Source organism: Leucoraja erinacea, chromosome 2 (assembly GCF_028641065.1).
Source record: "Leucoraja erinacea ecotype New England chromosome 2, Leri_hhj_1, whole genome shotgun sequence".
NCBI classification, from domain to species: domain Eukaryota; kingdom Metazoa; phylum Chordata; class Chondrichthyes; order Rajiformes; family Rajidae; genus Leucoraja; species Leucoraja erinaceus.
In genome coordinates this window covers 29,649,240-29,721,328 of record NC_073378.1, presented here as the reverse complement: position 1 = coordinate 29,721,328, position 72,089 = coordinate 29,649,240, and the positions used below count along the sequence as shown (strand labels likewise).

The 72,089-nt window shown below is 47.1% G+C and overlaps 2 protein-coding genes across 4 annotated transcripts; both read left to right on the top strand.

The window, feature by feature from the left end:
* Positions 1 to 22,994: 22,994 nt before the first annotated feature.
* Positions 22,995 to 24,134, top strand: LOC129708377 (regulator of G-protein signaling 9-binding protein B-like). Its single transcript, XM_055654078.1, has one exon. It carries the CDS (start codon positions 23,066 to 23,068, stop codon positions 23,819 to 23,821), a length of 756 nt encoding a protein of 251 aa, XP_055510053.1. The 5' UTR covers positions 22,995 to 23,065; the 3' UTR covers positions 23,822 to 24,134.
* A 16,617-nt stretch (positions 24,135 to 40,751) lies between these two features.
* On the top strand, positions 40,752 to 71,251 carry mcur1 (mitochondrial calcium uniporter regulator 1). 3 transcript variants are annotated; one of them, XM_055654054.1, is made up of 9 exons: positions 40,755 to 41,023; positions 43,614 to 43,730; positions 52,687 to 52,790; positions 56,122 to 56,223; positions 59,312 to 59,353; positions 64,567 to 64,638; positions 67,302 to 67,355; positions 68,983 to 69,097; positions 70,834 to 71,251. In XM_055654054.1, exons 1-9 carry the CDS (start codon positions 40,795 to 40,797, stop codon positions 70,887 to 70,889), a joined length of 891 nt encoding a protein of 296 aa, XP_055510029.1. In that variant the 5' UTR covers positions 40,755 to 40,794; the 3' UTR covers positions 70,890 to 71,251. The 3 variants fall into 3 exon arrangements, with proteins under 3 accessions (XP_055510034.1, XP_055510029.1, XP_055510043.1); XM_055654068.1 differs by lacking the exon at positions 40,755 to 41,023 and adding an exon at positions 42,231 to 42,261; XM_055654059.1 differs by lacking the exon at positions 64,567 to 64,638 and having other exon boundaries at positions 40,752 to 41,023.
* The last annotated feature ends 838 nt before the right edge of the window (positions 71,252 to 72,089 follow it).

Here is a 72,089-nt window from a genome sequence, read left to right as displayed (position 1 = left end):
CTAAAAGAGCGCCCTTTAATTCTGAGGCTGTGACCTCTGGTCCTGGACTCTCCCACCAGTGGAAACATCCTCTCCACATCCACTCTATCCAGGCCTTTCATTATTCTGTAAGTTTCAATGAAGTTCCAGCGAGTACAGGCCCAGTGCTGCATACACTCATCATATGTTAACCCACTTATTTCTGGAATCATTCTTGTAAACCTCCTCTGGACCCTCTCCAGAGCCAGCACACCCTTCCTCAGATATGGGGCCCAAAACTGCTCGCAGTACTCCAGATACGGCCTGACCAGCGTTTTATAGAGCCTCAACAGCGCTATATAGAGCCTCACCCCTGGCAATGTTTTCCACGCCCCCCCACCACTCTCCGTGTTAAAACTAAACTTATGAATTGTGAGTTATGGGCGGCACGTTGGTGCAGCGGTAGAGTTGCTACCTTACAGCGAATGCAGCGCCAGAGACCCGGGTTCGATCCTGACTACGGGTGCTTGTCTGTACCTTCTCCCCGTGGCCTGCGTGGGTTGTTCTCCGAGATCTTTGGTTTCCTCCCACACTCCAAAGAGGTATAGCTTTGTAGGTTGATTGGCTTGGTGTAAATGTTAAATTGTCCCACGTGTGTGTCAATAGATAACAGGTGCAGGAGTAGGCCATTCGACCCTTCAAGCCAGCACCGCCATTCAATGTGAACATGGCTGATCATCCCCAATCAGTACCCCCCGTTCCTGCCTTCTCCCCATATCCCCTGACTCCACTATCTTTAAGAGTCCTATCTAGCTCTCTCTTGAAAGTATCTAGAGAACCTGCCTCCTCGGAGGCAGAGAATTCCACAGGCTCACTGTTGGGTGGTGTTGGTGAGCGGGGATCGCTGGTCGGCGCGGACCCGGTGGGTCGAAGGGCCAGTTTCCGCTCTGTATCTCTAATCAAAATAAGACCAGTAACACAGAACCTAAAAACCTATATTCTGCGCAATGCACACGATTTTTGATGTAACTTCAATGAGTTCAGGTACTTATCAATATGAAGTGTCACAATGTGACCTTTCCATGACAGTCACCTTAAAAATGCTGAAGTGTAAATGCACTGTTTGATATGATCACTGTGGGATACTCCAGTAACGATGGCAGTAAAACTGTCTTCATTTACCTTGATCTCTGCATGCTTCAAAGTAAAAAGTATAAAAAATAGGTGCAGGAGTAGGTCATTCGGCCCTTCGAGCCAGCACCGCTATTCAATGTGATCATGGCTGATCATCCAGAATCAGTACCCCGTTCCTGCTTTCTCCCCATATCCCTTGATTCCGTTAGACCGAAGACCGTTAGTCCAAAGTAGGGCAGCTCGATTTGTTACTAACACCTATGAGAGAGAAGCGAGTGTCACCAAACTTCTGAATTCTCTGGGGTGGAACCCTCTCCAAGACAGACGTGAAGCTCACCGTTTGACCTGTTTTTACAAAATGTTAAATGGTCAGCTCGACATAGACTACAAGACCTACACCAAACCCAAACCAATTAGGATCAGATGAGGGCGTTCGATCCAATTTGTGATCCCAGCTACAAAGACGGATGTGTACAGCAATTTGTTCTTCCCCCGCACAATTAAAGCATGGAATAATCTCCACCCAACTATAGTTACCCAACCAGGTGCAACTAAATTCAAAGTAGCTCTTTCTTCCCAATAACCCTTTCTGGCTTAAGCCCTCCCTTCACCACCTCCAGTTTAAATTCCATTTGGAATATTTTGGAGGACCAAGAAACAAAGAACCAAGAACAAGCTAAATCTAACTCTCTCTTGAAAACGTCCAGTGAATTGGCCTCCACTGCCTTCTGTGGCAGCAAATTCCACAGATTCACAACTCTCTGGCTGAAAACGTTTTTCCTCATCTCAGTCCTAAATGGCCTACCCCTTATTCTTAAACTGTGACCCCTGATTCTGGACTCCCCCAACATCGAATATTTTTCCTGCATCTAGCCTGTCCAATCCCTTAAGAATTTTATACGTTTCTATAAGATCCTCTCTCATCCTAAATTCCAGTGAATACAAGCCTAGTGAGGTTTATTATTGAAAAACTTTTTCACACAGAGAGTGGTGAGCCTGTGGAATTTTCTGCCTCAGAAGGTGGTGGAGGCAGGCTCTCTGGATGCTTTCAAGAGAGAGCTAGATAGGGCTCTTAAAGATAGTGGAGTCAGGGGATATGGGGAGAAGGCAGGAACGGGGGTACTGATAGGGGATGATCAGCCATAATCACATTGAATGGTGGTGCTGTCTCGAAGGGCCAAATGGCCTACTCCTGCACCTATTGTCTATTATCTATTGTCTATTATTTTCACCTGCACCTAGATACAGTGAAAAGACCTCATTGAAACTTACTGAATAGTGAAAGGCTTGGATGGTGTGGATGTGGAGAGGACAAGAGGTCATAGCCTCAGAATTAAAGGATGTTCCTTTAGGAAGGAGATGAGGAGGAAATTCTGGAATGTGGAGGCCAAGTCAATGGATATTTTTAAGGCAGAGATAGATAGATTCTTGATTAGTACAGGTCAAGTCACGTCAAGTCAAGTTTATTTGTTACATACACATGCGAGATGTGCAGTGAAATGAAAGTGGCAATGCTCGCGGACTTTTGTGCAAAAGACAAACAACAAAACAACCAAACAAATTATAAACGCAATCATAACACACATATTCTTTTACATAATAAATAATAGAAGGAAAAACGTTCTGGAGAGTTAGTCCCTGGTGAGAAAGGCGTTTACAGTCCAAATTGCCTCTGGGAAGAAACTCCTTCTCAACCTCTCCGTTCTCACTGCATGGCAACGGAGGCGTTTGCCTGACCGTAGCGGCTGGAACAGTCCGTTGCAGGGGTGGAAGGGGTCTCTCATGATTTTGTTTGCTCTGGAGTTGCACGTCCTGTTGTATAGTTCCTGCAGGGGGGTGAGTGAAGTTCCCATAGTGCGTTCGGCCGAACGCACTACTCTCTGCAGAGCCTTCTTGTCCTTGGCAGAGCAATTCCCAAACCAGATGGTAATGTTCCCGGACAAGATGCTTTCCACCGCCGCTGCGTAGAAGCACTGGAGGATCCTCGGAGACACTCTGAATTTCCTCAATTGCCTGAGGTGGTAAAGGCGCTGCCTTGCCTTACTCACCAGTACTGAGGCGTGTGATGACCATGTCATATCCTCAGAGATGTGGACTCCCATATATTTAAAACAGTTCACCCTATCCACAGGATCCCCATTTATACTCAATGGAGTGTACGTCCTCGGATGATGTGCCCTCCTAAAGTCCATGATCAGCTCCTTCGTTTTTTTGATGTTCAAGAGGAGGCTGTTCTCCTGGCACCAGAGTGCTAGATCAGCCACCTCCTCCCGGTAGGCCTTCTCATCGTTGTCTGAGATCAGGCCCACCACCACAGTGTCAGGAGAATAGTGTTAGGAGGGAGAGATACGTCAGTCATGTTTGAATGGCGGAGTAGACTTGATGGGCCGAACGGCTTAGTTCTGCTCCTATCACTTATGACCTTAGATAAGCATCTCAGATAGGGTAGAAGTGTATAGAAGCAGTACACACTTCTGACCTTCTGACCTCATCCTTGTAAACTCCAGTGAGTACAGGCCCAGTGCCGTCAAATGTACATCATATGGTGCTTGGACTGGTGCTTTATCTTGTAAGTTTTCATTCCAAAGTTAATCTTTATCTTTCCGACCAGTAATTCAAATGGAATTCAATGAAACAGATAATTTTAAAAATGGATGATCGCATGAATCTAATGGTTGCCTGGTAACTGGGCCTCGACACGATTCCTTGTTCGAAGAAGCAAAGTACATTGTCTATTTGGCTGCAAAGAAACAAAAGAAACGCTGGAGGAAGACAAGAGTTCAGGCGGCAGCTGTAGAGGCCAACATTTCAGGTCAAGACGCTGCCTCAGGGCCCAATAATCAGTGTTTTAGTTTAGTGCACAGAGCGGAAACAGGCCCTTTAACCAACCTAGTCCGCGCCGACCAGCAATCCCCGTACACTAGCACTATCATACACACTAGGGATAATTTATCATTTTAATTAACCTACAAACCTGTATGTCTTTGTAGTGTGGGAGGAAACCAGAGCACCTGGTGAAAACCCACTCGGGTCACGGGGAGAACGTACAAACTCTGTACAGACAGCACCCGGGTCTCCGGCGCTGTGAGGTGGCGACTCTACCGCTACGCCACCGCGTGGGTTTTCTCCGGGTGCTTCGGTTTCCTCCCACACTCCAAAGACGTACAAATTTGTAGGTTAATTGGCTTTGGTAAAATTGTAAATTGTCCCTAGTGTGTGTGTGGGACAGTGTTACTGCGCGGGGATCGCTGGTCGGCACGGACACGCTGGGCCGAAGGGCCTGTTTCCATGCTGTATCGCTAAACTAAAGCCGAGGGATCTTGGAGTGCAGGTGCATGGTTCCTTGCAAGTGGCATCAACAAGTAGATAGGGCGGACAAAAAGGCTTGTGGCACATTGGCCTTCATCAGTCAGAGCACTGAGTATACAAGTTGGGAGGTCGTTACAATTGTACAAGACATTGGTGAAGCCACATTTAGAGTATCGTGTTCAGCTTAGGTCACCCAGTTATAGAAAATATGTTGTGGGTTCGGAGAAGATTTACAAGGATGTTGCCAGGACTAGAGAGTGTGAACTATAGGGAGAGGTTGAACAGGCTGGGATTCTATTCCTTGGAGCACAGGAGGAAGAGGGGTGATCGTATAGAGGTGTACAAAATCATGAGAGGAATAGGTCGGATAAATGCAGAGGCTCTTACCCAGAGTCGGGGAATCGAGGACCAGAGGACATAGGTTTAAGGTGAGCAGGGAAAGATTTAATGGGAACTCCAGCTTTTTGTGTCCATCTCTGGTGTAAACCAGCATCTGCAGTTCCTTCCTACACAGTCCTGAACTACTATCTCCCTCATTGGAGATCCTCAGACTATCTTTCATCGGACTTTACTGGCTTTATCTTGCACTAAATGTTATTCCTTCATCATGTGTCGAAACACTGTAAATGTCTCGATTGTAATCATGTATTGTCTTTCCGCTTACTGGATAGCACGCAACAAAAGCTTTCCACTGTACCTCGGTACACGTAACAATAAATGAATGAATAATTGTATTGGCCAAGTATTCACATACAAGGAATTTGCCTTGGTGCTCCGCCCGCAAGTGACAACATGACATACAGTGACAGTTAGGAATGACACATAAAACATTAAACATTAGTAATAATGTTTATTATAATAATAATAATAATAATAATAATAATAATAATAATGAACTAAACTAAACCTAAAACTAAAAGTAAATTGAACGATTAGACATCTTCAGATTTAATCCGAAGATAGACACAAAATGCTGGAGTAAGTCAGCAGGACAGGCAGCATCTCTGGAGAGAAGGAACGGGTGACGTTTCAGGTCGAGGCCCTTCTTCAGCCTAGTTAGGGATAAGGGAAACGAGACATATAGACGATCATGTAGAGAGATAAAGAACAATGAATGAAAGATATGCAAAAAAGTGACGTTGATAAAGGAAACTGGCCATTGGTAGCTGTTTGTTGGGTGATGTCAAGAGCAAAGACTGGTGTGATTTGGGTGGAGGAGGGATGTAGAGAGAGGGAATGCCGGGGTTACTTGAAGTTAGAGAAATCAATATTTATATCACTGTGCTGTAAGCTGCCCAAGGATCAGCATTCAGGTTTAATCCGGCTCACTTATGGAAGCAACTACCACATCCCAGTGCGATGCAGATTGAAATGATCGGCCTGAGTGTGTGTCAGTTGTCACTTTGGCATCTACATGTGATAGGGATATACATGATTTAGGTCAGCGAGTTATTATGAAAATCTTTGTTAGGCATCTTAAGCCATTGGTAATGTGGAGGACATTAGCTGAAGCCCATGCCCAATGCAGATCAGCTGTGATTATTCTTAATGGTATCTGACATATTTAGGTGATAGGTGCGTAGAAAGCTTCATGGCGAGCTGTGGCTTTTAAGCACTCATACACTTACATAACATTAAAGACTGCACACGTGTTATTAGTTTAGATTTGAGATACAGCACGGGAGCTGGACCATCGCCCCACCGAGTCCGCGCCGACCAGCGATCCCCGCACACTAACGCTATCCCGCACACACACTAGGGACAATTTACATTGACACCAAGCCAAAAAACCTACAAACCTGTACGTCTTTGGAGGAAACCAGGGCTTCTGGGGAAAGCCCACGCAGGTCACGGAGAGAACGTTTGCGGGGAGAACTCCGTACAGACAGCACCCGTGACTGCAGTTGATCCAAAGTTGCGCGTGAAACATTCATTTAAGTAGGTTACATAAATTTACTGTCACAACGTTTAAGAAACATTTGGACAGGTGCGTGGATGGGGCAGGTTTAGAGGGAAACGGGCTAAACACAGGCAGGTGGGCCTAGTGTAGATGGGACATGTTGGCCGGTGTGGGCAAGTTGGGCCGAAGGGCCTGTTTCCACGCTGTATGACTCTATGACGTTAGTTTGATGAAGTTGCAATCTGTCTTTAGAGATACAGCGCCAACATAGGCCCGTCGGCTCACTGAGTCTGCGTCGACCAGCGATCACCCTGTACACTAAAGGGCCAGTCCCACCAGCATGCGCCTGCATGAGATGAGCGCGGCCAAACCAGAAGCGGGGGCCGCGTGGAGGTCGAGTGAGTGAGGTGAAGTTCCAGCGAAGTCCGCAGAAAGTTTGCGCGTGATGTACGGCGTCAAGACGCTGCGTACGCCGTCAAGACGCTGTGTACGCCCGTCGAGGTGGTGCGTACGGCCTCAATGTGGCTGCGGGCCGGCAGGCCGTTGCCGCGCGGAATTTTTGAACCCTGTCAGTTTTCCGGAGCCCTGCGCGATGTCGGGACCAGCTCCGCACAACTCCATACGGCTCCGTCGATCGAAGTGGGACCGGCCCCGCGAGGCCGTACGGCTCAAGCGACCACGTTAGGTCTCGCTTGCCGCATGCAGTCGCATGCTCGTGGGACAGGCCCTTAAGACTATCCTATACACTAGGGACAATTTACTAAGGGAATTGAGAACCAGAGGACATGGGTTTAAGGTGAAGGGGGAGAGATTTAATAGGAATCTGTGGGGTGACTTTTCCACACAAAGGGCGGTGGGTGTATGGAACAAGCTGCCGGAGGAGGTAGTTGAGGCATGGACTATCCCAACGTACAAGAAACATTTGGACAGGTACATGGATAGAACGGGTTGAGACGGATATGGGCCAAACGCAGGCATGTGGGACTAGTACAGATGGTCGGTGTGGGCAAGTTGGGCCGAAGGGCCTGTTTTCACGCTGTATGACTCTATGACTCTTTATGTTATACCACATTCAGCTTCCCAGCTTTCATTTCAGGACCGCATGGAGCACTTTAGGGTGGCACGGTCGAGTTGCTGCCTTACAGCGCTTGCAGCACCAGAGGCCCGGGGTTCGATCCTGACGGAGTCTGTACGTTCTCCCCGTGACTGCGTGGGCTTTCTCCCAGATCTTCGGTTTCCTCCCACACTCCGAAGACGTACAGATTTGTAGATTAATTGGCTTGGTGTAAGCGTAGATTGTCCCTAGTGTGTGCAGGATAGTGTTAATGTGCGGGGATCGCTGGTCAGCATGTGCTCGGTGGGCCGAAGGGCCTATTTCCACGCTGTATCTCTAAACTAAACTAAGTTAAGACACAGATAGGAAGGCATTGACATTGAATTGTTAAGTGATTCATGTCTAGATCAAAGGGAATTCTCTGTAAATAGACACAAAATGCTGGAGTAACTCAGCGGGACAGACAGCATCTCTGGAGAGAAGGAATGGGTGACATTTCTGATCTCGACCCGACTTCAGTCTGAAGAAGGGTCCCGACCCGAAACGTCACCCATTCATTTTCTCCAGAGATGCCGCCTGTCCCGCTGAGTTACTACAGCATTTTGTGTCTATCTTCGGTGTAAACCAGCATCTGCAGTTCCTTCCTACAGAATTCTCTGTGAGTTCTGCATTGAATGAATGAATAAATGATATTTTATTATCATATGTAACATGTCACAATGAAATTTTTGGTTTTGGATAGATAGATTCTTGATTAGTTCGGGTGTCAGAGGTTATGGGGAGAAGGCAGGAGAATGGGGTTGGGGGGGAGAGATAGGTCAGCCATGATTGAATGGTGGAGTAGACTTGATGGGCCGAATAGTCTGATTCTACTCCTATTCATTATGACCTTATGATACCATACACAAAGTGCGCAAAGAATCGGCAGGTGTTTGTGCGGCACGGTGGCGCAGCGGTAGAGTTGCTGCCTCACGGCGCCAGAGACCGGGGTTCGATCCTGACTGCGGGTGCTGTCTGTATGGAGTTTGTACGTTCTCCCCGCGACCGTGTGGGTTTTCTCCGGGTGCTCAGGTTACCTCCCGCACTCCAAAGGCGTACAGGTAGGTAGGTTAATTGGCTTTGGTAAAATTGTAAAGTGTTTCTAGTTTGTGTAGGATAGTGTTAGTGTACGGGGATCGCTGGTTGGTGCAGACTCGGTGGGCCGAAGGGCCTGTTTCCGCTGTGTAATTGGTTTCGTTTTTTTAGTTTAACCATATAACCATATAACAATTACAGCACGGAAACAGGCCATCTCGACCCTTCTAGTCCGTGCCGAACACATAATCTCCCCTAGTCCCATATACCTGCGCTCAGACCATAACCCTCCATTCCCTTCCCATCCATATAACTATCCAATTTATTTTTAAATGATAAAAACGAACCTGCCTCCACCACCTTCACTGGAAGCTCATTCCACACAGCTACCACTCTCTGAGTAAAGAAGTTCCCCCTCATGTTACCCCTAAACTTCAGTCCCTTAATTCTCATGTCATGTCCCCTTGTGTGAATCTTCCCTACTCTCAGTGGGAAAAGCTTTAGTTTAGTTTAGTTTAGAGATACCGCGCGGAAACAGGCCCTTCGGCCCACCAGGTCCAGGCCAACCAGCGATCCCCGCACATTAACTCCATCCTACACCCACTAGGGATGATTTACATTTACCAAGCCGATTAGCCTGCAAACCTGTACGTCTTTGGAGTGTGGGAGGAAACCGAAGATCTCGTAGAAAGCCCACGCAGGTCACGGGGGGAAGGTACACACTCCGTACGGACAGTACCCGTAGTCGGGATCGAACCCGGGTCTCCGGTGCTGCATTCGCTTCTACAGCAGCAACTCTACCGCTGCGCCACCGTGCTCTACGTAAACTAAACTCTAAAGTACAGGGTGCCGATTCTTTTCCTTTCCACGTACACTGTCTATTGCATCTAGAGAAAGGAATTGGGTTTGGATGACTGTCTACACTGACATTCACAGTAAATAACCTCATCGTTTACTCCTGACTCGGTCATGAGATGAATTGGTTCATGGACGATATAATTGCCTCAGGTTGCCATGGCGATTACCATGATCACGCTGCCTGCAGCCTCTAGTAAACTTATGAGGGATGTTTAAAAATACCACAATACAAGCAGATTGTAGAAGACCCACTGACAGGATTTTCGAACCAAAACATTTAAATGACATGCTCTCCGTCTGAAGTGGTCCCTGACGTGTGGGACAGTGCTGGCGTGCGGGGTGGTCGCTGGTCGGCGCAGACTGGGTGGGCCGAAGGGCCTGTTTGCACGCTGTATCTCCAAACTAAACTAAAGCGTACTAAACACTGACAGACACAAAAAGCTGAAGTAACTCAGCCGGTCAAAGCGACAACTTCGAGATTCAAGAGAGTTTAGTGTCATGTGTCCCAGATAGGACAATGAAATTCTTGCTTTGATTCAGCACAACAGAATATTGTAGGCATGAATAAATACAGAACAGGTCAGTGTGTCCATATATCAATGAATATATATATACACACACAAAATAAACAGATAAAGTGCAATGGGCTATTAATGATCAGAGTTTTGTTTGAGTTGAGTATCATAGCCTGATGGCTGTGGAGAAGTGGCTATTCCTGAACCTGGATGTTGCAGATTTCAGGCTCCTGTACCTTCTACCTGAAGGCAGCGGGGAGATGAGTGAGTGGCCAGGATGGTGTGGGTCTTTGATGATACTGCCAGCCTTTTTGAGGCAGCGACTGCAATAGATCCCCTCGATGGTAGGGAGGTCAGAGCCGATGATGGACTGGGCAGTGACACACATTCAGGCACATCATTTCAACCTGCTTTGCTCAGGAATGTGCTGGGTGCTTCAGTGAGATGCCTGGTAGGATTCAATCTGAAGATAGACACAAAATGCTGGAGTAACTCAGCGGGTCAGGCAGCATCTCTGGAGAGAAGGAATAGGTGCCGTTTCGCGTCATCGAGACAGCGTGGAAACAGGCCCTTCAGCCCATCTTGCCCACACACCGGCCAACATGGCCCAATTACACTAGTCTCACCTGCCTAAGCTTGGTCTATATCCCTCTAAACCTGTCCTATCCATGTACCCGTCAAACTGTTTCTTAAACTTTGCGATAGTCCCAGCCTCATCCAGCAGCTCGTTCCATACACCCACCACGGTGGTGGCACGGTAGAGTTGCTGCCTTACAGCGCCAGAGACCCAGGTTCAATCCTGACCATGGGTGCTTTAGACTTCAGACTTTAGAGATACAGTGCAGAAAGATTTTGTGTCTAGCTTTACCTAAATGTTGCCTGGATAAGAAAGTATTTTACAGAGTACTACATTATATATCTGTTGTTAAGAGTCAAGAGATTTTATTGTTATGTGTCTCGGAGCGGGGATGGCGTTCCGGCTATCGGCAGCGGCGACATCACCACGGAGGTCCACTGGACTGGAGAGCGGCATCTCCGGCCTGGATCGACCGCCTCAGCGCAGAGGGAGAACAAGGAGGGAAGAGATGGAAACTAAGACTTTGCCTCCATCACAGTGAGGATGTGCTTGGTGAACTCACTGTGGTGGATGTTTAATTGGTGTTTATTGTATGTTTTGTTATTATTGATTCTGTGTATGACTGCAGGCAACATAGTTTCGTTCAGACCGTAAGGTCTGAATGACAATAAAGGATCTATCTATAGAACAATAAAATTTTTACTTGCAGCAGCACAACAGAATATGGTGGTGAGGGGAGCCCTCTCAGTTAGATCCTTCCTGCACCGTCAGAACCTCACCACCAGCTCACGCTGCCCCCGGGACGGTTGCGGTGGAGAGGAGACGGTTGCCCACCTCTTTGGAGAGTGTGGGTTTGCAAAAAGAGTCTGGAGAGGTATGCAAGGGTCCCTGGAACGATTTATCCCGAACAGCTCCGTCACAGAGGACTCTGTGATTTACGGACTGTTCCCAGGGACACATTCAGAGACTGACATCGAGTGCTGCTGGAGGGTCATCAACTCGGTCAAAGACGCTCTTTGGTCTGCCCGAGCGTTGCTCACCACCCAGCAGAGCGAGATGTCCGTCGGGGAATGTTGCCGACTGGCCCACTGCAGACTGCAGGAGTACGTGCTAAGGGACTCGCTGAAGCTTGGTGCAGCCAACGCCAAGGCGCGGTGGGGGAGGGCCACAGTCTAGGGTCCTTCCGCTGCTGGACATAGGGGGCACGGTGTGGTGGAGACGCCCCTCAAATTAAATTAAGGGAAGGTATCCCACGCCAGGGGGCCACATGAGTGGCACGGGTGGGGGACATTATTTGTGGAAGAGAAAATGTCAAATGGAATTTTCGCACTGTAAACACTGTATATATTTATTACTTGGACAGGGGCCACAGAGTGGCACGGGTGGGGGACTGTTTGGGGAAATTTGAAAAATGTAAAAAATTGTACTGAAAAAACTTGTATAGTCTCCGAAAATGTCGGATGAATTTGTTTGTTTGAATGGTTCAGGAATTGTATATATTTATCAATGAATAAAGTCTATTTTGAAATAAAAAAATAAAAAAAAGAATGAGGCCATTTGGCCCATTAAGTCTACTCCGCCATTCAATCATGGCTGATCCATCTCTAGCTCCTCATCCTATTCTCCTGTCTTCTCCCCAAAAGATCGCATTGATGAATTGGAACAATTGTTCATCCCCGTCTGGCGTAAAAAGTAAAACAGGGAAGGCAGCTCAACCGTGGCTGACCAGGGAAGTCAAGATTAGTGTTAAACCCAAGGAAGAGGCATATAAATTGGCCAGAGGAAGCAGCAAACCGGAGGAAGCAGCAAACCGGAGGACTGGGAGAAATTTAGAACTCAACAGAGGAGGACAAAGGTGTTAATTAAGAGGGGGAAAATGGAGCATGAAAGAAAGCTTGCGGGGAATATAAAAACTGACTGTAAAAGTTTCTATAGGTATGTAAAAAGGAAAAGATTAGTGAAGACAAATGTAGGTCCCTTACAGTCAGAGACGGGTGAATTTATAATGGGAAACAAGGAAATGGCAGAACAGTTAAACGAGTACTTTGGTTCTGTCTTCACTTAGGAAGACACAAACAATCCCCCAGAAATACTAAAAGGAACGGGGATCTACTGGGAAGGAGGAACTGAAGGGAATCCACATTAGTCAGTCAGGAAATGGTGTTAGGTAAACTGTTGGGACTGAAGGCAGATAAATCCCCAGGGCCTGATGGTCTGCATCCCAAAGTACTCAAGGAGGTGGCTCTAGAAATCGTGGATGCATTGGTGATAATTTTCCAATGTTCTCTCGACTCTGGAACAGTTCCCGTGGACAGGAGAGTAGCCAATGTAATCCCACTTTTTAAGAAAGAAGGGAGAAAAAAAACGGGGAATTATAGACCAGTTAGCCTTACATCGGTAGTGGGAAAGATGCTGGAGTCGATTATTAAAGATGTTATAGCAGCGCATTTGGAAAGCAGTGACAGGATCGGTCAAAGTCAGCATGGATTTATGAAGGGGAAATCATGCTGGACTAATCTTCAGAATTTTTTTAAGGATGTAGCAAGTAGAATGGATAAGGGAGAGCCAGTGGATGTGGTGTATCTGGACTTTCAAAAAGCCTTTGACAAGGTCCCACACAAGAGATTAGTGGGTAAAATTAGAGCACATGGTATTAGGGGTAGGGTATTGACATGGATAAAGAACTGGTTGGCAGACAGGAAGCAAAGAGTAGGAATTAACAGGTTCTCTTCAGAATGGCAGGAAGTGACTAGTGGTGTGCTGCAAGGCCCGGTGCTGGGATCCCAGTTGCTTAGACAAGGGAATTAAATGTAACATCTCTAAGTTTGCGGATGACACAAAGCTGGGTGGCAGTGTGAGCTGCGATGAGGATGCTATGAGGCTGCAGGATGACTTGGATAGGTTGGGTGAGGGGGCAGGGGCATGGCAGATGCAGTATAATGTGGATAAATGTGAGGTTATCCACTTTGGTGGCAAGAACAAGAAGGCAAATTATTATCTGAATAGTGTCAGATTAGGAAAAGGGGAGATGCAATGAGACCTGGGTGTCCTTCAGTCATTGAAAGTAAGCATGCAGGTACAACAGGCAGTGAAGAAAGTAAATGACATGTAGGCCTTCATTGCGAGAGGATTTGAGAAAAGGAGCAAGGAAGTCCTTCTGCAGTTGTACAGGACCCTGGTGTGGCCACACCTGGAGTATTGTGTGCAGTTTTGGTCTCCTAATTTGAGGAAGAACATTCTTGCTGTTGAGGGAGTGCAGCGTAGGTTCACCAGGTAAATTCCCGGGATGGCGGGACTGACAAATGATGAATGAATGGATCGACTGGGCTTATATTCACTGGAATTTAGAAGGATGAGAGGGGATCTTATAGAAACATATAATATTATTAAAGCCCCTGTCCCACGATGCGAATTTACCTAAGAGCTCTCCCGAGTTAAAAAAAAAATCAAACTCGTGGTACTTCATCACGAGTATTATTTTACTCTTGGAAATTTTTCACACTGTTGAAAAAACTTCATGAGTTTCCGCGTTTCCCGAGTACCTGCCGTTAGCGTTACGAGCCGCTACGAGACATCCACAAGCTCCGACGTACACGCTACGTACTTACCACGAGTTTGATTTTTTTTAAACTCGGGAGAGCTCTTGGGTAAACTCGTATAGTGGGACAGGGGCTTAAGGGATTGGACAGGCTAGATGCCGGAAAAATGTTCCCGACGTTGGGGGAGTCCAGAACCATGGGCCACACTTTAAGAAGAAGGATTTAGGCCATTTATGAAGGAGATGAGGAAAAACGTTTTCACCCAGAGAGTTGTGAATCTATGGAATTCTCTGCCACAGAATGCAGTGGAGGCCAATTCACTGGATGTATTCAAGAGAGAGTTAGATATAGCTCTTATGGCTAATGGAATCAAGGGATATGGGGAGAAAGTAGGAACGGGGTACTGATTCTGGATGATCAACCATGATCATATTGAATGGCGGTGCTGGTTCGTAGAGGCGAATGGCCGACTCCTGCACCTACTTTCTATGTTTCGATAATCTTTTGCATGGAAACCAATTAACCTACAAACCTGCACGTCTTTGGGATGTGGGAGGAAACCGGAGCGCCCGGAGAAAACCCACGCGGTCACAGGGAGAACGTGCAAACTCGGCACAGACAGCACCCGTAGTCGGAATCGAACCTGGGTCTCTGGCGCCGTGAGGCTGCGACTCTATCCGCTGTGCCACCTGTTATTCAGCTCCGGCTGGAAACATTATTTTGCTGTAAAGAATTCCCGACCCAAATCTACACCGATGAAAGCACATCAAAACAGATTATTGAAGGGGGGAATGATGGAATGCGTGCCACTCAGAGCAACATTATTATGTTCTACAAAATATCTTTCACCGTAAAAAGATCTGCCTTGTCAAGCCAGCCGAAGATAATTTCAATGTCAGATCCGGAGATAAAAAGCTAAAAAGCGAAAGTGCTAAAAACCATATGGCTTTTGGCATGATTTAAATTATAGAAATAAAAATAAGGTTACTGCACTACCCACTAAAGAAATGATAGCCTGAAGTATTTACTGGGTGGCACTCCAATCTTTCATGAATACTGTACGATCTTATAGATGTATGTTTCACGGATTTTCTTAAAAGCTTTTTCTCAGCTGTAAGATATTGAATCAGTCCGAAATCGACTGTAAGCTGTTTTGTGTCAATGCTCTTTAAAATGACCTCTCAAGCCCATGCAAGCATCTTGATAAATGCAAAGCAAATTAATCTGAAAACCTTAAGTGCCCTTCTGAGTGTTTCCAGCTAAATGAATCGAAGCAACTCATGTGAAGCAGTGTTTAAGAAGGAACTGCAGATGCTGGAATAATCGAAGGTAGATAAAAATGCTGGAGAAACTCAGTGGGCCAGGCAGCCTCTCCGGAGAGAAGGAATGTGTGACGTTTCGGGTCGAGACTGGTTAGGGTGACCGGCAACCGGGAGATAATAGACAATAGACAATAGGTGCAGGAGTAGGCCATTCGGCCCTTCAAGCCAGCACCGCCATTCACTGTGATCATGGCTGATCATCCCCAATCAGTACCCCCGTTCCTGCCTTCACCCCATATCCCATGACTCCGCTATATTTAAGAGCCCTATCTAGCTCTCCCTTGAAAGCAATCCAGAGAACCTGCCTCCACTGCCCTCTGAGGCAGAGAATTCCACAGACTCACCACTCTCCATGAGAAAAAGTGTTTCCTCGTCTCCGTTCTAAATGGCTTACTCCTTATTCTTAAACTGTGGGCCCCTGGTTCTGGACTCCCCCAACATCGGGAACATGTTTCCTGCCTCCTGCCTGCCCAAACCCTTAACAATCTTGTCTGTTTCAATGAGAAACCCTCTCATCCTTCTAAACTCCAGAGTGTACACGCCCAGCTGCTCCATTCTCTCAGCATATGACAGTCCCGCCATCCCGGGAATTAATCTTGTAAACCTACGCTGCACTCCCTCAATAGCAAGAATGTCCTTCCTCAAATTAGGGGACCAAAACTGCACACAATACTTCAGGTGTGGTCTCACTAGGGCTCTGAATAACTGCAGAAGGACCTGCAGAAGAGATCAGGTTAGTTCATAGAAACATAAACATAGAAATTAGGTGCAGGAGTAGGCCATTCGGCCCTTCGAGCCTGCACCGCCATTTAATATGATCATGGCTGATCATCCAACTCAGTATCCTGTACCTGCCTTCTCTCCATCCCTCTGATCCCCTTGGCCACAAGGGGGCCACATCTAACTCCCTCTTAAATATAGGAACTGGGGTGGGGAGTTCCAGAGATTCACCACTCTCTGGGACGGGTTCAGTCGGGCTGAGCTGAGATGTCTGCAGGACTGGGGGGGGGGGGGGGGACGGAAATCCCGGAGGGGGGACAGGGGGGCATGTCCCCTCCGTGTTTTTGAGAGATGGGGGGACAATCTCCACCATGTTTTGTGAAACATGTATTTTGCAACCAGTTCCCATCCGACCACGCACTGCGGAGTCGCGGCCACATGCACGATCAGCTGCCTCGGACTCTGAAAATAATTAAATGTCATCCTTTGGTAATGATAAACGTTCATCCATTCCTCATACAATACACAAAATAAATTGCAGCCGAAGCAAAACCGCCTTGGAATGTGACATTTAAAGAGCTCTCGGGTTTAATGAGTACTACAGAACGATTGGAGTCGTTTATCACTTCATTCCTCTGAGACAAAAAACGATGTGTTAACTGTCACAGTTATGGCTTGTTAACTGCTGCTATTAACATCGTGTTAACACTGTTATTTCGACCAACCAATACATCGATATGCATTCCTCAGTAAATATAATTGTGTTTTGACCTTCAAGTATTACTGACGAGTTCCTTTGAATAAAATTCAGGGGAGAATTTCTAAAAACTGTCTGACGAGGGCATAATTACCATTTGAACTTTGGAGGCAGACAAAAAATGCTGGAGGAACACAGCGGGTGAGGCAGCATCGATGTTGAGAAGGAATGAATGGGCGACGTTTTGGGTCTCGACCCTTCTTCAGACATTTTGTGAACTTTGGATGTATTGGTGGACGGGAAAGATTTAAACGGGTATCGGAAGGGTCATTCAGGGATCCGGTGGTCCAGCTGGTTACAGGTATAGCCCCTCATTCAATCAATAGTCAAAAGTCTTGAACAGTCGGATACATTAGATGGGCACAATAGGGGATGCAATGAAACTCATCCACCTGAAAGGACTGTCGGGGTCCCTGGACAGAGTCGAGGGGGGAGACATAGCGACAGGGGTTGCATCTTCTGCGGTTACAGGGGAAGGTACCTGGGAAGGGGGTGGTTTGGGTGGGAAGGGACGAGTTAACCAGGGAGTTGTTGAGGGAACCGTCTCTGCAGAAGGCGGAAAGGGTGGAGATGGGAAAATGTGGCTCGTGTTGCCCGTTGGAGGTGGCGGTTTTCGGAGGATAGTGTTATTGTATGCGACGGCTGAAAGATTTAAACGAGGATCGGGGGGACGTCTCTGTTGTGACTAGGGGGCTCCAGAGCAAGGGCATTGCCATCTGCGGGCATGCAGGTAAATGATGGGTTAAAATGACTAAATAACGTGGGTGAATGAGGGATTATACCTGCACGCCAGGAAGCCCATGCTCACAGTCTGGACCCTTAACGATCGTCCGATACCCGCTTAAATCTTTCAAAAACTACAACGTGATAAATAACACTGAACCGCTTTTCTCTAAAGAATGAGGACATATCGGATGTTCTAGTATGGAACACCTCATCTTGGGCGCAGATGTGGCGTAGACAGAAGAATTGGGAGTAGGGGATAGAATCTTTGCGGGAAGCAGGTTGGAAAGAAGTGTAGTCCAGATAATTGTGGGAGTCAGTGGGTTTGTAATAGACGTCAGTCAATAGTCTATTTCCTGTGATGGAGACTGTGAGATCAAGAAAGGGGAGGGAGGTCGGAGATGGTCCAAGTAAATTAGAATGCAGGATGAAAATTGGTGATGACATTGATGAAGTCCATGAGTTCTGCATGGGTGCAGGAGGTAGCACCGATGCAGTCATAGTTGTAGTGCAGGTAGAATTCAGGGATAGGGCCAGTGCTGAGAACTACTGTATATTGTACACCCCATATCTTCCCCTTTGTTCTACCGATTATTACCACTATTATCTACCTTGATATAACACTGTTAATATTGATTTATTTGTCTGTTTGTTTTATTTTAAATACAGAAAACTTAAAAAATATATTTATTATGCGTTTGACAGAGAACTATGTCCTTTTGCACAAAAGTCCGCGAGCATTCCCACTTTTATTTCACTGCACATCTCGTATGTGTATGTGACAAATAAACTTGACTTGACTTGACTTGACTTACATATCTGTTGTGCTGCTGCAAGTAAGTATTGACAATTGTACTTGAGTTTGACTTGGTTGTATTTATGTATAGAACATATATAGAACGCTATGTATTATCACGGTCCACTGATATATATCATCGGCTGTGGAACCAAAGTCAGTGGATATATTTAAGGCAGAGATAGATAGATTCTTGATTAGTACGGGTGTCAGGGGTTACGGGATGAAGGCTGCAGAATGGGGTTAGGAGGGAGAGATAGATCAGTCATGATTGAATGGCGGAGTAGACTTGATGGGCCAAATGGCCTAATTCTACTCCTATCACTTGAGTAACTTTAGCGCCCAGGAGCGGAAAAGACTACAAAAAGAAGTAAACACTGCCCAGTCCATCATCGGCTGCACATTTAAAGATGCAGGAAAAATAAAGGGGAGGCCATTTAAGACTGAGGTGAGAAAAAAAAAATTCACCCAGAGAGTTGTAAATTTGTGTAATTCCCTGCCACAGAGGGCAGTGAAGGCCAAATCACTGGATGGATTTAAGAGAGAGTTACATAGAGCTCTAGGGGCTAGTGGATTCAAGGGATATGGGGAGAAGGCAGGCACGGGTTATTGATTGTGGACGATCAGCCACGATCGCAATGAATGGCGGTGCTGGCTCGAAGGGCCGAATGGCCTCCTCTTGCGTCTATTTTCGATGTTTCTATATAGAGATAGAGCGCCCTTCAGCCCATCGAAAGGGGTCACTTTTTCACACAAAGTGTGATTGGTATATGGAATGAGCTGCCGGAGGAGGTAGTTTACTTTAGTCTAGTATACAGATACAGCAGGGAAACAGGCCCTTTGGCCCACCGGGTCCGTGCCAACCAGCGATCCCCGCACACTAACACAATCCTACACGCACTCGGGACAATTTACAATTATACCAAGCCAATTAGCCTACCAACCTTTGGAGTGTGGCTGGAAACCGGAGCACCCGGAGAAAACACACGCAGGTCACAGGGAGAACGTACAAATTCCGTAGAGGCAGCACCCGTAATCGGGATGGAACCCGGTTCTCTGGCGCTGTGAGGCAGCAACTCTTCCGCTGCGCCACCGTCACGCCTCAGTTGAGGCGGGTACATGGATAATTTGTGTTTAGTTTGTTGTCACTTTTAGCGAGCTTGCGTGGGACGGATAGGACAGGTTTGGAGGTGGTTTGGGACAAACGCAGGCAGGTGGGATTACTGTAGATGGGACATGTTGGTTGGCGTGGGCAAGTTGGCCGTTTCAATGCCAGCGTGTGGAGATGGGGGCTCCGCCAGAGCCCAGCCTGTGAATGCGGAGCAGAACAACAGACAGCCAACCATGTCATCTCTGGGTGCCCGCTCTACCACCCACCAAATGGAGCTCAGGGCCTGGCAGACATTGACGCCAACAGAGCCAACAACCTGGCTGCTCAACACCCGACTTGAGATCTAACCATTCCTTTGGTTTATTTATGTTTCATTCGCAAGACGAAGTAGTTGGGCCGATGGGCCTATTTCCATGCTGTATAACTCCACGTGGCGTTAGGCAGGTACGATCAGGGCCGGCCTTAAGCCAATTGGGACCAATTGCTCCCAATTGGGCCCCGCGCCTAAAGGGGCCCCGCGGTAGAGCAATCTACTCTCTATGTACTTCTCGGAGGTGATCTACACATTTTGTTTGTTACTTGTAGGTTTACATTATGCAATTTTACATTAAAATGTTGCATAGATCTGTTGGGTCCAGTAACTCGCAGGCCCTTTTTAGACGCACATTTTGATTACTTTCCATTCTACCTTAGAGATATAAAGTCTATAATAGACTTTATTTATATTTCTATGATTCTACAGACCTTGGCTGGGAACCTGGGGCTCACCAAAATTGTTCCCATTGGGCCCCGCACCTCCTAAGGCCGGCCCTGGGTACGATATCCGGAAGTGGCGGCGCTGGTGAACGGCTGCGGCTCGCCTGCAGTCCGTTTGTTTTTACTTTTTTGTGTTGGTTTTTTCGTCTTGTTTAGTTAAGTTTTTGGTTTTTAGGTTTGTGTTATGTGTGGGGGGTTGAAACATGGCTTTCGGGAGAATGCGACTTTCTTGTCGTATCCCCCTTCTCTGCCTCCATCTGCGCTGAGGCCTAATGGCGGAGCTGGCGACCTCGAGGCTCCGGAGGCAGAGCCTGTCAGGACTCGCCCTGGGCTCGCTCCCGTGAGGGCGGCCCAGCTCGGGGCTGGAACGGCGCTCCCGTGAGGGGCTGAGACGCTCCCGTGTGGGCGGCCCAGCTCGAGGGTAATGGCGCTCCCGTGAAGGCGGCCTGACTCGACGGTAACGGTGCTCCTATGAGGCGCTGAGACGCTCCCGTGAGGGCGGCCTGGCTCGAGGGTGGAACGGCACTCACATGAGGGCGACCCAGCTCGGGGCTGGAACGGTGCTCCGGTGGCTGAGACGCCGTTCTGGCAGCGGCGGCCTGAGACCGGGGGTTCGGCCACGGGCCAGTGGACGACGTTCGCAACAGCCGCGTCCGCTGGACTGGAGGGCGGCAGCTTCGACCACCGCGGGCCGCGGTGTTTGAGCCGGCCCGTTCGCGGAGCTCAGTGAGCCGCGGGACTGACTTACCATCGCTCCGGTGGGGTATCGCCTCAGCGCAGAGAGAGAAGAGGAGGGAAGAGACTGCAGCCCTAAGATTTTTGCCTCCATCACAGTGAGGAGGTGTTTGTTGGACTCACTGTGGTGGATGTTAATTTGTGTTTACTGTCTGTTCTGTTGTTTATTATTGTATGGATGGCTGCAGATAACGACATTTCGTTCAGACCATAAGGTCTGCATGACAAATAAAGGATCTAATTCTAATTCTAATTCTAATTATAACATCGTGCCGTGAATTGAGCAGGTTTGTTATCACGATCAAGTGCTGGTTCATTCTTTCCACAAGCTGCTGCTAATGAAGACGCAATCAAGGCAAGTGAACCATGTCACTGTACCAGCAGCCTAGTCGCACCACACCTGGGGTTTAGGTAAGGGTTTGACACCTGGGTAGAAGCACAGGGTCTTGTACCTATGCCTTCAGCGCAAGGCTTGGTCCATCAGGAGCACTAATTAGCAGCTTCAGTGTGTGTGTGTGCTCTCCGATTTTCTTTTCATTAAAATTAATGAATGGAAATCACGAAAGGTATTTGTCCCAATTCCCGAAACATATTCCCAACGGTGAAGACACAATGCAGGGAAGCCACTGGAACTGATGTTAACTTTCTATTTATGAACCAGAGTGCTAGAGTAACTCAGTGGGTCAGGCAGCATCTGTGGAGAACAGGGATAGGTGACGTTTCACAATGCTGGAGCAACTCAGCGGGTCAGGTAGCATCTCTGGAGAACATGGATAGGTGACGATTTGGGTCGAGACCCTTCTTAATTTAGTTTAGTTTATTGTCATGTGTACCAAGGTGCAGTGAAAAGATTTTTTGTGCTGTCAGTCAGCGGAAAGACAATACATGATTACAATTGAGTCGTCCATAGTCCACAGATACATAATGAAGGGAATAACATGAATAACGTTTAGTGCACTGCAGAGCCAGTAAAGTCCGTTCGAAGATAGTCCGAAGGTCAACAATGTGGTAGATGGTAGTTCTGGACCTCTGGTTGGTGGTAGGATGGTTCAGTTGCCTGGTAACGGTTGGGAAGAAACCGTCCCTGAATCAGGAGCTATGCGATGACTCAATTGTAATCATGTATTGTCTTTCCGCTGACTGGTTAGCACGGAAGAACAAATCTTTTCACTGCACCTCGGTACACGTGACAATAAACTAAACTAAACTTAGAAGGGTCTCGACCCAAATCGTCACCTATCCATGTTCTCCACAGATGCTGCCTGACCCGCTGAGTTACTCCAGCGCTCTGTGAAACATCGCCTATCCATGTTCTCCACAGATGCTGCCTGACCCGCTGAGTTTCCGTTCAGGTTTCCTAAGTGGGACAGGGGCATAATGCCCCTGTCCCACTTAGGAAACCTGAACGGAGACTTTGCGCCCCACCCAAGGTTTCCGTGCGGTTCCCGGAGGTTTTTGTCAGTCTCCCTACCTGCAACCTCCGGCAACCACCTGCAACCTCCAGGAACCGCACAGAAACCTTGGGTGGGGCGCAAAGTCTCCAGAGGTTTCCGTTCAGGTTTCCTAAGTGGGACAGGGGCATTATAAAACTCCAGCACTCTGTGAAACATCACCTATCCATGTTCCCCCACAGATGCTGCCTGACCCGCTGAGTTACTCCAGCATTCTGTGAAACGTCACCTATCCATGTTCCCCCACAGATGCTGCCTGACCCGCTGAGTTACTCCAGCACTCCGTGTCTGTCTGCAGTAATAACCAAAGATACAAGAGGAGCTCCTCCTAGTACCTTTGGTTATAACCCTCCCTTGTCGCCTGCGTCACTGGAAGCGCTGTAATCTCAGAGATGCATTTGAGCAGCTCGCAGCTCGCAGCTCGATGCAAGACCCGGAGAGAGAGGGAGAGGGGGAGGGAAGGAGACAGAGAGAGACAGACAGAGAGAGGGGGTGGAGAGAAATGCGGACAGGGGTGGGCGCGGCTACGAGGAATTGTGATCTTGAGCAGCGAGGAGCAAAGATCTTATAGCTTCGCTCTAAGATCTTTGGCGAGGAGTGTGGTGGATTGTAGCGAGAACACACACACACACACACACACATTCGCTGACTGTGAGCGGCGGGGTTAGGAAGAGTGTGTGTGTGGGGGGGGGGAGGGTTGCATTGAGAAAGGTTAGATTAGATGTGTCCTCGTTTGCTGTTTCTCTGCGGCCGGTAGACAGAAGCGCCTCTTCCAAATGCCTATCCAAAACATCCGAGTGGCGGATGAAGCGACGGCTGCCTGCGCCAGGGCGGGAGACGAGTGCAAGGCGCTGGTGGGCTCGTTGAACAAGCTGACCGGCTGCTACCGGCACCTGGCCACGGGGATCGGGGGCTCGTCCGACTCGCCGGAGCTGCGGGACGAGTTGAGGAAGACCAGGGAGAGGACACAGGACCTGGCCGTGGCGGTGAGGAACAAACTGACGGCGGTTCTGCGGGACAAGGCGCTGGCCGGGGAGGAGAGGGCGGAGATGGAGAGACTGTGGGTCATCTTCTGCTCCAGCCTGGAGCTGTTCCAGGTGGACATGTCTAAAGTGCTGGAGCTGGGGCTGGGCTTCCCCCTGGTCCGTACCGGGGTGTCGGGAGACGCCTCGGGTGTTGCAGCCCGGGCGCTGAGCGTCCAGGACATGTCCCACCGCGGCTCCACGGACCCTCGCAGTCGCAGCTGCAGTTGCAGCCCCGCGGCGGCGGAGCAAGAGGAGCTGAGGGAGCAGATCGACAAGGTGGACAGGATGGTGGAGAACATGGAGATGAAGGTCAACGTCCTCCGCTGGACGGTGGAGTCCAAGGGGGACGCCTCCTACCTGTCGGCGCTCAGCAACGACGCCTCGTCCGTGGCCCTGCTCTCGGTGGACGAGGAGAGCCGGGGCTGGTGGTGCTGTGGCCGGGGCAGGTGCCTCGGCTCCATCCTGTTCTGCACCGCTGCCCTCGCCGCTGTGGTACTCTCGCTCTGAGTCGCCGTGAGTCGCCCGATGTCGCCGTGAGTCGCCCGCTGTCGCCGTCAGTCGCCCGCCGCTCGCCGACTCCTCGCCTTTGACTCTCTTGAACGTGGATAAACTTTATTTCCCATTTGAGAGAAGGGAAGATTCAAACAAGAGGACATGATTTGAGAATTAAGGAACAAAAGTTTAGGGGTAACATGAGGGGGAACCTCTTTACTCATAGAGAGTGGTAGCCGTGTGGAATGAGCTTCCAGTGGAAGGGGTGGAGGCAGGTTCGATTTTATCATTTAAAAATAAATTGGATAGGCATATGGACGGGAAAGGAATGGAGGATTATGGTCTGAGTGCAGGAAGATGGGACTAGGTGAGAGTAAGTGTTTGGCACGGACTAGATGGGCCGAGATGGCCTGTTTCCATGCTGTAATGGTTATATGTTATATAACCACACGCCCTCATTCACTCCGAAGAGGTGCCACACAAGCAGGACCACCCCAGACTTGTGCCCCCCACCCCCCAACCCCTGGGCACTAAGCCGCACGGAACTGGAGATAACACAAACTTTCCTTTTTGAGTTATAGAGTCATTTTTGTTATGGAGCCTTCGGCCCAACTTGCCCACACCGGCCAACATGCCCCAGCTAACACTAGTCCCACCTGCCACATAAGATTGTTAAGGGCTTGGACACGCTAGAGGCAGGAAAAATGTTCCTGTTGTTGGGGGAGTCCAGAACCAGGGGCCACAGTTTAAGAATAAGGGGTAAGCCATTTAGAACGGAGTCGAGGAAACACTTTTTCTCACAGAGAGTTATGAGTCTGTGGAATTCTCTGCCTCAGAGGGGGGTGGAGGCGGGTTCACTGGATGCTTTCAAGAGAGAGCTAGATGGGGCTCGTGAAGATAGCGGAGTCAGGGGATATGGGGAGAAGGCAGGAACGGGGTACTGATTGTGGATGATCAGCCATGATCACATTGAATGGCGGTATTGGCTCGAGGGGTCGAATGGCCTACTCCTGCACCTATTGTCTATTGTCTGTTGTCTGCCTGCACTTGGTCCATATCCCTCCAAACTTGTCCTATCCATGTATCTGTCTAACTGTTTTTTAAACATTGTGATAGTCCCAGCCTCAACTGCCTCCTCTGGCAGCTTGTTCCATACACCCACGATCCTTTGTGTAAAAAGGTTACCGCCTCAGGTTCCAGTAAAATATATCCCCCCTCCCTCGCCTTAAACCTATGTCCTCGATTCCCCTACTCTAGGCAAGAGACTCTGTGCGTCTACCCGATCTATTCCTCTCATGATTTTGTACACCTCTATAAGATCTCCCCTCATCCTCCTGCGCTCCAGGAATGGAGTCCCAGCCTGCTCAACCACTCCCTATAGCTCAGACCCTCGAGTCCTGGCAACATCCTCGTTATTCTTCTCTGCACCCCTTTCCAGCTTGACAACATCTTTCCTATAACACGGTGCCCAGGACTGAACACAATGCTCAACTCGTGACCTCATCAACATCATATATAACTACAACATGACCTCACAACCACTATCGTTATTACTCTGACTGATGAAAACAGTTTAAAATATCGGTCAAAGTAACAAAAGTTAAATACAAAATAGGACACAAAGTGCTCGCATAACCCAGTGGTTCAGGCAGCATCTCTGCACAACATGGATAGAAGTCTGAAGAAGGGTCCCGACCTGAAACGTCATCTATACCTTCTGAACTTTCTGAATTTTGTAGTCGGCAGGGCAGTAGTTTGGTTTGGAGATACAAAGGCCGACCGAGTCCGTGCTGACCAGGGATCCCTGCACGCTGACATAATCCTACACCCACTAGGGACAATTTACAATTATACCAAGGCAATTAACCGACAAACATGTATGTCTTTGGAGTGTGTGAGGAAACTAGAGATACTGTGGAAAATCCTCCTGAACCTTCTGAATTTTGTAGTCGGCAAGGCAGTACTCTGCATATCACCAACTTGGACAATTTTACATTTTTATCAAGCCAATTAACCAAGCCAATTAACCTACAAACCTGTACGTCTTTGGAGTGTGGGAGGAAACTGAAGATCTCGGAGAAAACCCACGCAGATCACAGGGAGAGCATACAAACTCCATGCAGACAGCAACCGTAGTCGGGATCGAACCCGGGTATCTGGCGCTGCATTCGCTGTAAGGCAGCAACTCTACCGCTGTGCCACCGTGACCACCTATACATGTTTTCCACAGATGCTGCCTGGCCTGCTGAGTTACTCCAGCACTTTGTGTCTATCGTTGGTACAAACAGTTCTTTGTTTTGACACGGGTGGGTGACGTTTCGGTTCGAGACCCTTCTTCATAAGGGGCATCTTGGACAAGTTGGGCTGAAGGGCCTGTTTCCCTGCTGTATGACTCTATGAATCTTGAAGAAATGAAGAAGAGTCCTGACCTAAAATGTCACCAATCCATGTTCTCCAGAGATGCTGGCCGGACCTGCAGAGTTACTCCAGCACTTTGTGTCCTCTTGTGCATTAACCAGCATCTGCAGTTCTTTGTTTCTATACTCTGAATGTTAAATATAACTAGTTTTCTAACCAGAGTAATGGAGACAACATTTCAAAGTTCAAAACCGTTTTGGAGAGGTTGTTTGTATAATTTTTTAAATAATCAATTCTCCCCATATGGATGAATCAATAATTATTAAAATGTATCAAAGTGTTTGATAATATAGAATTTTTTATTGTTTATAATTGTTTTTGAATTCAGCTTTCCACTGGTATTTATCTTTTGCAATACTGCACAATTAAACAATGTAAATTAAGAATTGTACATAATATGAAAAATTTAGAAAAAATATTTAATGTAGGGACTGAATATGTCATACAGCGGAAACAGGCCCTTTGTCCCAACCCATGTAAAGAGTTTCAAAAACACAGCAGCGTTCCACCTTTATATCACAATGGGATCTTATATAAGGGCCTGTCCCACTTGGCAATTTTTTTGGCGACTGCCGGCATCATTGACTGACGTATCAGGTCACTGAAAAATTCGCGGCGTGATGACATATTGACACGCGGTGTTTTTTCACGTGTCGTTGGATTTTAAAATGTTCGAAATCTTTTGTCGACCCTGATATGATGCTGGCAGTCGCCGAAAAAAATCGCCAAGTGGGACAGGCCCTTTACATTAAATAAAACCCTCTGTTTTAAAAAACACAGCAGCTTCCACCTCACAATGACGTCAAGGGGGGTAGGGAGGGGGAGAGGGGTTATGGAGAGAGGGAGGGGAAAGGAGAGGGAGAGGTGAGGGAGGGAGTGGCGGAGGGGAGGAGGAGTGGGAAAAGAAGAGGGAGGGTGAAGAGGAGGGGGAGGGAGTACTGGGGATGAGGGGTAACGGAGAAGGATAGGGGTAGGAAGAGGGAATGGCGAGGCGCAGTTGGGGGAGCGTTGCTGTGACTCGCGTAGCAACGGGGATCTCTGGCGTCACATCAGGACCCCGTCAGCCGCGCCTGCGCAGTTGGGGGCTATGGGTCAGTGGTGGAATATTGCGTTCGGGGACCAGCCCTCCCGTGTGCAGGGACCCAACGGGTCCTACTTAGTCTATATATAACTAGACCTCTCATCTTGTATGTATATTTGTATATATATATATGTGCCCGAAATACAGCCAAAACAGTACACGATAGCGCAACGATTTTGCGCCCACCTTACTCACCATTCACCTGGGGAGTGCAGTGGCAAGTTTTGTTTGATTTGACAAAGTAATCCCAAACTTGTATTTTACGTTATACCGTTAACTGTGCTCCCACTTGCCGGGCCCATCAGCCATGCCTGTGAGGTGTGGACCCGTCAACCTCGCCTGTGCAGTTGGGGGAAGCTTGCCGGGCCGGGATCACCATTTTTTGCTGAACATGGCCTCGTGTATGGGTGAGTGGTGGAATATTGCGTTGGGGGAGGGGGACCCGACGGGTCCGCGCATCGTCCACTCACTATTCTTCTGAACCTTTCCTATCCATGTACCTAACCAATAGAGATTAGACAATAGGTACAGGAGTAGGCCATTCGGCCCTTCGAGCCAGCACCGCCATTCACTGTGATCATGGCTGATCATTACCGATCAGTACCCCGTTCCTGCCTTCTCCCCATATCCCCTGACTCTTTAAGAGCCCTATCTAGCACTCTCTTGAAAGCATCCAGAGAACCGGCCTCCACCGCCCTCTGAGGCAGAGAATTCCACAGACTCACAACATTCTGTGAAAAAGTGTTTCCTCATCTCTGTTCTAAATGGCTTACCCCTTATTCTTAAACTGTGGCCCCTGGTTCTGGGAACATGTTTCCTGCCTCTAGCGTGTCCAAACCAAATGTCTTTTAAATGGTACTAGAGTACCTGCCTCAACTACCTCTTCTAGCAGCTCATTCCATGCACCCACCATCCTCTCTCTGAAAAATTTGCCCCTCAGGTTCCTATTATGAATTAATATTATTTTTTTCCCCCTCAAATTAAATATCACACCATTCAAATTATGCCCACTTGATTCCCCTATCCTGGGAAAAAATACTAATAAACAGCATCACTGCCGGGTCAGGATAGTTGTGCAGCGGTAGAGTTGCTGCCTAACAGCGCCAGAGACCCAGGTTCGATCCTGGCTACGGGTGCTGCCTGTACGGAGTTTGTACGTTCTCCCTGTGATCGCGTGGGTTTTCTCCGGGTGCTCTGGTTTCCTCTCACACTCGAAACCCTACATGTTTGTAGGTTAATTGACTTCTGTAAATTGTAAATGGCCCCTAGTGTGTAGGATAGTGTTCCTGTATGGGTGATCGCTGGTTGGCACGGACTCGGTGGGCCGAAGGGCCTGTTTCCTCGCTGTATCTCTAAAGTCTAAAGTAAAAGCCAGAAAGGGTTTTTAAATGTTTATAATATTCACGGTGAATATAGATGCTAACTTTGTACCTTATTACAGTCAATATTAAATTGGAAACATAACCCGTGTTTGTCTTTTATACATATAAAATGATGTCACAAATATTTAAAGGGCATGATCTTGAATGCAATGCCTAAAAGAGTGATGGAAAAAGATTCAATTGAAACTTTCACAAAGATGATTTGCTGTATCTCAGGAAAGCAATAATAAAAGGCAAAGCTACCAATTAACTTGTTCAGATGCAGAATAACTGGCCTCCTTTTGGGAAGATTTTGCCATAAATTGGTTAGTAAAATAGACAATAGACAATGGGTGCAGGAGTGGGCCATTCGGCCCTTCAAGCCAGCACTGCCATTCAATGTGATCATGGCTGATCATCCACAATCAGTACCCCGTTCCTGCCTTCTCCCCATATCCCCTGACTCCGCTATCTTTAAGAGCCCTATCTAGCTCGCTCTTGAAAGTATCCCGAAAACCGGCCTCCACCGCCCTCTGAGGCAGAGAATTCCACATACACACAACTCTGTGTGAAAAAGTGTTTCCTCATCTCCGTTCTAAATGGCTTACCCCTTATTCTTAAACTATGGCCCCTGGTTCTAGACTCCCTCAACATCGAGAACATATTTCCTGCCTCCAGCGTGTCCAAGCCCTTAATAATCTTATATGTTTCAATAATGTTGTTCCACCTTTGCATCCACTCCCTAAATTTAAAGATGGCCAATTAACTTACAGACCTGTACATCCTTGGGATATGGGGCAATTTACAATCCTACTGAAGCCAATTAACCTACAAACCTATTAACCTACGTCCTTGGAGTGTTTGAGGAAACTGGAGCTCATAAGGAACAGCAGAGTTAGGCCATTCGGCCCATCAAGTCGACTCCGCCATGCAATCATAGCTGATCTATCTCTCCTTCTCAACCCCATTCTCCTGCCATCTCCCCATAACCTTCGACACTTGTACTAATCAAGAATCTATCTATCTCTGCCTTAAAAATGTCCACTGACTTGGCCTCCGGAGCCTTGTGTGGCAACGAATTCCACATCAGGGCATCAAAGGTTACGGGGAGAGGGCAGAAGAATGGGGTTGAGAAAGAAAAATAGATCAGCCACCATTGAATGGCGGAGCAGACTCGATGGGCCAAATGGTCCAATTCAGCTCGTATGCTTTATGGTCTAGTCAGACTTTTCAGACTATTTCACACCGAGTGGTAATTATCTACATTGCAGATTAAGGATATTCCAAGAAATGGTTAAGACTCTTCCACCAGTGGGAAAGCCTTGGATCAGAGGGCACAGCCTCAGGATAAAATAACGTACCTTTAGGAAGGAGTTGAGGCAGTATTTCTTGACAGTGATGAATCTGTGACATCCCCACAATGGTCGTCTGTGGAGGCCAAGTCAATTCTGCTCCTATAACTTACGTAATGAGTTTATAAATAATTTCTATAATTAATAATTGCGATGGTTGCAATTACGTGTAGGTCAATGACACAGTAGGTAATTAGAACATAGATAATAGACAGATAGGCCATGCAGGCACAGGCTCTGGGAGCTGTAGGACCTGCTCCTGCCCTGTGCACCCGTAGTCGGGATCGAACCAGGGTCTACTGCTGCACCACCGTGACCGTCCTGTTCTATGTTCTGTGTGAAACAGATTAATTGGGAATTTAAATGTAGAGATTTGTGAGCAAAAACTTGTGGATATGATCTGAACATACAGCACTTGCAGCACCGGAGACCCGGGTTCGAACCCGACTACGGGTGCTGTCTGCACGGAGTTTGTACCTTCTCCCCGTGACCCGTGTGGGTTTTCTACGAGATCTTCAGTTTCCTCCCACGCTCCAAAGACGTACAGGTATGTAGGTTAGTTGGCTTGGTGTAGTTGTAAAATTGGCCCGAGTGTGTGTTGGATGGTGATATTGTGCAGGGATCGCTGGTCGGTGCGGACTCAGTGGGCCGAAGGGCCTGTTTCCGCGCTGTATCTCTAGAGCTGAGTTTCTCAACTGGGGTTCCCCGGAACACTGGGGTTCCGCGAGAGGTCACCAGGGGTTCCGAGAGAAATAGTGATAAATAGGCTAATCATAAATGCATTTTTGAGTCATTTATGTGTTTAATTTCATATTCGTAATCTTATTATACACATACGGCATATTTAGAGACGTCTATTTAGCGACGTCATGTTTAGCAACGCCTATAGGGCACCAGTGTGAAACGGCCTTTAGTGGTCAGTGGACAGGAGCTGTACATGACGGATTCGTGTATCATCAAGTGACTCACTCGAGTACAAACGCACGCACGATCTCCATCAGTCCAGTCCGTGCTTCCTGCCGTGCAGGTACAGTCCCTCATTCACCCATGTTATTTAGTCATGTTTACCCATCATTTAGGGATATTATATGAATTTAAATTTTTTTAATATGTTTATGTTTATTTGTGTTAGTTTATCAAAAGTTTATTTATGTATGTTTTTGTTTATGAACAGTTTTTGTGTGTTTTCTCTCTCTTTCCCTCTCTCCTCCGATTAGTTCTTCTGTTTGCCTTTATTTGCTTCAGTTTTGAACAAGCAGTTTGATTTCATCTTTTTTTTACATTGTCAATAAACTTGGGAAAAATGTAAGTTATCTTTTGCTTAAGCCAGTTATGAGAAAAATATATTATGTTTGCCTTATGAATTTTATGAAAGAGAAAGAAAGAGATTAATAAAGATATATAATAATTTTTATGTCGGGGTTCCCTGAGACATGACAATTATTTCAAGGGTTCCGCAAGGGTAAAAAGGTTGAGAAAGGCGGCTCTAAAGCATGTATTCACACACCGAGTCCTCGTCGACCAGCCATCCCCGTACACTAGAAACAATTAAGAGCCTGTCCTACTTGGCGATGTTTTTTGGCGACTGCCAGCGTCATAACAAAATCACCAAATGATTTTGAACATTTCAAAATCCAGCGGCGACAAAAAAAATGTTGCGACACTTGAAAAAACACCACGCGTCAATACATCATCACGCCTCGTCACGCTGCATCACGCCGCCTATTTTTCGGTGACCTGACATGTCAGTCAATGATGCCGGCACTCACCAAAAACATCGGCAAGTGGGACAGGCCCTTTACACACCAGGGACTATTTTACAGAAGCCAATTAACCTACAAACCTGCATGTCTTTGGCATGTGGGAGGAAGCCGGAGCACCTGGAGAAAACCCACGCAGGTCACGGTCTCTGGCGCTGTGAGGCAGCAACTCTACCGCTGCGCCACCGTGACTCCATAAACATCCTAACTGTATACTGGGGTGCAACCACACTAAGCTTCCCCTGAGCAGATCACTGTGCATGAGTTCAAACTATCTCAGGTAAGTGTTTTGGCCCCAAAAAACCTGTGCCGATCCATGACCCATGGAGTGAAGAAAGAACACTCTTAGTCCCTTCATTTGGAACTTGCAGAAGCCTAAGAATAATGTTGGAAGGAACAACTACCTTGGATGGCTCAGTGGCGCGGCAGGTGGAGGTGCTGCCTCATGGAGCCAGAGACCTGGCTTCGTTCCTGACTTTGAACAGATCCTGTCTGAATGTAGTTTGCACGTTCTCCCCGTGATCGCATGGGTTTTCTCCCAGGGTGCTCCAGTTTCCTCCCACATCCAAAAGATGTGCAGGTTTGTAAGTTCATGAGTTCATATTGGATGAAAGTCCGACTTAAGATAGTTCGAAGGCCTCCAATGAGTTAGGCGGGAGGTCAGGCCCACTCTCTAGTTTAATTTAGTATAGTTTAGGGATACAGCGCGGAAACGAGCCCTTCGGCTCACCGAGTCCGCATTAACCGTACATTAACACTATCCTACACACACTAGGGACAATTTACACATACACCAAGCCAATTAACCTACAAACCTGTACATCTTTGGATTGGGGGAGGAAACCGAAGGTCTCGGAGAAAACCAACGCGGTCACGGGGAGAACGTACAAACTCCGTACAGACTGTACCCGTAGTCGGGATCGAACCCAGGTCTCCGCCGCTGCGAGCGCTATAAGGCAGCTACTCTTTCATTGTACCTTGATGCTGTCTGTACGGAGTTTGAACGTTCTCCCTGTGACACTTGGGCTTTCTCCGGGAGCTCCGGTTTCCTCCCACATCCCAAAGACGTGCTGATTTATAGGTTAATTGACTTCTGTAACTTGCCCCTAGTAGGACAGAGCTAATGCATGGGTGATCAATGGTCAGCATGGACTCGGCGGGCCACAGGGCCTGTTTCCATGCTGTATCTCTAAACTAAATTAAATATCCTCGATAAAGCAATCATCGGAGCTAAATTCAGTGCAACACATAGGTAAAACTTGTTCATTGAACATCGAACGGTGCAGCACAGGTACAGGCCCTTCGGCCCACAATATCCTTACCAAACATGATGCCGTTAAAGTAATCATATCTGCCTGCACATTATCCATATCCCTCCATTCCCTGTATATCCATATGTCTACCTAAAAGCCTCTTGAACTCCACCATCATATCTGCCTTCACCACCACCCCTGGCAGCGCGTTCTAGGCCCCCACACACTGTGTATTAAAAAACTTGCCCCGCACATCTCCTTTGCCCCTCTCACCTTAAAGCTGCGCCCTCTAGTCTTGGATGGAGAAGTTTACGGGAAAGATCGGACGGCTTGTATTCTCTGGAATTTAGAAAGATGAGAGGGGATCTTGTAGAACCATATAAAATTCTTAAGGGATTGGACAGGCTAGATGCGGGAAACATGTTCCCGATGTTGAGGGAGTCCAGAACCAGGGGTCACATTTTAAGAATAAGGGGTAGGCCATTTAGAACTGAGATGAGGAAGAACTTTTTCACCCAGAGAGTTGTGAATCTGTGAAATCTATGGAAATGTGATGTTTTCAAGAGAGAGTTAGATTTAGCTCTTAGGGCTAACGGAATCAAGGGATATGGGGAAAAAGCAAGAACGGGGTACTGATTTTGGATGATCAGCCATGATCATATTGAATGGTGCTGGCTCGAAGGGCCGAATGGCCTACTCCTGCACCTATTTTCTATGTTTCTAGTCACTGAAAAGATATTTCTTTGTAACAATTGGATCCAAGATATCTGATCAGGAACATGGATAGGAAATGTTTAGAGGGACACGGACAAATGGGACTAGAGTAGATGAGGCATCTTGGTCAGCAGGGACAAGATGGCCGACGGGCCTATCTATGTCTAAGTCTCTAAATGTTAAAATTGCTCCATCTATTGTATTTGCACTTATTTCTAGAAAAAATGCTCAAAGGTACAATGAAATTATATGATGATGACAAAATAGGCTTTGAAAATTAACTCCACAGAGCCATCAAGTGGCCAGAAAATTGGGGAATTTTAAATTATCAATTTGAATTGTTGAAACCAATTTAAACATTGGCATAAAGGAGTAATTAAAACATTTTAACAGGAAGCCAACTGAATAAACGCAATTCATAGTCATACCGCATGAAAACAGTCCCTTCGGCCCTACTGTCCATGATGTCCCACCTAAGCTAGTCCAATTTACCCACAATTGTGGGGGATACATCATGGGCTGTCTGCTACCGCAGTTAACTGTCCTGAAAGACAATGGAAGAGTCAGAGATAAATCACAAGCAAAATGATGGAAATGTGTAGAGGGAATTCCTGAGGCACTAGCTACATTGTCGGGGACCGTCGGACTATCTTTGATCGGACTTTACCGGACTTTATCTTGCTTAGTGGGTGATCAGTTATGATGATCACATTGAATGGCGGTGCTGGCTCGAAGGGCCAAATGGCCTACTCCTGCACCTATTGTCTATTAATTTAGTTTAGCTTAGAGATACAGAACAGAGAACAGGCCCTTCGGTCCACCGAGTCCATGCTGACCAGCGAGGAGGACAAAGGTGTTAATTAAGAGGGGGTAAAATAGAGCATGAAAGAAAGCTTGCGGGGAATATAAAAACTGACTGCAAAAGTTTCTTTAGGTATGTAAAAAGGAAAAGATTAGTGAAGACAAATGTAGGTCCCTTACAATCAGAGACAGGTGAATTTATAATGGGAAACAAGGAATAAAACAGAACAGTTAAACGAGTACTTTGGTTCTGTCTTCACTAAGGAAGACACAAACAATCTCCCAGAAATACTAGTGGACAAAGGATCTAGTGAGAGGGAGGAACTGAAGGGAATCCACATTAGTCAGAAAATGGTGTTAGGTAAACTGTTGGGACTGAAGGCAGATAAATCCCCCTGATGGTCTGCATCCTCGAGCACTCAAGGAGGTGGCCCTAGAAATCGTGGATGCATTGGTGATCATTTTCCAATGTTCTCTCGACTCTGGATCAGTTCTTGTGGACTGGAGGGTAGCCAATGTAACTCCACTTTTTAAGAATGTAGGGAGTGAGAAAATGGAGAATTAGAGACCAGTTAGCCTTACATCGGTTGTGTGGAGAAAATGCTGGAGTCGATTATTAAAGATAAAGTTATAGCAGCACATTTGGAAAGCAGTGACAGGTTCGGTTAAAGTCAGCATTGATTTAAACAGGGGAAATCATGCTTGACTATATTGGAATTTTTTGAGGATGTAACAAGTAGAATGGATAAGGGAGAGCCAGTGGATGTGGTGTATCTGGACTTTCAAAAAGCCTTTGACAAGAGATTAATGTGCAAAATTAGAGCACATGGTATTAGGGGTAGGGTATTGACATGGATAGAGAACTGGTTGGCAGACAGGAAGCAAAGTGTAGGAATTAACGGGTCCTTTTCAGAATGGCTAGTGGGGTGCCGCAAGGCTCGGTGCTAGGACTTCATTTGTTTACAATATATGTTTGTTTATTAACGATTTAGAGGAAGGAATTAAATGTAACATCTCTAAGTTTGCGGATGACTCAAAGCTAGTGTGAACTGTGAGGAGGATGCTATGAGGATGCAAGGTGACTTGGATAGGTTGGGTGAGTGGGCAGAAGCATGGCAGATGCAGTATGATGTGGATAAATGTGAGGTTATCCACTTAGGTGGCAAGAACAGGAAGGCAGATTATTATCTGAATGGTGTCAGATTAGGAGAAGGGGAGGTGCAACAAGACCTGGGTGTGCTTGTACATCAGTCACTTAAAGTAAGCATGCAGGCACAGCAGGCAATCGGCAAAGTAAGATTAGATGTATTACCTCTTGTCTCGGAGTGTGTTGAAGGATGGATGGTAAATCTAAACATGAAATGGTAGATGGAGATAAGGAAGCTTGTTTCCCTCAGCTGCATGTTACAGTAGCGTAACTGGTAGCGTAGATACATTGCAGTAAATGGGGGGTTTATGATTGGCGTGGAGAGGGGATAGACAATAGACAATAGGTACAGGAGTAGACCATTCGGCCCTTTGAGCCAGCACCGCCATTCAATGTGATCATGGCTGATCATCCCCAATCAGTACCCCGTTCCTGCCTTCTCCCCATATCCCCTGACTCCGCTACTTTTAAGAGCCCTATCTAGCTCTCTCTTGAAAGTATCCAGAGAACCTGCCTCCACTTCCCTCTGAGGCAGAGAATTCCATAGACCCACCACTCTCTGTGAGAAAAAAGTGTTTCTCTGGTTACATGAAACATAGAAACATAGAAAAGTGCAGGAGTAGGCCCTCGGCCCTTCGAGCCTGCACCGCCCATTCAATATGATCATGGCTGATCATCCAACTCAGTATCCTGTACCTGCCTTCTCTCCATACCCCCTGATCCCCTTAGTCACAAGGGCCACATCTAACTCCCTCTTAAATATAGCCAATGAACTGGCCTCAACTACCCTCTGTGGCAGAGAGTTCCAGAGATTCACCACTCTCTGTGTGAAAAAAGTTCTCATCTCGGTTTTAAAGGATTTTCCCCTTTATCCTTAAGCTGTGACCCCTTGTCCTGGACTTCCCCAACATCGGGAACAATCTTCCTGCATCTAGCCTGTCCAACCCCCTAAGAATTTTGTAAGTTTCTATAAGATCCCCTCTCAATCTCCTAAATTCTAGAGAGTATAAACCAAGTCTATCCAGTCTTTCTTCATAAGACAGTCCTGACATCCCAGGAATCAGTCTGCCGTCTCTGCACTCCCTCTATGGCAATAATGTCCTTCCTCAGATTTGGAGACCAAAACTGTACGCAATACTCCAGGTGTGAAGCAAACAACTGCAGTAGAACCTCTCTGCTCCTATACTCAAATCCTTTTGCAATGAAAGTTCTCTCCTACCTTCACGGAAAAACAATCTGTCTTTCCTCGTCTTCGTTCTAAATGGCTTACTTCTTATTCTTAAACTGTGGCCCCTGGTTCTGGACTCCCCCAACATCGGGAACATGTTTCCTGCCTCTAGCATGTCCAAGCCCTTAACAATCTTATATGTTTCAATGAGATCTCCTCTCATCCTTCTAAACTCCAGAGTGTACAAGCCCAGCTCCTCCATTCTTTCAGCATATGACAGTCCTGCCATCCCGGGAATTAACCTTGTAAACCTACGCTGCACTCCCTCAATAGCAAGAATGCCCTTCCTCAAATTAGGGGACCAGAACTGCACACAATACTTCAGGTGTGGTCTCACTAGGGCTCTACAACTGCAGAAGGACCTCTTTGCTCCTATATTCGATTCCTCTTGTTATAAAGGCCAACATGCCATTCGCTTTCTTCACTGCCTGTCATGTTGTTACTTGAGCGCGGAGCACCAAGGCAAATTCCTTGTAATGTGAATATTTGGTCAATAAACTTACTTACTTACTTAAAATTAATTTCTTCCATAGTAGGCCATTTAGGACTGAGATGAGGAAAAACCTTTTCACACAGAGAGCTGTGAATCTGTGGAATTCTCTGACACAGAAGGCAGTGGAGGCCAATTCACTGGATGTTTTCAAGAGAGAGTTAGATTTAGCTCTTTGGGCTAACGGAATCAAAGGATATGGGGAAAAGGTTAGAACGGGGTACTGATTGTGGCCGATCAGCCATGATCGTATTGAATAGCGGTGCTGGCTGGAAGGGCCGAATGACCTACTCCTGCACCTATTTTCTATGTTTCTAATCACCCCACACACCAGCAATACCCAACACACTAAGGACAATTTACAATTTTCACTAAAGCTAATTAACCTACAAACCTGTACGTCTTTGGAGTGTGGGAGGAAACCGGAGCACCTGGGGGAAACCCACGCAGTCACGGAGAGAACGTACAAACTCTGTACAGACAGCAGCTGTAGTCAGGATTGAACCCGGGTCTCGGGCGCGGAGAGGTAGCAACTCCATCGCTGCGCCACCATGTCGCCCACTAAATGTTATTCCCTTTATCGTGTATCTGTACACTGTGGATGGCTCGATTGTAATCCTGTAGTCATTCCGCTGACAGGAATGGTAAGCAACAAAAAGATTTTCTTGGGCCATGTGACAATAAATGAAACTAAACTAAACAAAATGAAATTATCTGGTGATGGAGTGGAATTAAACCAAAGATATGGGTTGAAAACTAACTAACTCCACAGAGCCATCAAGTAGGCAGCAAAGGGGAAATTAAATTAAATTTTTATTTTTTAATAAAGAGCATCTAACATCAAATGGGTTCAATTTTTACAGGAATAAATTAATTTGAATAAAATTAAATTAATTCATTTTACATTTTTACAGGCATTAAATTTGTTTTTAAAATTTTAATAAAATAAATAAATTGATTTTAACCATCAGAAAAGGCAATAATTGTATTAGGGCGGCACGGTGGTGCAGCAATAGAGTTGCTGCCTCACAGCGCCGGAGACCCGGGTTCAGTCCTGACTGCAGCGGCTGTCTGGACGGAGTTTGTACGTTCTCCCTGTGACCACGTGGGTTTTCTCCGGGTGCTCCGGCTCCTCTCACACTCGAAAGATGTACAGGTTTGGTAATTGGCTTGGTAGATGTAAAGTGTCCCTGGTGTGTGTAGGATAGTGTTAGTGTGCAGGGATCGCTGGTTGGGGCAGACTCGGTGGGCGAAAGGGCCTGTTTCCGTGCTGTGTCGTGGCGACTCTTTGTGTACTGCCTAGGTATGGTCCGCTGTATTGTATTTACTGGGTTTTATGCAAAACAAAGAATTTTACTGTACCTTGGTACACGTAACAATAATGAATCATTGAATATTACTGACGACGGACGGAGCCCACACCTGGACTCTGTGCCGAACGGAACCAGGAACAAAAGAGAAAGGTACGATACAATAGAACTTTATTCATCCCAGGGGGGAATTTAAACTGCCAACAGTCATAAAACACAAAATACATGAAACATGTAATTAAAGTAAAGTAAAGGATTGGGGATGTGCAAGGGAGGAACTGGGGGGGGGGGGGGGGGGGGGGGGGGGGGGGGGGGGGGGGGGGGGGGGGGGGGGGGGTGGAGTCAGTCTACTCCACGACAGAAGGGGAGGGGTTGTACAGTTTGATAGCCACAGGGAAGAAGGATCTCCTATGGCGTTCTGTGTTGCATCTTGGTGGAACCAGTCTGTTGCTGAAAGTGCTCCTCAGGTTGACCAGTGTGTCATGGAGGGGGTGAGCTGTATTGTCCAGAATGTTCCACAGATCCCTCCAAGATCACCTACCATGAATCCAACTCCGCCCCCAGGACGGAGCCAGCCTTCCTGATGAGTTTGTTAATTCTACTGGTATCCGCGTCCACGAACTAAGGAGGACCTGGTGGGGAGGGGGGAACAAAGGTAAATATGGCGGGGGGAGGGGAATAAAGGAGGACCTGGCGCAGATGCTGTGTCAGCGCCCTTTATGTAGCAACTATTTGCATACCTTGGGTACGCAAGCAAAGAATTTCACGGTGACTCGTCACGTGGCAATGAAGCATTCATTCACGGTGTCAAGCGGCTTGCAGTGAGTGGCCGGGATGGACAGTGGTGGCGCCCGATCCGACTGATGGTTAGCACGAGGTTTGTGCGCAACTTGTCTGATGAAGGGTCTCGACCTGAAACGTCACCTATTCCTTTTCTCCATAGATGCTGCCTGACCCGCTGAATTATTCCAGCATTTTGTGTCTATCTTGGTGGTGGTGTGTAAACCAGCATCTGCAGTTCCTTCCCACAAAATGGCAAACTGTACTTACCGAATAGCGAAAGGCTTGGATAGAGAGGATATTTCCAGTGGTGGGAGTGTCTAGGACCAGTGGGCACTGAATTAAAGGACATTCCTTTAGGAAGGAGATGAGGATGGAATTTCTTTAGAGGGTGGTGAATCTGTGGAATTCATTGCCACAGATGGCTGTGGAGGCCAAGTCAATGGGAATTTTTTTATGGCAGAGATAGATAGATTCCTAGGTTACACAAAAAAGCTGGAGAAACTCAGCGGGTGCAGCAACATCTATGGAGCGAAGGAAATAGGCAACGTTTCGGGCCGAAACCCTTCTTCAGACTGATCGGGGGCGGGGGTGGGTGGGGACAAGAAAGGGAAAAGGAGGAGGAGCCAGAAGGCTGGGGGATGGGAGGAGACAGCAGGGGGGCTGAGGAAGGGGAGGAGACAGCAAGGACTAACAAAATTGGGAGAATTCGATGTTCATGCCCCCGGGGTGCAGACTCCCCAAACGGAATATGAGGTGCTGTTCCTCCAACTTCCTTATTAGTACAGGCGCCAGGGGTTATAGAGAGAAGGCAGGAGAATGGGGTAAGGAGGGAGAGATAGATCAGCCATGAGTGAATGGCGGAGTAGCCTTGATGGGCCGAATGGCCTAATTCTGCTCCTGTGAACTATGACCTTATGAGCTGCGGTTCCCTCCCGTCACCTGGGGTCGGGCATCACGTCACTCGGGGTGACGGTGGGCGGAGTTAGTAATGGATGACGAACTACGGTCCCTGGCTACGTCGCTGCGACACGTCACACCCAGAGGACTGGCGATACGTCTTTGTCGCTGCTTGACGTCAGACGCAGGGTGCGTGTACCGTGGTGGGTGACGACGTCATACGCAGGCTGAGGGGCAGCGGTGGTGACGACGTCATACGCAGGCTGCGGGGCAGCGGTGGTGACGACGTCATACGCAGGCTGCGGGGCAACGGTGGTGGCGACGACGTCATACGCAGGGTGTGTGAAGGGGGAAGCGTTGACGTCAGACGCAGGGTGCGAGGCCGCGGTAGTGATGACGACGGCCGGCGCCCGGCGATGGTGGCCGCTGTTGCCCCCCGGAGGTCGACGACCAGTTTCAGCCGCTGGGATCTACAGTTCGACGGCTCAGCAGCGAGGAGGCGAGGGCAATGCCGTGCGCTCGGGGGGAGAGCGGGCGCTGTGCTGCGGGCGGGTGATGGCGCCGGGGCCGGCTCTGATGGTGAGGTGGGAGGCGGCGCTGGGCCGCAGGCTTGCCCGGAGAGGTGAGTGAGTACATGCCCGGCCCTACCTCCCCCACCCACCCTGGGGCCTGTCCGTTACAGCAGGGTCCCCTCACTAATGCGCCGACCAGCGGTCTCTCCACACTAACACTGTCCTAGAAACATAGAAATTAGGTGCAGGAGTAGGCCATTCGGCCCTTCGAGCCTGCACCGCCATTCAATATGATCATGGCTGATCATCCAACTCAGTATCCTGCACCTGCCTTCTCTCCATACCCCCTGATCCCTTTAGCCACAAGGGCCACATCTAACTCCCTCTTAAATATAGCCCATGAACTGGCCTCAACTACCCTCTGTGGCAGAGAGTTCCAGAGATTCACCATTCTCTGTGTGAAAAAAGTTCTTCTCATCTCGGTTTTAAAGGATTTCCACTTTATCCTTAAGCTGTGACCCTACACACACTAGGGACAATTTACAATTTTAATGAAGCAAATAACATACAAACCTGTGTAAGAAGGAACTGCAGATGCCGGTTTAAACCGAAGATAGACAGAAAGCTGGAGTAGCTCAGCGGGACAGGCAGCATCTCTGGAGAGAAGGAATGGGTGACGTTTCGGGTTGAGACCCTTCTTTAGACTAGTTAGGGATAAAGGAAACGAGAGATATAGACGGTGATGTGGAGAGATAAAGCACAACGAATTTTCATATGCAAACAAGTAACGATGATAAAGGAAACAGGCCATTGTCAGCTGTTTGTAGAGTGAAAATGAGAAGCTGGTGCGACTTGGGTGGGTGGTGTGCTCGCGGCAATGAAAAGCAAAGATCTTAGAGCAAGAATTAACAGAATTATGAACTAACAGAATTATGAATCTAACCCTATATCACATACAAAAACTTCCCCCGCAATGTAAATTACCCTGCTAGTCGGGTCGGTTCCAGTTACGACAAAATCAACTCAAACACTGCTTGTGAGCCATTTAAAAAGAAATGATTTAAAAAACATTAAAAAAGACAATTACCAGAGTCACATTTTATTCTTGACAAGAAGTATGAACTGACAGAATTATGAATCTAACCCTATATCACACACACAAACTGTTGCCTCGCAACATTGATTACACTGCGGGTCGGGTCGGGTCAGGTAGGCTCCGGTTACTAAAATGGGCGGGGAAAAATGTCCAGGATCCCCATCCGTAGCGTACTACACGCCACCCCATTGTATTTCGCAGGAGTAGCCCATCTCTGCTCTGCTCTAAGATCTTTGATGGAAAGCGTTCCAGGTAAGCTGACACCGTCGCTGTCCTGCTGGTTAGGCTTCTAGCTTCCAGCTGCACTCTTTGGTGATCCTTACTGCCCTGCTTGTTTTCCTTGCGCTCTTAATAATAATAATAATATATTTTATTGTCATTGCACATCAGTGCAACGAGATTTAGTAGCTTCCTGTTCCGACTTTTCTTTTCTTTGGTGCCAATTCAAATACAATTTGGCGTCAAATCTTTTTCATGGTGCCATTCCAATTTGTGATGCCAAATACAAACGCTTTTTTAACTTTTTTCTATTTTCTTGGCCTGCTTCTTTTCTTCTCTGCTCTTTGATCCTCGTCACCAATTGTTTATTTGTTGCTGGAAACGAACTTTAAATAATACTCGGACACGGGAGCAAACTAACAAGCTACTTTATTGCAGGACGTCACCTAGAGTCTCTCTCCTGCGTATCCGTACCATTGCCAAGACACCAAATATGTTAATCATATTTCATATATAACAGTGGGGGAGGGATATATAGAGAGAGAGAGAAAAGGAATGCTGGGGTACCTGAAGTGAGAGAAATCAATATCCATACCACTGGGCTATAAGCTGTCCAAGTGAAATATAAAATGCTGTTTCAATTTGTGTTTAGCCTCACTCTGACAATGGAGGAGGCATAGAACGGAAAGGTCAGTGTAGGAATGGGAAGGAGAATTAAAGTGTCCGGCATCCGGGAGATCAGGTAGATTCAGGTGGGCTGAGCGAAGGTGTTCCGCGAAACGATCGCCCAGTCTGTGTTTGGTCTCGCCGATGTATAAGATTCCACATCTTGAACAGCAGATACATGAGATGAGGTTGGAGGAGGTGCAAGTGAACCTCTGCCTGACCTGAAAGGACTGTCAGGGTCCCTGGACAGAGTCGAGGGAGGAGGTATAGCAACAGGTGTCGCATCTTCTGCGGTTGCTGGGGAAAGTACCTGGGGAGGGGGTGGTTTGGGTGGGTAGGGAACCTACAAACCTGTACATCTTTGGAGTGTGGGAGGAAACCAAAGATCTCAGTGAAAACCCACGGGGAGAATGTACAAACTTCGTACAGACAGCACCTATTGTCAGGATCGAACCCGGGTCTCTGGTGCTGTAAGGCAGCAACTCTACTGCTGTGCCACCTGTAAATGAATGAGTGTGTCTGATATAAATTAGCTAATCATTATCAAAATGCTAGATGTGGAAGCTGCTATGCACAAATAACTCCCTTGTTACATTTGGGCTCCTACCCAGGCAATATCTTGGGTTGTAAACCATTTTGGAAAGTCGTGGAATGGACCTGAAACATGCTGATAGAGATGTTTATTACCCTGTTTAATACTCGTTTCAATCTTGTTTTAGGGTTAAGCACGTCGGTGACATCTTTGCAATATAATCCAAAACAAGTAGCTTCGTTGGAAAGTCAAAAGTACTTCTATTTCGATACACATGCAGTTGTGCAACATTTGGAAGAATGTGGTAAATATAATTATCTTTATCTGCTGAAATGGTGTTTATTTTACCATCACATTTTAAACCACTTCACCTGAACAAACTTGTATGACCAGAGTGATGTTGCTTCAGCTCAGTCAAGAAAGTCACAGGAAAGCAAGCTAATTTGTCAATAGACAATAGGTGCAGGAGTAGGCCATTCGGCCCTTCAAGCCAGCACCACCATTCAATGTGATCATGGCTGATCATCCACACTCAGTACCCCGTTCCTACCTTCTCCCCATATCCCCAGACTCCGCTATCTTTAACAACCCTATCTAGCTCTCTCTTGAAAGTATCATATAACCATATAACCATATAACAATTACAGCACGGAAACAGGCCATCTCGGCCCTACAAGTCCATGCCGAACAATTTTTTTTTTTCCCCTTAGTCCCACCTGCCTGCACTCATACCATAACCCTCCATTCCCTTCTCATCCATATGCCTATCCAATTTATTTTTAAATGATACCAATGAACCTGCCTCCACCCACTTCCACTGGGAGCTCATTCCACACCGCTACCACTCTCTGCGTAAAGAAGTTCCCCCTCATATTACCCCTAAACTTCTGTCCCTTAATTCTGAAGTCATGTCCTCTTGTTTGAATCTTCCCTTTTCTCAAAGGGAAAAGCTTGTCCACATCAACTCTGTCTATCCCTCTCATCATTTTAAAGACCTCTATCAGGTCCCCCCCTTAACCTTCTGCGCTCCAGAGAATAAAGACCTAACTTATTCAACCTATCTCTGTAACTTAGTTGTTGAAACCCAGGCAACATTCTAGTAAATCTCCTCTGTACTCTCTCTATTTTGTTGACATCCGTCCTATAATTGGGCGACCAAAATTGTACACCATACTCCAGATTTGGTCTCACCAATGCCTTGTACAATTTTAACATTACATCCCAGCTTCTATACTCAATGCTCTGATTTATAAAGGCTAGCATACCAAAAGCTTTCTTTACCACCCTATCTATATGAGATTCCACCTTCAAGGAACTATGCACGGTTATACCCAGATCCCTCTGTTCAACTGTATTCTTCAATTCCCTACCATTTACCATGTATCCAGAGAACTGGCCTCCACTGAGGCAGAGAATTCCACAGACTCACACTCTCTGTGTGAAAAAGTGATTCCTCATATCCGTTCTAAATGGCTTACCCCTTAAATCTTAAACTGTGGCCCCTGGTTCTGGATCTCCCCCCCCCCCCCCCCCCCCCCCCCCAACATCAGGAATATGTTTCCTGCCTCTAGCGTGTCCAAACCCTTAATAATCTTCTATGTTTCAATAAGATCCCCTCTCCTCCTTCTAAATTCCAGAGTGTGCAAGCCCAGCCGCTACATTCTCTCAGCATATGATAGTCCCGCCATCATGGGAATTAACCTTGTGAACCTACGCTGCATTCTCTCAATAGCTAGAGATAGACACAAAAAGCTGGAGTAACACAGCGGGTCAGGCAGCATCTCTGGGGAGAAGGCGTGGATGATGTTTCAGGTCAAGACCCTTCAGACTGAGAGGCAAGGGAGAAGAAGACACGGATGTGGAAAGGGTAAGGTGTGAAAATGAGACATCAAAGAGGACGAAGCTCAAGGAAAATGTAGAATAGATCGTTGTTGGCTTGGGGAAGGTGACAACGAAGCATACAAAAATAAAATTTAATCAGGAAGACAGTCAGACTGGTCGGAGAACAAGGATGGGGGAAGGATGTAGAGAGAGGGAAAGCAAAGGTTACTTGAAGTTAGAGAAGTCGACATTCACATTGCGGGGTTGTAAGCTGCCCAAGCGAAATATGAGTGGCTGATCCTCCAATTTGCATTGGGCCTCACTCACTCTGTCAGCGTAAACGAGTTCCTTCCTACATACTTGATGAGAGCCGGTCTTTGTTTTTTTAATACATAGTCATGTGAGTGTGATAAAAAATCCTACGCCTTTAATCCATCCTAAAATGATGATTTCAACAAATAAGCTTTGCTTCAGGTGATATCCATGGTTGTAAATACAGTGAACCCTTGCTATGAACGACCACGCAGGAGGAGATGGTGTCCGTTTGTACCGACAGTCCACTATAACCAACTAAGCATTTTAATATGTATAGTACTAATGGAAAAACAGCTTATAAATTAACTTACACTACACATGGTTGCAATGCTGACACTTTATAAGGTACTGGTCAGGCCGCATTTAGAATATTGTAAGCAATTTTGGGCACCCTATCTGAGGAAGGATGTGCTGGCTCTGGAGAGGGTCCAGAGCGGGTTTACAAGAATGATCCCAGGAATGAGTTGGTTAACCTATGATGAGCATTTGACGGCACTGGGCCGTCATATAAGAATGAGGGGGGACCTCATTGAAACATACAGAATAGTGTAAGGCTTGAATAGAGTGGATGTGGAGCGGATGTTTCCACTGGTGGGAGAGTCCCGGACTAGAGGTCAGAGCCTTAGAATTAAATTACATTCTTTTAGGAAGGAGATGAGAGGAAATGTCTTTAGTCAGAGGGTGGTGAATCTGTGGAATTCTTTGATGCAGAAGGTTGTGGAGGCCAAGTCAGTGGCTATTTTTAGGGCAGAGATAGATCAGATGATTGAATGGGCTGAATGGCCTAATTCTACTCCTATTCCTTATGACATAGATAAGGCTCTCACCAGGGTCACTTCTATACCTCTTAACTCTGCTCTCACTCTCCATCCCCCCCCCCACTCGTAACAAGGGTAGAGTCCCCTTTGTCCTCACCTTCCACTCCACCAGCCGTCACATACAACAAATAATCCTCCGACATTATCGCCACCTCTAACGGGATCCCACCTCCACCCCTAATGGGATCCCACCACTGGCCACATCTTCCCATCTCCTCCCCTGTCTGCTATCCGCAGAGACCGCTCCCTCCGTAACTCCCTGGTCAATTCGTCCCTTCCCACCCAAACCACCCCTTCTCCTGGCACTTTCCGTTGCAACCGCAGGAAATGCTACACTTGTCGCTTTGCCCCCCCCCCCCCCCCCCCCCGGACTCCATTCCAGGATCCAAGCAATATTTCCAGGTGCAGCAGCGGTTCACCTGCATCTCCTCCAACCTTATCTATTGCATCCGCTGCTCTAGATGTCAGCTGCTCTACATCGATGAGACCAAGCGTAGGATTGGCGATCGCTTCGCCCAACACCTCCGCTCGGTTCGCAATTACCAGCCTGATCTCCCGGTGGCTCAGCACTTCAACTCCCCCTCCCATTCCGAAATAAAACCTTTCGGTCCTGGGCCTCCTCCATGACCAGAGTGAGGACCACCGTAAATTGGAGGAGCAGCACCTCATATTTTGCTTGGGCAGTTTGCACCCCCAGCGCTATGAACATTCATTTCTCTAATTTCAGGTAGTCCCCTTCTCAGCTCTCCCTCAGCCCACTGTCTCCACCTCTTCCTTTCTTCTTCCCCCCCCCCCCCCCCCCCCCCCCCCCCCCCCCCCCCTCACATCAGTCCGAAGAAGGGGTCTCGACCCAAAACATTGCCTATTTCCTTCGCTCCATAGATGCTGCCTCACCCGCTGAGTTTCTCCAGCACTTTTGTCTACCATCCTGGTCATTCTGTGAAACAACACACTGGGTCTGCAATAGATTCGGTTTGCTATAAGTGAAATACGTTACGAAGAGATCTGTTATAGTGAGGGTTTACTATACTTCTGAAGCTTGTCTTTAAAGGCAATTTATTATTGATTCAGACTGCAGTTTCTGTTTGTCAAACTCAACCGACCATGTGCTAGTGAATTCTACTCATGAATCGTGTCATATGCAGGCTCATGAGATTCGTGTTTTAAAATGTCACAAAGCGCTGGACTCACTCGGCGAGTCTGGCAACGCCTCTGGAGATACAAGATACATTTAATTGTCATTTGGACCCCTTGAGGTCCAAACGAAATGCCGTTTCTGCAGCCATACATTACAAACAAATAGACCCAAGACACACATAATTTACATAAACATCCATCACATTGCTGTGATGGAAGGCCAAATAAACTTATCTCTCCACAGCACTCTCCCCCCCCCCCCCTCCCGAATGTCAGAGTCAAAGTCAAAGCCCCCGGCTGGCGATGGCGATTGTCCCGCGGCCATTAAAGCCACGCCGGGTGGTGCGAGGTCGCACACCGGGTCTTGGTGTTAGAGCCCCCGGCGTGCGCTCGCAGAGTCCCGCGGCCATTCCAAGCCGCGCGGGGCGGTGATGTCAGGCCCCGCTCCAGGAGCTCTTCGACCCCGCAACTCGGGCGGGGGAAGTCGCCGTTGCAGGAGCCCTGAAAAAGCGATCTCCCTCCAGGGATCCGCGGAGCCTCCGACTCTCCGGTCGGGCCGCAGCAGCAGCAGCGCTCCTCCACCGCTCCACCCGCTCCGGACTCGGCCAGCTCCGCGACGGTGACGGTGAGTCGTCGGCACCAGAGTCCCTGGTCTCTTCCTGTTGGAGGCCGCTCCTCATTGCAGCCCCAACGATAACGGAGACCCGACGAGAAAAGGTCGGGTCTCCCGTGCAGGGAGAGATTTTAAAGTTTCCCCCTCCCTCCCCACCCCACCCCCCACCCCCCCACACACACACCCCAACAAAAAATAACAAAAACTACATAAAAACATAGACAGAAAATAATAAAACGCGGACGGGCTGCAGAGGCCGCTGCTGACGAGAGTCGCGCCGCCCACCGGGAGACCATGGATGTGTGATGTTTCAGACCGGGACCCTTTCTCAGGCTGATTGTAGGCAGGGGAGGGGAAGAAAGGTCAAAGAGAGAAGGGGCAGGGCAAAGTGTGACAGGTAATAAGTCAACACAGGCACGGTTTTTTAATGATTCAACAAAGGCCAGAATTGAGGGGGGGGCGGGGGGAGGAGGTGTGAAACAAAAGGATTGAACACGAGTGGATTGTGAAGTCAGGGGAAGGAATGTAGGTGGCAGGCAAAATGGGTACGTCTAGGTGGGTCACAAAAGATGGGGGGCGGAGGGAGAAAGGAAAGGGGGAGGTGTTGTTGTTAGAGGCCTATCTTGGGCATCATATACAGGACAGCCTGTTCCTGTGCTGTAGCTTTCTGTTCCACGATTTAAACAATTTATCCACGATTTAAACAATTTATACATTAGTTCTGTAATTTCCTATCATTTTGATCGATGAGTCCAAACTATCCAGATTGACAATAGGTGCAGGAGTAGGCCATTCGGTCCTTCAAGCCAGCATCGCCATTCAATGTGATCATGGCTGATCATCCACAATCAGTACCCCGTTCCTGCCTACTCCCCATATCCCCGGACTCCACTATCTTTAAGAGCCCTATCTAGCTCTTTCTTGAAAGCATCCAGAGGACCGGCCTCCACCGCCCTCTGAGGCAGAGAATTCCACAGACTCGCAACTCTCTGTGAGAAAAAGTGTTTCTCTGGTTGCTGCTTCTCTCCTACCTTCACGGAAAAACAATCTGTCTTCGGCCCGTTTCCTTTCAAAAATAAGTGGATCATTTGGTGTCCCGTGCCTGCTCTGCATTTAACAAGATCAATGCTAATCTTTGACCTTTATACCAACTCCTTATCCCTTGATTCTCTGCCCAAAATGTCACCCATTCGTTCTCTCCAGAAATGCTGCCTGTCCCACTGAGTTATTCCAGCTTTTTGTGTCTACCATTCAGATAATAATCTGCCTTCCTGTTCTTGCCACCATCGTGGATAAGCTGACATTTATCCATATGATACTGCATCTGCCCACTTACCCAACCTATCCAAGTCATCCTGCAGCCTCATAGCATCCTCCTCGCAGCTCACACTGCCACCCAGCTTTGTGTCATCCGCAAACGTAAAGATGTTACATTTAATTCCCTCGTCTAAATTGTTAATATATATATATTGCAAATAGCTGGGGTCCCAGCACCGAGCCTTGCGGCACCCCACTCGTCACTGCCTGCCATTCTGAAACAAGACCCGTTAATTCCTACTCTTTGTTTCCTGTCTGCCAACCAGTTCTCTATCCATGTCAATACCCTACCCCCAATGCAATGTGCTCTAATTTTGCACACTAATCTCTTGTGTGGGACCATGTCACAGGCTTTTGTTGCACGCTAACCAGTCAGCGGAAAGACTGCATGATTGCATTTGAGCCAACCAGAGTGTACAGATACAGAACAAAAGGGAATAACGTGAATAACATTTTGTGTAAGAGAAAGCCAGTAAAGTACGATTTAAGATAGTCCGAGGGTCTCCAATGAATTAAATAGTAGTTCAAGACTGCTCTCTGGTTGTGGTAGGATGATTCAGTTGCCTGATAACAGCTGGGAAGAAACTGTCCCTGAATCTGGAGGTGTGCGTTTTCACACTTCTGTACCTCTTGCCCGATGGGAAAGGGGAGAAGAGGGAGTGGCCAGAGTGCGACTGGTCCTTGATGATGCTGCTGGCCTTGCCGAGGCAGCGTGAGGTGTAGATGGAGTCAATGGAAGGGAGGTTGGTTTGTGTGGCGGTCTGTGCTGCGTCCACAATTCTCTGCAATTTCTTGCGGTCTTGGATGGAGCTGTTCCCAAACCAAAGCTGCGAAGCATCCCGATAAAATGTTTTCTACGGCGCATCTGTAGAAGTTGGTGAGAGTTGTCGGGGACATGCCAAACTTCTTGACCCTTCTAAGGAAGTAGAGGGGGGCACAATTACAGCATTTAATAGACACTGAGACAGGTACAGAGATACAAAAGGTTTGGAGGGACATGGGACCAGCCCAGTTAACTGCTTAACTGAGCTGGTTAAATGCTTAACCAGCTCAGTAAAGCATTTGTCAGCATGGATGAGTAGAGCTAAAGAACTCGTCTCCATGCTCTATCACTGGGTGACTCTGTCATTCTTCCCTAAAGGCCCCTTCAGCACAAGATTATTAATTAACATTTGGACATTGGACTATACTAAATCAGAAATTGCGTGTTCCCTGGTTGGTGCTTCTGCATAGTGGCCTAGAAATCTATCTTGAATAGAGTCATACAGCGTGGAAACAGGCCCAACTTGCCCACACTGACCAACATGATGGAGCTCTAGGGGTTAGCGGAATCAAGGGGTATGGGGAGAAGGCGGGCACGGGTTACTGATTGTGGATGATCAGCCATGATCACAATAAATGACTGTGCTGGCTCAAAGGGCCGAATGGCCTCCTCCTGCACCTATTGTCTATGATTTCTATCTATGCTCGTCCCACCTACCTGTGTTTGGTCCATATCTCTCTAAATCTGTCGTATCCATGCCTTTCTAATTGCTTCTTAAACTTTGCGATAGTACCTACCTCAACTACTTCCTCTGACAGCTCGTTACATGTGCCCACCATCCTTTGTGTAAAAAAAAAAGTTACCTCTCAGGTTCCTATTAATATGAAATTAAATGAATATACACTATTAATTTGTCACTCAATCGGTGCTAATTTGGTTTCAAGATGATTCGGGGCCAGTTTCTTCCCTGCTGTTATTGGGCAATTGAACCATCCTACCAACAACTAGAGAACGGCCCTGAGTTACTATCAACCTCATTTGAAGACCCTCGGACTATCCTTGATCGGTATTTACTGGAATTTATCTTGCACTCAATGTTATTAATGCTATTCCCTTTATCATGTAATCGTACACTGCGGGTGGCTTGATTGTAATCATATGTTGTCTTTCCGCTGACTGGTTAGCACGCAACAAAATCAACTTTTCACTGTACCTCTGTACATGTGTCAATAAACTGAACTCAAAATTCAAGAAGCGGATTAGTATCTCTCACATCCTACCCTCATGATTATCCTATTACCCCTGTTACGATTACACAATTGGACTACATTTGGAGCACTGTGTGTGGTTCTGGTCACTCTGCTGCAGAGAGGATGCCACTTAGCTGGAAAGGGTGAAGAAATGATTCACTAGGATGTTACGAGAACTTGAGAGCTTGAGTTGTAAGGAGAGGCGTGGTGACCTGGGTGACGCGATCGGTGTCAACCAGCATAAGGTCATGTGATAGGGGTAGAATTAGGCCATTCAGCCCATCAAGTCTACTCCGCCATTCAATCATGGCCGATCTATCGTAGACACAAAATGCTGGAATAACTCAGCGGGTTAGGCAGCCTCTACAGAGAGAAGGAATTGGCGACGTTTCAGGTCGAGACCTTTCTTCAGGGTCTCGACCTGAAACGTCGCCAATTCTCTCTCATAGAAACATAGAAAATAGGTGCAGGAGGAGGCCATTCGGCCCTTCGAGCCAGCCCCGCCATTCATTGTGATCATGGCAGATCGTCCCCTATCAATAACCCGTGCCTGCCTTCTCCCCATATAACCATATAAACCATATAATAATTACAGCACGGAAACAGGCCATCTCGGCCCTACAAGTCCGTGCCGAACAAATTTTTTTTTTTCCCCTTAGTCCCACCTGCCTGCACTCATACCATAACCCTCCATTCCCTTTTCATCCATATGCCTATCCAATTTGTTTTTAAATATCCCTTGACTCCACTAGCCCCTAGAGCTTTATCTAACTCTCTCTTAAATCCATCCACTGACTTGGCCCCCACTGTCCTCTCTCCATAAATGCTGCCTCACCTGTTGAGTTACTCCAGCATTTTGTGTCTACCTTCGATTTACCAGCATCTGCCGTTCTTTCTTAAATATGGCTGATCTATCTCTCCCTCCGAACCCCATTCTCCTGCCTACTCCCCATAATCACTGACACCGGTACTAATCAAGAATCTATCTATCTCTGCCTTAGCATCTGCAGTTCCTTCCTACACACTTACGGTCTTGAAGCATAAGTTCAAAACAAGAAGCAAACCAGAGTACTCGTTAACAATATTCATCAATAATTTGGAATACCATTTATCAAAATCGATACAGCTATGTTATCCCCTCCCGGTAAAGTTCCCATAAATTTTACCCAATTACTTTTTGTCCAGCCAACTTTCCTCTTAGTCTTTTGCTGTTGTTTCTCTTTCAGGTTTCAGCACTAATCAATCGGAGGTTGTGGTAGCCACACTGCTGAGAATCATGAATTCCAATATGGAAATCACACACAAAGACATGGCCACCAAAATTCAACAAGTAAGCCAGCAGCTAAAGTTAAACCATCACATTTACCGCAGCTGGGTACGAAACGCTGGAGTAACTCAACGAGTCAGACAGCATCTCTGGAGAAAAGAGATGGGTGACATTTCCGGTCGTGACCTTTCTTCAGACTGAAGAAGGGTCTCGACCCCAAACGTCAGCTATTCATTTTCTCCAGAGATGCTGTCTGTCCTGCTGAGTTACGCCAACATTTTGTGTCTATCTGCAGTTCCTGCCTACACATTTACCACAGCTATTGGAAATTGTACAAAAACAGAAAACACTGGGTCAGTGAACAATAGTTTAAAAAATGCATATCAATTTAACTGCCTTGTTTTTCCGTTGGATGCTGACTTGTCAGCTGAGCATCTGTGGTATTTTCCATTTTGTGCTTGCCCCAGCGATATGGTTAGTTGAGAATTGTTCATGTTCATAAATTATAGGAGCAGAATTTGGCCATTGTGCCCGTCAAGTCTACTCCGCCATTTAATCATTGCTGATCTATTTCTCCCATTCAACTGCATTCTCCTGCTTTCTCCCCATATGCCTTGACACTTTACTAATCAAGAAATAATCAATCTCCGCCTTAAGAATATCCATTGATGGCCTCCACAGCCTTCTGTGGCAATGAATTCCACAGATTCTCCAGTCTTCCCTCCCATTCCCAACCTGACTATTCTGTCCTGGGCCTCCTCCATTGTCAGAGTGAGGCCCAGCACATTGAGGAGCAGCACATCATATTTCACTTGAGCAGCTTACAACCCAGCAGTATGAACATTGACTTCTCTAACTTCAAATAGCCCTTGCTTTCCCTCTCTCTCTCCATCCCCACCCCCTCCCAGATCTCCCACCAGTCTTACTGTATCCAACTACATTCTATCTCTGTCCCGCCCACTCCCTTGACATCAGTCTGAAGAAGGGTCTCGACCCAAAACGTCAACCATTCCTCCTCTCCAGAGATGCTGCCTGTCCCGCTGAGTTACTCCAGCATTTTGTGTCCACTTGTATTTATGTCAAAAGGTGGTGGGTGTATGGAACAAGCTGCCGGCGGAGGTAGTTGAGGCAGGGACTATTGCGATTGCTGGTCAGTGCTGACGCAGTGGCCCTGTTTCTGTGCTGTATCTCTAAACTTAACTAGTACTGATGATCATATGCAGGTTAACGGCATCTTTGGATTACTTTAAACTGACATCTGTATATTAGCTCTGGCCACTCTACCTTTTAAAAAATAATCACCGTTAGTTTCATGAGGCTTTGATTTTTTTTTTTAAATTCTTTGTGAACTGAGCAGTTTAAATAAACTGCACATGCAGTTACTGTGGGTGGAAACCAGGCCCTTCAGCCCACCGATGCCATGCGGACCAGACTAGTTCTACGTTATCCCACTTTTACATCAACGTACTACACACTCTGGACAATTCACAGAAGCCAGTTCACCAACAAACCCGCACATCTTTGGGAGTCAGGAGGAAACAAGAGCACCCGGAGGAAACCGCAGTCACCGGGAGAACGTGCAAACTCCACGGAGACAGCACCTGAGATTGCTATCAAATCTGGGTGTATCTGGTGCTGTGAGGCAGCAGTTCTATCAGCTACGCCACTGTGTCATCCCACATTTCTGCACAGACACATTTCAACTTAATAAACATTGCATATTGACTTTGTTTAATTTTCTAAAACAGTACAATGCAAGTTCAGCATCTCTCAATGACTATTTGAAGGATTATTCGTCGATGTTTATTATAGTGTTCCATACCAGGACATCCGCGATATCCTCATTCTTTAGGGAACTGGGATTCCTCTCTTTTATCATTGATGAGGCCCTCACTCTCATCCCATCTTCCCATCTCCATCCCTTGCTGCCTTCCGCAGAGAACGTTCCTTCCACAACTCCCTGGTCAAGTCGCGCCTTCTCACTCAAACCACCCCCTCCCCAGGTATCTTCCCCTGCAACCACAGTAGATGCAACACCCGCCCCCATACCTCCTCCCTCGACTCTGTCCAGGGACCCCGACAGTCCTTTCAGGTTAGGCAGAGGTTCACTTGCACCTCCTCCAACCTCATCTACTGTTTCCGTTGTTCCAGGTTTGGACACTTATACATCGGCGAGACCAAATGTAGACTGGGCGATCGTTTCGTTGAACACCTTTGCTCAGTCCGCGTGGGCCTACCTGATCTCCCAGTTGCCAAACACTTTAACTCCCCCTCCCATTCCCACACTGACCTTTCTGTCCTGGGCCTCTATTGTCAGAGTGAAGCCAAAATGCAAATTGGGGCAACAGCACCTCGTATTTCGCTTGGGCAGCTTACAACCCAGTGGTATGAATTTTGATCTCTCTAACTCCAAGTAACCACAGCATCCCCCTCTCTCTCTTTGTCTCTCCCCCACCCTAGTCCTTGTACTAGTTTCACTATTGTCTTGGTGAGTCTCATTGTCTGTAACTTGGTTTCATCTAGCGCACAGCGAACAGTTGCCTGCTTCTTTTATCACTGTAACATTTTTTGCATTTCTTTCACTCATTTGTTCTATATCTCTCTATATTACCATCTATGTCCCTTGTTTCCCTTTCCCATGACTACAGTCTGAAGAAGGGTCTCAACCTAAAACATCCTTAAGGGGTTGGACAGGCTAGATGCAGGAAGATTGTTCCCGATGTTAGGGAAGTCCAGGACAAGGGGTCACAGCTTAAGGATAAGGGGGAAATCCTTTAAAACCGAGATGAGAAGAACTTTTTTCAAACAGAGAGTGGTGAATCTCTGGAACTCTCTGCCACAGAGGGTAGTTGAGGCCAGTTCATTGGCTATATTTAAGAGGGAGTTAGATGTGGCCATTGTGGCTAAGGGGATCAGAGGGTATGGCGAGAAGGCAGGTACGGGATACTGAGTTGGATGATCAGCCATGATCATATTGAATGGCCTACTCCTGCACCTAATTTCTATGTTTCTATCACCTATTCCTTTTCTCCAGAGATGCTGTCTGACTCACTGAATTACTCCAGCTTTTTGCTTTGCTTTATGGTTAATCAGTTTAAATGGACCACCTGTACTCCAGTCATAGGGTGGTGGGTGTATGGAACGAGCTGCCAGAGGAGGTAGTTGAAGCGGGGACAATCGCAACGTTTAAGAAACAGATAGAGAGGTATATGGATGGGACAGGTTTAGAGGGATATGGGCCAAATGCAGGCAGGTGGGACTAGTGCAGATGGGGCATGTTGGTCGGTGTTGGCAAGTTGGGCCGATGGGCCTGTTTCCACGCTGTATGAATCTATTTGCATTGAAATTATGAGATGTCGTGCATTAAATATTTCTGTTGTGATTTTAATTTCAGGAGATGATGCTTCAACATATTATGTCACACATAGCAGCTGTGAAGAAAGACATGATTATATTAGAAAAGAGTGAGTTTTCAGCATTACGAGCAGCAAATGAGGTGAGCCTGTGTCCGTTTGAAACTGAATTCCCATATCAGTAAAGTCCAGGACACTGGGATCTCAGCGGTGGAAAATAACCACCATTGTGGATATTATCTGAATGGTGTCAAGTTGGGAAAGGGGGAAGTACTACGAGATCTGGGGGTCCTTCTTCATCAGTTACTGAAAGTAAGCATGCAGGTACAGCAGGCAGTGAAGAAAGCGAATGGCATGCTGGCCTTCATAACAAGAGGAGTTGAGTACAGGAGCAAAGAGGTCCTTCTGCAGTTGTACAGGGTGCTAGTGAGACCACACCTGGAGTATTGTGTGCAGTTTTGGTCTCCAAATTTGTGGAAGGACATTCTTGCTATTGAGGGAGTGGAACGTAGGTTCACGAGGTTAATTCCCGGGATGGTGGGAATGGCAAATGTTGATAGAATGGAGCGACTGGGCTTATATACACTGGAATTTAGAAGGGTGAGAGGGGGTTGTTATTGAAACAAGATTATTAAGGGATTGGCCAGGCTATGGGCAGGAAACATGTTCCCAATGTTGGGGGAGTCCAGACCCAGGGGCCACAGTTTAAGAATAAGAGGTGGGCCATTTAGAACGGAGATGAGGAAAAACATTTTCACCCAGAGAGTTGTGAATCTGTGGAATTCTCTGCCTCAGAAGGCAGTGGAGGCCAATTCTCTGGATGCTTTCAAGAGAGAGTTAGATATAGCTCTTAAAGATAGCGGAGGCGGGGGATATGGGGAGAAAGCAGGAACGGGGTACTGATTGTGGATGATCAGCCATGATCACAGTGAATGGCGGTGCTGGTTCGAAGGGCCAAATGGCCTGCTCTTGTTCCCATTGTCTATTATCACCGCGTGGCAAAGTTGTGCAGCGGTAGAGTTGTTGCCTTACAGTGCCAGAGACACAGATTTACTCCTGACTAGGTGTGCTGTCTTCACAGAGTTACGCCCTCTAGTGTTGGGCATTTCCACCCCGTGAGAACGATTCTGATCCTCCACCTTATCTAATAATTGTATACACTTCTATCAAATCTCCCCTTAATCTATTTGTCTCAAATCGATGCAGTTTGTTTCTTCATGAAAATTAGATTTTTTCTTTAGACTTTAGAGATACAGGGAAGTGACAGGCCCTTCTCTCCGAGTCCGCACCAACCAGCGATCAACCCGTATCTCTTAACGTCTAAAAATCAAATGTTCATAAAGAAACAAAGATTAGCCCACACGGTCACAGGGAGAACGTACAAACAACACCTGAGGTCAGGATAAAACCCGGGTCTCTGGCGCTTTAAGACAGCAACTCTACTGCTGCACCACCATGCCGCCCAAAAGGCGATTTAACCAGGTTAAGAATGAAAAAAGTATTTTGGTGGAGGTTTTTTTAATTTAAAGCCTAAGATTTATGGTTTAGGTTATTATTGCCACAGTATACCGAGATGCAATGAAAAACTTTGTTTTGCATGCTATTCAAACAAATCTGATGCTGTAATTGTAATTTGTAATTGTAATTAATTTTATTAGCCAAGTATGTAAACATACAAGAATTTGATTTGCCAACAGTCTTACAAAAAAAAGCAACGAGATACATACATAAAAATTAACATAAACTTAAACAGCTACCACAACGACGTGGGAATCCCCGGGGTTTTCCGGAGACCTTGCTTTCCCCGCTGTGATGGAAGGCAATATAACTTGTACCTTCTTTCCTCCTTTTCCCCCGCGGTCGGAGCAATCGAACCTCCGCAGTTGGCGTAATACATACAATAGACAATAGGTGCAGGAGCAGGCCATTCGGCCCTTCAAGCCAGCACCGCCATTCAATGTGATCATGGCTGATCATCCCTGGTGGTCATTCTGTGAAACAACACACTGGGTCTGCAATAGATTCGGTCTGCTATAAGTGAAATACGTTACGAAGAGATCTGTTATAGTGAGGGTTTACTGTACTTCTGAAGCTTGTCTTTAAAGGCAATTTATTATTGATTCAGACTGCAGTTTCTGTTTGTCAAACTCAACCGACCATGTGCTAGTGAATTCTACTCATGAATCGGGTCATATGCAGGCTCATGAGATTCGTGTTTTAAAATGTCACAAAGCGCTGGACTCACTCGGCGAGTCTGGCAGCGCCTCTGGAGACCATGGATGTGTGATGTTTCAGACCGGGACCCTTTCTCAGGCTGATTGTAGGCAGGGGAGGGGAAGAAAGGTCAAAGAGAGAAGGGGCAGGGCAAAGTGTGATGGGTATTAAGTCAACACAGGCGCGGTTTTTTAATGATTCAACAAAGGCCAGATTTGAGGGGGAGGGGGGGAGGAGGAGGTGTGAGACAAAAGGATTGAACACGAGTGGATTGTGAAGCCAGGGGAAGGAATGTAGGTGGCAGACAGAATGGGTACGTCTAGGTGGGTCACAAAAGATGGGGGGCGGAGGGAGAAAGGGGAGGGGGAGGTGTTGTTGTTAGAGGCCTATCTTGGGCATCATATACAGGACAGCCTGTTCCTGTGCTGTAGCTTTCTGTTCCACGATTTAAACAATTTATACATTAGTTTTGTAATTTCCTATCACTTTGATCGATGAGTCCAAACTATCCAGATAGACAATAGGTGCAGGAGTAGGCCATTCGGTCCTTCGAGCCAGCATCGCCATTCAATGTGATCATGGCTGATCATCCACAATCAGTACCCCGTTCCTGCCTTCTCCCTATATCCCCTGACTCTGCTATTTTTAAGAGCTCTCTCTTGAAAGCATCCAGATAACCTGCCTCCCACCGCCCTCTGAGGCAGAGAATTCCACAGACTCGCCACTCTCTGTGAGAAAAAGTGTTTCCTCGTGTCCGTTCTAAATGGGTTACTCCTTATTCTTAAACTGTGGCCCCTGGTTCTGGACTCCCCCAACATCGGGAACATGTTTCCTGCCTCTAGCGTGTCCAAGCCCTTAATCTTATATGTTTCAATATATACATAATAAGTACAGTCATACATTAGTACAGTCAAGTCAAAACTCGGGTAGCTGAATGGTGACGTTTTGGGAACTGTGTAAAATCAGGGCTGTGACTGGATTTCACTACATTAAAAAAAAATCTGACTTCTTTTTCAGAAACTGAAGATTGAATTGAATCAATTAAAGAAACAGTTAGCCGTAAGTCCTTTTTGAGTGCATTGCAAAGATACTGATCACTGAGACTGAAACTTTTATGTGCTAACTGCAGTTTTTTAAAGAGTAATGGGTTTTAAATGTATTTCTATATTTCAGTCATTGTAGAGGAAACCAGTACGTTAAATATTTCTGAAGGAAGATGATTAGAGAACTTAGCAAATGCATCTTCTCTGTGTTCCCCTCTCCACGATCCCACACTCTTTACATCTGAGTGAGTTTGGTAACAGCCTCCGTCAGTCTTTATTTCACATCTCACATTCATATTTTACATGGGCGGCGCAACGATAGAGTTTGTGTAAGGAAGAACTGCAGGTGCTGGTAAAATTGAAGGTAGACACAAAATGCTGGAGTAACTCAGCGGGTGAGGCAGCATTCATGGAGAGAAGGAATTGGCAAAGTTTCAGGTCAAGACCCTTCTTCAGACCAGCAACAACTGTGAGGCAGCAACGGTAGAGTTGCTGCCTCGTAGCACCAGAGACCTGGGTTCGATCCTGACTGTGGGTGCTGTCTGCAAGGAGTTTGTACGTTCTCCCCATGACCACAAGGGCTTTCTCCGGTTTCCTCCCACACTCCACAGATGTGTGGGTTTGTAGATTAATTGGCTTGGTGTAAATTGTCCCCAGCGTGTAGGATAAGGATAGCGGACCAAAGGACCTATTTCCACTCTGTATCTCAAACTAAAACTGTGATAATGTGATGCAGTTACTAAAGTTCAAATGCATCACATTAAATCTTTTTTGTTTTTATTGTACAGTATATACTGCAGAATCATACTCACAAATCATAAGAAAATTGTGCAGATCAACAGGTTATTGAATTTGGCAAACACTTCTTGGTGTGAGAATTTTAAATTTACCATGGGACTCTATTCCTTGGAGCGCAGGAGAACAAGGGGTGACCTTTAGAGGTGTACAATGTCATGAGAGGAATAGATCGGGTAGAAGCAGAAGAGTCTTGCCCAGAGTAGGGGAATCGAGAACCAGAGGACATAGGTTTAAGGTGAAGGGGGAGAGATTTAATCGGAACCTGAGGGGTAACCTTTTCACACAAAAAGTGGTGGGTGTATGAAACGAGCTGCTGGAGGAGGTAGTTGAGGCAGGTAATACGTTTAAGAAACATTTAGACGGGTATATGTATAGGACAGGTTAAGAGGGATATGGGCCAAATGCAGGCAGGCAGGTGGGACTAGTGTAGATGGGCATGTTGGTCGGTGTGGGCAAGTTGGGCCGAATGGCATTTTTCCACTCTGTCTGACTGACTCATTTTGATGTCAGTGAAACCTTTCCCGTTGTATGGCAGAGTATACGAATGTACAATCTATTAACGTGGAGCAAGTTCAGTAGTCCTGACTGTGAAACCACTTTTGATGGTGGAAAGATACAGCGTGGAAAAAGGCCATTCAGCACAACGAGTCCACGCTGACCATCGATCACCCTTACACACTCCCGTTATCCCACTTTCTCATCCCTCTCCACACACCAGGGGTAATGTAGAACAGCCAATTAACCCGCAAACCCACATGCCCTGGGAATGTGGGAGGAAACCAAAACACCCGGAGGAAACCCGCTCGGGCACAGGGAGAACGTGCAAACTCCGCACCGGCTGCACCCGCAGTCGGGATCGAGCCCGGGTCTCTGGCGCCGTGATGCAGCAACTCCACCAGCTGTGTTACCTGCTAACACGTATTTGCAGTTACTTGTTACCTGCTTGATTGTCTCTGAATTCCAAAGCCCTGCAAGTTTCCACAAGACTAACATTTTCAAATGTGACATCAATGGCATGTTGCTCAGGAACCAACAAAAAACAAAAGCTGAATTGTGCAGCATTTGGAAGGTTTGCATTGGTTAAGCAATTTGAGGTTTTGTTTACTCCGATTAAAATGGTGCATTCTTTTAAGTCTCTGCATCACAATTGCAAGCTACTGTTTGAAGAAGTGCTAGTATAGATACAAGATACAAGATACATTTAATTGTCATTTGGACCCCTTGAGGTCCAAACGAAATGCCGTTTCTGCAGCCATACATTACAAACAAATAGACCCCAAGACACAACATAATTTACATAAACATCCATCACATCGCTGTGATGGAAGGCCAAATAAACTTATCTCTCCACTGCACTCTCCCCCCCGATGTCAGAGTCAAAGTCAAAGCCCCCGGCTGGCGATGGCAATTGTCCCGCGGCCATTAAAGCCACGCCGGGTGGTGCGAGGTCGCACACCGGGTCTTGATGTTGGAGCCCCCGGTGTGCGCTCGCAGAGTCCTTTCCAAGCCGCGCGGGGCGGTGATGTCAGGCCCCGCTCCAGGAGCTCTTCAACCCCGCAACTCGGGCGGGGGAAGTCGCCGTTGCGAGAGCCCTGAAAAGCGGTCTCCCTCCAGGGACCCGCGGGCTCCCGGTGCCGCCGTCCGCAGACCTGCAGTTGAAGCCTCCGACTCTCCGGTCGGGCCGCAGCAGCAGCAGCAGCGCTCCTCCACCGCTCCACCCGCTCCGGACTCGGCCAGCTCCGCGACGGTGACGGTGAGTCGTCGGCACCAGTGTCCCCGGTCTCTTCCTGTTGGAGGCCGCTCCTCATTGCAGCCCCAACGATAACGTAGACCCGACGAGAAAAGGTCGGTCGTCCCCGCCAGGGAGAGATTTTAAAAGTTTCCCCCTTCCCACCCCACCCCCCCCCCCCCCCAACACACACACCCCAACAAAAAATAACAAAAACTACATAAAAACATAGACAGAAAATAATAAAACGCGGACGGGCTGCAGAGGCCGCTGCTGACAAGAGTCGCGCCGCCCACCAGAAGACAACCTTGTAAAAATCAGTGGGTTGCATGTTGGGGTGCCACAGTGGTGCAGCGTAGAGTTGCTGCGTTACAGCGCCAGAAGCCTTGGTTCGATCCTGACCACGGGTTCTGTCGGTGTGGAGTCTGCACGTTCTCCCTGTGACTGAGTGGGTTTCATCCGTGTGCTCTGGTTTCGTCCCGAAGGCCCTTTCTGCCGAAGGGCCTTTTTCCATGCTGTATCTTTTAATCCATCAAAAGGGTACGGAGTTTGTACGTTCTCCCCGTGAGCGTGGGGGTTTTCCCCAGGTGCTCTGGTTTCCTCCCGCATTCAAAAGACGTACAGGTCATTTCAAAGACGTACAGGTTTGTAGGTAAATTGACTTTGTTAAGTTATCCCTAGTGTGTAGGATAGTGGTAAAGTACAGGGATGGGTTGACGGCAAGGACTCAGTGGGGCAAAAGTGCCTGTTTCCGCATTGTATCTCTGAAGTAAAAATCTCTAAACTAAACAAATGTAAGTGTACTCCTGGTACTCATCATCATCATCGGCGGTCACTCGAAGCGAGTATGACTGTCCTCTCATGGAGGACGCCTGTGCGTGACTTTGTTTAACGTGGGGAGACTGGTGCACAGACAGCCACCCCACGGTACTTGACAGATCTGGGTCAGGATCCAGTGGCATGGAGTCCAAGATGACCGGAGACCCTTTTCTGCTGCAGCCTTCATCCGCCTTCCCAGCCGTTGTGACGCTCCACTAAGGTCAGCCATCGTCCTCTGCCTGTTCCACCGTTGAGGTCTTGGTTGGATTGCTCTTTGTATGAGACCTCCCTCTCGACCTTACCGCCATGGGTGACCCTACCAGGAGCACAGGTCCAGACGGCATCACTCTCAGGCATTCACAAGCTAATCCACCACGACAAGGTGACAATCCGCGGGAAAGCTCCTGATACTTTCTTAATCTTTATCCTTAACCTTGTCTTTTTCGATTAAATAATTTGAACATTTTAAGCTCATTAGTATAATCTAATTAGTCATTGTTGAAGTTAGTGTGTACAAGGCACTGTGAAACCCATGGAATAGTGAAGACGTAATGGATTGTCATTAGCACATTTATGCTTAGCACGGTCCCCATATACTCATCAAACTTCCAGGATTTTTACCTGTAAAGGTGACATTTAAGTGCTGTTCCACAGCATTTTGGAGATGGGCCAGAGAAGGTTTACGAGAATGATCCCAGGAATGATTGGGTTAACATATGATGAGCGTTTGACGACACTGGGCCTGTACTCGCTGGAGTTTAGAAGGATGAGGGGGAACCTCATTGAAACATACCGAATAGTGAAAGGACTGTATAGCGTAGATGCGATGAGGATGTTTCCACTTGTGGGAGAGTCTAAGGCCAGAGGGCACAGCCTCCAAATAAAGGTTTAGTTTATTCTCATGCGTACTGAAGTACAGCGAAAAGTAAAAGGACGTGCCATTAAAAAGGTGGTGAATCTGAAATTGAAATCACCACAGCCGGCTGCAGAGGCCAGGTTATTGGGTATTTTTAAGGCAGAAATTGACAGTTTCTTGAATAGTACGAGTGCCAGGGCATATGGGGAGAAGGCAGGAGAATGGGATTGAGAGGGAGAGAAAGATCAGCCATGATTGAATGTCAGAGTAGACTCGATGGGCCGAATGGCCCAATTTCACTCCTTATGACATGACATGAACATATTAAGGCTTTATCAAAGGTCTCAAAAAACCAGATTTTTAAACTAAATTGTTAAATTTTGCTTATTTCTGATAGCGTACTCTAACAGCGCATAGGAACAGGAATTGGACATTTAATCCCCTGAATTTGTCTCTACTATTTAGTCAGATTGTGACCTAAGTCCATCTGTCAATCTAGGTTCCATTTTGAATGTTGCGTTTAGGATTCTATGTACGTGTTTAGTTTAGAGAACAGCACGGAAACATGCCCTTCAGCTTACTGGGTCCGCGGCAACCAACGATCCCAGCACACTGACACTCTCTTATGCACACTAGGGACAATTTACATTTATACCAAGCTAATTAACCTACAAACCTATGTATTTAGAGTGTGGAAGGAAACCGAAGATCTCAGAGAAAACCCACGCAGGTCACGGGGAGAACGTATAAACTTCGTATAGACACACCCGTAGAACCCGGGTATCTGGAGCCATAAGGCAGCAACTCTACTGCTGCGCCACCCACTGCATGTGACAAATCCACTGACTTCTCCAAATGTACTGTAGGGGAATTTTTAACATAGCCTTAAAGGGTGTTTTGTTAATGTAATGAATGATTGACAAATACCAGGAATACCATGCAAAATACTTATTGTCCCTTGAACTTCAACAATTTCAAGCAGCATGCTTCCATATTTAGATTAATGTTTCGAAATGCTTCTTTTTAGGATGAAGTTGTCAAAGTTTCATCGAACAACAAACTGGACCTGAATCTGCAAAAAGGTAGAGTCCAAGAAATGGTGAGACATCTTCATAGTTACAGGCACCTTTTTGTTGCTTAATTAATGTGGAATTGAGTCACACAGTGTGGGAACAGGCCCTTCAGCCCAACTTCCCCATACTGACCAACATGTCCCATCTATCTACACCTGCCTGCGTTTGGCCTGTATCCATCTAAACCTGTCCTATCCATGTACTTGTCTAAATGTTTCTTAAATGTTGCAATAGTCCCAGCCTCAACTACCTCCTCTGGTAGCTCGTTTCATACACCGCCACCCTTTCTTTGTGTGGTTTAAAAAAAAGTTACCCCTAATGTTCCTATTAAATCTTCCCCCCCCCCCTCACCTTAAGCCTATGTCCACTGGTTCTCGATTCCCCTACTCTAGGCAAGAGACTCTACCTGATCCATTCCCCTCGTGATTTTGTACACCTCATCCAACTGCGCTCCAACGAATAAAGTCCGGCCTGCTTCTTCTTCTTCTTGCGTATGGCGTGCACAGCCTAAAGTTGTGGGACAACTTGTTCTATTTGATCTTATTTGATTGTGCACGACTGGTTGATTGCATTTGTCGAAACAGGGCGGACCACGTGACGGTTGCAATCTCCTACCCCCCAGCCTGCTCAACCTCTCCCTATAGCTCAGACCCTCGAGTCCTGGCAACGTCCTTGTGAATCTTCTTGACGCCCTTTCCAGCTAGGAGTATCTGATGGAGATGTGCAAGCTATGAATGTGGTCCTAGAGTTCCTCCTGAGTAATTCAGTGCAGAGAGGGAGCCGTTTACAATTAATGTCTGAGCGTGAGGGGGCAGGGTTACTGGGAATGCACCTGATTCTGCGAACACAATTGAAATACAAAATAGGCCAGAACTTATGCTGGAAAATACCATCAAATTTCCAAGAGGAATTCCCAACACTATTGGTGCGGCGCAACGCTCGGGTTGCTTACTTATAGCGCCAGAGACCCAGGTTCGATCCTGACCATGGATGTTGACCGTACGGAGTTTGTACGCGCTCCCCGTGACCATGTGCCCGGTTTCCTCCCACACTCCAAAGACATACTGAACAAAGACACTCTTTACTCAGAGAGTGGTAGCGGTGTGGAATGAGCTTCCAGTGGAAGTGGTGGAGGCAGGTTCGTTGGTATCATTTAAAAATAAATTGGATAGGCATATGGATGAGAAGGGAATGGAGGGTTATGGTATGAGTGCAGGCAGGTGGGACTAAAGGGAAAAAAAGTTGTTCGGCACGGACTTGTAGGGCCGAGATGGCCTGTTTCCGTGCTGTATTGTTATATAGGTTAATTGGCTCCGGTAAAAATTGTAGATTGTCCCTAGTGTGTGTAGGAGTGTTAGTGTATGGGGATCGCTGGTTGGCGCACACTCCGTGGGCTTAAGGGTCTAGTTCTAAAGTAAAATCTGAAGAAGGGTAACAACCGGAAACGTCCCCTATACAGGTCCTCCAGAGATGCTGGCTGACCCCATCCCCCCCCAAGTTTAGTTTAGAGATACAGTGCGGAAACAGGCCCCTTTGGCCCACCGAGTCCGTGCCGACCAGCGATCTCCCACATTAACGCTATCCTACACACACTAGGGACAATTGTTTACATTTACACCAAGCCAATTAACCTACAAACCTGCACGTCTTTGGGGTGTGGGAGGAAACCAAAGCTCCCTGTGAAAACCCATGCAGGTCACGGGGAGAACGTACAAACTCCGTATAGACAGCACCTGTAGCCGGGATTGAACTCGAGTCTCAGGCGCTGCACTTGCTGAAAGGCAGCAACTCTGCACCGCTGCACCACCGTGACTTAGGGTTTTTAACATTTTTAACATTTTAACTACCATGTCTTGTTTTACAACCCGATCTACTCTTCACTACATGTAATAATTCTACATTTTCTAAGTAAGATGATTTTTCACCAGGATTTCTTGAGCAGATATATCTTTATATCCTACAGAAGTTTACAAAATCATGAGAGAAATAGACATGAGAGTTGTTTGCCCATAGTAGGGGAATCGAGAACCAGAGGACATGGGTTTAAGGTGAGGGGGGGGGGGAGATTTAATAGGAACCTGAGGGATAATCTTTTCAGGCAAAGGCTGGTGGGTGTATGGAACGAGCTGCCAGAAGAGGTAGTTGAGGCTGGGACTATCGCAAAATTTGAGAAACATTTAGACAGGTACATGGATAGGACAGGATAAGAGGGATATTGGCCAAACGCAGGCAGGTGGGACTAGTGTAGCTGGGACATGTTGGTCGGTGTGGGCAAGTTGGGCTGAAGGGCCTGTTTCGTGCTGGATGACTCTATGACTATGGTCTCTGTGACAGTCTCTGGATTTGATTGAAAGTAGTATCTGAAGCAACACTACAGTGCAATTGTAGCTGTGAATATTAAGTATAAGGCTATGAAATGTTTAATATCTTTCCAAAATCAAGTACCACAAAATAATTTCAACCCTAGATTATCTAAACGTCATGTCCCCTCACTTGGTGGAAAAGCATTTGCATCCCGTAAGAACATTTTATAGCATTTTCCTTTAATGTATTAATGTGTATTTAGTGCAGCATTTTGGTTAATGCAACAGAACATTACTTCTGATCTTAAGCAGTGCTCCAATATAACCTTATACGCAACTTGTGTTATTTTTAGTATCACTTGTAACGCTTTTGTCTGCCTCTACAGTTAACCGAGCATGAAAAGAGAGTGTTGGAAACCAGATCGGACATTGTGGAATTGGTGAGAATATTGCTTTGAAACTTGTGTTACTCTTCACAAATTTAAATGTCTAGATATTGCCCAACTCTCCCAATCACCCCCCCCCCCTCCCCCCCCCCCACCCACCCTCCCTCACACCTGTATCCACCTATCAGTTTAGTTTTTCTGTTAGTTTAGTTTAGAGATGCACCGTGGAAACAGGCCCTTCAGCCCACCGAGTCCATGCTAACCAGTCATCACCGCACATTAACACTACCCCACACACACACACACACACACACACACACACACACACACACACACACACACACACACACACACACACACACACACACACACACACACACACACACACACAACAATTTTACCAAGCCAGTGAACCTACAAACCTGTACGTCTTTGGTAGACGTGGGAGGAAACCGAAGATCTCAGAGAAAACCCACACAGGTTTAGAGATACAGCGCGGAAACAGGCCCTTCGTCCCAACGGGTCCGCGCCGACCAGCGATCCCAGCACATTAAGTCAAGTCAATTTTATTTCAATAACACAATTAAAAACAACTCTCGTTGACCAAAGTGCTTTACATTGGTGCAGGTACTAACATGCTACAAACAGTGGTACATAGATCAATAATACACACATAAATACATACATACAGCGTTCCCTCAGAGGACGTCAATAAAAGGTTTGAGAGTAGAAATAAGTTTCTAGTCTTAAAAGAGTTGATGGAGGGGGCAGTTCTGATGGGAAGAGGGATGCTGTTCCACAGTCTAGGACCTGCAACCGCAAAAGCGCGGTCGCCCCTGAGCTTATGCCTAGACCGCGGGATGATCAGTAACCCCAAGTCGGCCGATCTGAGGGGCCTGGAGGTGGTGCGGTGGGTAAGCAGATTTTTGATGTTAACATAGAAATTAGATGCAGGAGTAGGCCATTCGGCCCTTCGAGCCTGCACCGCCATTCAATATGATCATGGCTGATCATCCAACTCAGTATCCCGTACCTGCCTTCTCTCCATACCCTCTGATCCCCTTAGCCACAAGGGCCACATCTAACTCCCTCTTAAATATAGCCAATGAACTGGCCTCAACTACCCGCTGTGGCAGAGAGTTCCAGAGATTCACTACTCTCTGTGTGAAAAAAGTTCTCCTCATCTCGGTTTTAAAGGATTTCCCCCTTATCCTTAAGCTGTGACCCCTTGTCCTGGACTTCCCCAACATCGGGAACAATCTTCCTGCATCTAGCCTGTCCAACCCCTTAAGAATTTTGTTAACGCTATCCTGCACCTACTAGGGACAATTTGTACATTTACCAAGCCAATTAACCGACAAACCTGCACGTCTTTGGAGTGTGGGAGGAAAGCGGAAGAACTGAGAAAACCCACGCGTGTCACGGGGGAGAAGGTACCAACTCCGTACAGACAAGCACCTGTGGCCAGCATTGAACCCGGGTCTGTGGCGCTGTGAGGCAGCGACTCTACCGCAGCGCCACCTTGCTGCCCATTGCAATGCTACCGCGCTGCCCACTCTCCCAATCTGTCCAAATCTCCCTCAAGGATCGCTAGACTTATTTGGTGCGAGCTTTTGATCATTTATAAACTGTTTGACGTCGCCGTCGGGAGCTTTGATGTGTGGGCTCGTTCAATTTGCAGAATTCGCTACAAGGGCGGGCTGTCACGCAGGCAAACCAAAAGATCGACACCGAAGTCGCCGGGCTCAAAACTCTGTTGGAATCGCACAAACTCGACACCATTAAATATTTAGCAGGTACGGATCAGGTTTTCAGACCAGCCACTGCACCGGAGTGACACTCGTCATCAGCGTCACTGATATCCAGTGTACTAGCAATGATGATACCTCTTCCTTCTGTAACCTTGCAGGGATGTAATGCTGAGGCTCTATAAGGTGTTGGTCAGGCCACGTTTGGAGTATTGTGAGCAATTTTGCGCCCCATCTCTGAGGAAGGACGTGCTGGCTCTGGAGAGGGTCAATAGACTATAGGTGCAGGAGTAGGCCATTCGGCCCTTCGAGCCAGCTCCGTCATTCAATGTGATCATGGCTGATCATTCCCAATCAGTACCCCGTTCCTGCCTTCTCCCCATATCCCCTGACCCGCTATTTTTAAGAGCCCTATCCAGCTCTCTCTTGAAAGAATCCAGAGAACCTGCCTCCACCGCCCTCTGAGGCAGAGAATTCTACAGACTCACCACTCTCTGTGAGAAAAATTGTTCCCTCGTCACCGTTCTAAATGGCTTACTCCTTATTCTTAAACTGTGGCCCCTGGTTCTGGACTCCCCCAACATCGGGAACATGTTTCCTGCCTCTAGCATGTCCAAGCCCTTAACAATCATATGTTTCAATGAGATACCCTCTCATCCTTCTAAACTCCAGAGTGTATAAGCCCAGCTGCTCCATTCTCTCAACATATGACAGTCCCGCCATCCCGGGAATTAACCTTGTAAACATACGCTGCACTCCCTCAATAGCAAGAATGTCCTTTCTCAAATTTGGGGACCAAAACTGCACACAATACTCCAGGTGTGGTCTCACTAGGGCTCCAGAGGAGGTTTACGAGAATTGATCCCATGAATGAGTGGGTTAACATATGATGAGCGTTTGATGGCACTGGGCCTGTACTCGCTGAAGTTTAGAAGGATGAGGGGGGGATCTCATTCAAAACAAACAGAATAGTGAAAGTGCCTAGAGAGAGTGCATGTGGAGAGGATGTTGGATGTGGAGTGGGAGAGTCTAGGACCAGAGGTCATAGTCTCGGAATTAAAAAGACGGGGGGGGCAATTTAAAGACGGCCAATTAACTTAGACCTGTACGCCCTTGGGATATGGGAGGAAATTGGGCACCCGGAGGAAACTCCCGTAGTCAGGATCGAAGCCAATTAACCTCCAAACCTGTACGTCCTTGGAGTGTGGGAGGAGACCGGAGCCCCCGGAGGAAACCCACGTGGTCGCAGGGAGAACCTACAAACTTACACAGGCAGCTCCCGTGGTCGGGGTCAAACCTGGGTCTCCAGCTGAGGCAGCAGCTCTACCAGTTACAGTTAGTTTAGTCTATTGTCCCGTGTACCGAGGTCCAGTGAAAAGCTTTTAGTTGCGTGCTATCCAGTCAGCGGAAAGACAATATATGATTACAATCGAGCCATTTGCAGTGTACAGATACATGATAAGGGAATAACGTGTAGTGCAAGGTAAAGCCAGCAAAGTCCAATCAAGGGTGGTCCGAGGGTCACCAATGAGGTGGATAGTAGTTCAGGACTGCCCTCTGCTTGCGGTAGGATGGTTCAGTTGCCTGAAACAGCTGCACCATCGCCCCACCCTGAATGAAGAGACTGATTTTTGCAGTGTAAAGTGTTCGACTGACATTGCTTCCCTAGTGATCGATTAGAATTAAGTGCAGCGCGAGAAAACAATTTTTTTAGATAGTTATTAAAAAGTGACATAGTTTTGCTTGTAACATTGGTCTTTATTTCAATGGCTGTTTCCCTGCAGGTTCGGTTTTCACCTGCCTCACCATCGTGCTTGGATTTTATCGCCTCTGGGTATGAAATTGAATTCCACGTTTGATCTTCACTCTATAAGGATCAGCAGGAACATCCTTCTGATTTTTGTGAGCAGGAGGAACAATTTTTTTTTGACGTGTTTTACATGCTGCAAGGAACCAAGAAATTAACCTGTTGATTTAATTTTTTTTAATTGTGAATCCATTCTTTTTAAAGAATATTTCAAGCTTACTTTGCACAAGACATTTGACCACTGTAATGTAAACCGAGGATTGTGCCTGAAAATGGTGTGTTCATTTAAAATGGATTTGCTTGATTTAAACCACAAATGCATGTTCATTTAAAATGTTGTCCAGTTGCACTGATCAATGACAGATGAAATTAAAAAGGTATTCATATTTTCGAAAGTGGTGTCTGCTGTCATGCTACTAGTGTTCCTATTATGCAGTGCCTGTATTAGTCAGCATCTGCAGTTCTTTGTTTCTGCATGTTGCAGGTATGCCACTGATTTTCCCAGCAGCTGGGGGTCTGAGCCCTTTAATCTGGACAAAATCTCTGCCCTCCCCCCCCCCCCCCCCCCCCCCCCCCCCCCCCCCCCCCCCCCCCACCGCCATCGGAAGTCCCCCCCCCGAAAATGTGGGAACTGAGACCGGGCGAAATGGCCATTCTCAACCTCATCTGAAATGCAAGCATCAAACACAAGAGCTGCCAACACCAACAGTTGCAGACTTGCAACATGGAGATAACCTTGAGATCCACAACCACGAAAATCAATGCATCTTGGCGGGTGGCGCAGCGGTAGAGTCGCTGCCTCACAGCGCCAGAGACCCGGGTTCGATCCTGACTACAGGTGCTGTCTGTACTGAGTTCGTAAGTTCTCCCCCTGACCTGCGTGGGTTTTCCCTGGGTGCTCCGGTTTCCTCGCACACTGCAAAGACGTACAGGTTGGTCCTAGTGTGTGTAGGATAGGGTTAGTGTTCGGGATGATCGCTGGTCGGCACGGACTCGGTGAGCCGAAGGGCCTGTTTCCGCGCTGCATCTCTAAAGACCTTTTCTGATATTTATGGTGCACATCATGACTATACTTGAACTGGATGCTGCTAACCAGCTGGGATTAGACTCCTAAGTGATTAATGAATCATCCTATGACTTGTTCACTGCTGGTGGTTATGGTATTGAGAATCAAACAAGAAATGGAAATAGCGTTGATTTGGATGCCAGTACTGTGGTTTCTTAAAATCTGTT

Excerpts from the sequence above, each read along its gene's own strand:
- LOC129708377 (XM_055654078.1), top strand. The coding sequence starts at position 23,066 with ATGCCTATCCAAAACATCCGAGTGGCGGATGAAGCGACGGCTGCCTGC.
- mcur1 (XM_055654054.1), top strand. The coding sequence starts at position 40,795 with ATGACGACGGCCGGCGCCCGGCGATGGTGGCCGCTGTTGCCCCCCGGA. Across the intron at positions 43,731-52,686 it reads GCAACATTTGGAAGAATGTG|GTTTCAGCACTAATCAATCG; the intron begins GTAAATATAATT and ends TTTCTCTTTCAG. Across the intron at positions 52,791-56,121 it reads TGGCCACCAAAATTCAACAA|GAGATGATGCTTCAACATAT; the intron begins GTAAGCCAGCAG and ends TTTTAATTTCAG.